General features: G+C 29.6%; 7 protein-coding genes across 13 annotated transcripts; 2 read left to right on the top strand and 5 right to left on the bottom strand.

The window, feature by feature from the left end:
- Window positions 1-10994: 10994 nt before the first annotated feature.
- On the bottom strand, window positions 10995-13239 carry JMT (jasmonic acid carboxyl methyltransferase). Its single transcript, XM_047304456.2, has 4 exons — window positions 13007-13239; window positions 12471-12875; window positions 11549-11821; window positions 10995-11449 (listed from the first exon to the last, which is right to left on the bottom strand). The coding sequence occupies exons 1-4, from the start codon at window positions 13103-13105 to the stop codon at window positions 11087-11089; spliced, it is 1140 nt and encodes a 379-aa protein (XP_047160412.1). The 5' UTR covers window positions 13106-13239; the 3' UTR covers window positions 10995-11086.
- Window positions 13240-18896: 5657 nt separating this feature from the next.
- LOC124830692 (inositol-pentakisphosphate 2-kinase-like) lies at window positions 18897-23360 on the top strand. 3 transcript variants are annotated; one of them, XM_088097927.1, is made up of 9 exons: window positions 18897-19093; window positions 19165-19266; window positions 19372-19587; window positions 20124-20271; window positions 20633-20673; window positions 20814-20924; window positions 21104-21700; window positions 22567-22701; window positions 23055-23360. In XM_088097927.1, the coding sequence occupies exons 2-9, from the start codon at window positions 19165-19167 to the stop codon at window positions 23094-23096; spliced, it is 1392 nt and encodes a 463-aa protein (XP_087954053.1). In that variant the 5' UTR covers window positions 18897-19093; the 3' UTR covers window positions 23097-23360. The 3 variants fall into 3 exon arrangements, with proteins under 3 accessions (XP_087954053.1, XP_087954054.1, XP_047160446.2); XM_047304490.2 differs by having other exon boundaries at window positions 18901-19093; window positions 22567-22713; XM_088097928.1 differs by lacking the exon at window positions 20814-20924 and having other exon boundaries at window positions 18898-19093; window positions 22567-22713.
- Window positions 23361-25928: 2568 nt separating this feature from the next.
- Window positions 25929-30671, bottom strand: LOC124830683 (phosphatidylinositol/phosphatidylcholine transfer protein SFH8-like). Its single transcript, XM_047304467.2, has 14 exons — window positions 30384-30671; window positions 29756-30059; window positions 29445-29544; window positions 29034-29300; window positions 28855-28932; window positions 28645-28746; window positions 28460-28509; window positions 28264-28363; window positions 28076-28171; window positions 27807-27923; window positions 27575-27710; window positions 26772-27169; window positions 26317-26391; window positions 25929-26228 (listed from the first exon to the last, which is right to left on the bottom strand). The coding sequence occupies exons 1-14, from the start codon at window positions 30415-30417 to the stop codon at window positions 26208-26210; spliced, it is 1878 nt and encodes a 625-aa protein (XP_047160423.1). The 5' UTR covers window positions 30418-30671; the 3' UTR covers window positions 25929-26207.
- Window positions 30672-32431: 1760 nt separating this feature from the next.
- On the bottom strand, window positions 32432-37628 carry BBD1 (bifunctional nuclease in basal defense response 1). Of its 2 annotated transcripts, none has more exons than XM_047304501.2 (11): window positions 37342-37628; window positions 36822-37127; window positions 36047-36217; window positions 35874-35923; window positions 35659-35715; window positions 35480-35545; window positions 35312-35386; window positions 33809-33927; window positions 33536-33627; window positions 32885-32939; window positions 32432-32777 (listed from the first exon to the last, which is right to left on the bottom strand). In XM_047304501.2, the coding sequence occupies exons 2-11, from the start codon at window positions 37102-37104 to the stop codon at window positions 32771-32773; spliced, it is 975 nt and encodes a 324-aa protein (XP_047160457.2). In that variant the 5' UTR covers window positions 37105-37127; window positions 37342-37628; the 3' UTR covers window positions 32432-32770. The 2 variants fall into 2 exon arrangements, with proteins under 2 accessions (XP_047160457.2, XP_087954052.1); XM_088097926.1 differs by having other exon boundaries at window positions 36822-37121.
- A 4760-nt stretch (window positions 37629-42388) lies between these two features.
- On the bottom strand, window positions 42389-44257 carry LOC124830612 (alcohol acyltransferase 9-like). The gene is made up of 2 exons (XM_047304389.2): window positions 43556-44257; window positions 42389-43419 (listed from the first exon to the last, which is right to left on the bottom strand). The coding sequence occupies exons 1-2, from the start codon at window positions 43976-43978 to the stop codon at window positions 42505-42507; spliced, it is 1338 nt and encodes a 445-aa protein (XP_047160345.1). The 5' UTR covers window positions 43979-44257; the 3' UTR covers window positions 42389-42504.
- Window positions 44258-48246: 3989 nt separating this feature from the next.
- On the top strand, window positions 48247-56324 carry LOC148204806 (putative alpha-amylase 2). Of its 4 annotated transcripts, none has more exons than XR_015781803.1 (11): window positions 48247-48316; window positions 50628-50703; window positions 51229-51283; window positions 52085-52117; window positions 52181-52237; window positions 52382-52419; window positions 52864-55412; window positions 55500-55535; window positions 55747-55842; window positions 55995-56071; window positions 56208-56324. XR_015781803.1 is itself a non-coding variant. In XM_088097916.1 (11 exons), the coding sequence occupies exons 7-11, from the start codon at window positions 55356-55358 to the stop codon at window positions 56217-56219; spliced, it is 336 nt and encodes a 111-aa protein (XP_087954042.1). In that variant the 5' UTR covers window positions 48247-48316; window positions 50628-50703; window positions 51229-51283; window positions 52088-52117; window positions 52181-52237; window positions 52382-52419; window positions 52864-55355; the 3' UTR covers window positions 56220-56324. The 4 variants fall into 4 exon arrangements, 2 of the variants coding, with proteins under 2 accessions (XP_087954042.1, XP_087954040.1); XR_015781802.1 differs by having other exon boundaries at window positions 55954-56071; XM_088097916.1 differs by having other exon boundaries at window positions 52088-52117; window positions 55937-56071.
- A 1838-nt stretch (window positions 56325-58162) lies between these two features.
- Window positions 58163-59063, bottom strand: LOC148204805 (glutathione S-transferase F11-like). Its single transcript, XM_088110109.1, has 3 exons — window positions 58941-59063; window positions 58805-58862; window positions 58163-58720 (listed from the first exon to the last, which is right to left on the bottom strand). The coding sequence occupies exons 1-3, from the start codon at window positions 59058-59060 to the stop codon at window positions 58278-58280; spliced, it is 621 nt and encodes a 206-aa protein (XP_087966235.1). The 5' UTR covers window positions 59061-59063; the 3' UTR covers window positions 58163-58277.
- Window positions 59064-71741: the final 12678 nt, after the last annotated feature.

The following is a 71741-nucleotide window of genomic DNA, read 5'->3' as shown; positions in this document are numbered from 1 at the left end:
ACTTAACGAAGTCTGCCACCATCAACGGTATGTATTCTTGAATAATTTTTTTATGATTTTATATTATTTCTTGATGTTTTATTTCACTAATCTATTTCACGTGATTTTTATAATTGATTTGCTTGTTTTTTATTTTAACCATTAATTTTACATGTTTATCAGGTGTTCGTGTTCGTGATCTTAGGAATAATGAGATGGATACTTGTATACAAAAGTGCAAATAGATATTACAATTTATAACAATAAATGATGAAAATATTATTATAGAAAATTAATATTTGATCAATAAAAAGTATTTGTCATTTTTTTTTCAATTGTTGTCAGGTCATTCATATATATATATATATATATATATATATATATATATATATATTTATATATATATATATATATATATATTTATATATATATATATATATATATATATATAACCAATTATTAAATATGATAACACTTTTGTATTTTATTAATCAATTATAAAATTATCTAATCAATTAAATCTGACCAAAAATATATATTATATGTTGTGAAATTTTTTAAAACCAATAATAAATTTAATTTATTGAATGAGGTAAATTAAAATTATTAAAACTTAAAAAATAGTAACCAATCAAATGTTACATCAAGGAGTTATGGTCATTATTCTTATTTCTTTCTCATTATCTTATAAGAAATGAAAAATCAAATATCATATATTGTTCATTAACTATTTTATCTTATTAATTATTCTCAATTGCTCATCCTTCTTGTTTCCATTTTCTATTTTAAAGAACATTGGAACTGTCCTGATTATAAGATTTGATACGTACTAAGTATATCATAATTTAAATTCAATTACTCTCCATCTTCCTTTTTATTCTTGTAACTCGTGTATTCATAAAACAATTAATATAATTAAATAAATTAAAACTTAAACATATATTAATTTTACACATTTTTTTAAATGAATTACATTCCTACAGCACCATCATTTCAATAATATTGATACTGAAAAAAAAAACATAATAGAACACAAACTATAAATTAAATTAAATTTGAAACTTTGATTCGTTATTAATCTTTATACAACATCAGTGTTAATTTATCATTTAATGTAAAAATAATGAATTAATGATAAAATGCAAAACATTGTTTTGTGAAAAGATGTTTTCAACAAATATTAAATTCTATATACGCAGTATTAGTTTGATTGATAAAAGAAAATTTACATGAATTTCATTATTTATACTATTGATACTTATGATTAATAAGGGGATTCACCTTGTTCACCTTATTTTTTTAAAAATTTATTAAAAGATTTTCTCTTCGGTATCTATGTATTTTTTAATTTTACTCTTTTATAACTATTTTTTCAAATTTAAATAAATTACTTATAATAAAATGCTACTTTTCAGTTTTACTTTTTTTGGTAATTATTTTTTTAATTCGAATAATTACTCATGATAAATAAATCATCTGCACAAGTTATCTATGATAAAATTATAAAAAATATTTTATAATTTAATAAAACTTTTACTAAAATAAAAAAAGTTGACACACATGTTTTCACTAGTTAGTATTAATAAAAATATGATATTAGTAATTTTTTATGATAATAAAATACAATATAATTGTCACTATAATTATAAGAATAAATATAATTTTTATTAATTTATTATAAACATGTATCAACGTTTTTAAATGGATAAAATAAAATATTATAAAATTGATAAACAAAATAAATGTGTTTTACACATATATAATATTAATATAGTTATCTAAACTAAAATAACTTACTAAAAAAATCACTAATACAATAAAAAATAAAACTATGCTATATAATTATCTCCTATCTAAGATACATCCACACTTATTTTTTATTTGTTCACACTAATGATATTATTATTGTAGTAAAAGAAAACAAACACCAAAAGAAAATAAGAGATATGATGTACAAAAATATTATAATGCAATTAAATCATATTAGATATAAGTTAAATACTTATGAAATACAATAACTTATATAAACACATATAAAGAGTTGACATTAGACTTAACTTATATAAACACATATATGCATTTGACACTGAATTTCACCGTAGGCATGTACTTGTAGTACCATTTATAATATGGAGAGTCATAAACAAAGGAGTTATCACTCTATTACATACAACGTTAGTATAATTCACGCTTAGGACAACAATAGTTCAGTGGCTAGAACCTCGTGTCATTCTCTCCCCCAACTCATTCCTCTTTGCATGAGTTTAATGGTTTGTAATATATCAATATACCTCCTTACTAAACCTCAATGTTAATGCAGACACAATTACATCACTACAAAGAATTTCTCCTTGAAATTCTCATAACATCATCACCACACATATCCGTAAAATATCATAACCTTAATAAATCATAATAATACTTATACACATACACAAAGTCCATTTTCAATTTATCTCAAACAATAAAGAAGAGAAACAGATCCAATGTCAAACTTTCTCATAGAAGGTGGCGTTCAACGTTATTTTTGTAACAAGTTGCGCTTAGTTGCACGGTCAAATCAATATTCCTTTCTTAGTACTTTGGTCAACAACAACTTTTATTGTTATGACAAATACCACTTAGTTCAATTAATCAAATCATAAATTCTCCAATCAACATAAAACTTACTAGGACAATTCAACATAACAAACATCCAACACAACCAAATTCACCCCATCAAACATCATCATACCACTCAATCATACAAAATAACGTTTCAAGATATCTATAACGGGTAAACAAATGCAATTAGCTTCTTTTATGTAAGAGACAAGTGAATTTGCTCTAAGGAATCCCAAAACCCTTCAAGCTTACAATATGTCCTGTTTACACATGCAAATAACACAAATATAATTAGGACACACTATTAAAACCACTTATTAGTAGGGGTTCATATAGATGACTAAAAAGACACATGCAAGAGAAAGAAGGCTCACACACAACAGATAAAAGAAAAAAAATCAAGAGAAAAGATGAAACTCAATTTATAAGAATGGAGAAATTGATCGTTCCAAATTAAAAAAACTCGTCGCAATGATCAATCTTATGGTCTCGATTTTTCAATCAGACGAGTATAACAAAATGAATATTAGATTGAAGTCAAAAAGTTTTAGAAAAGTAGTTTCTAAAAAGATAGCGTATTTTAAAATAATGAAACTCATTTATAAAAAGTATTTATATTAAAAACTTTTAATATTAAAATAATCGAATTTCACTATTTTTAAACTATTATCACTTCTAAAATGTCATTTTCTAGGTCTTTACATATTAATGTTCATCCTCAATTTAATTATATTGCATATAAGTTTACCCTAACAAAACTCTCTTGTAAACTTAAATGCTTATTCTTTTGTTTGTCATCCTTGTGCCCTACATCCAAACTTTAACATGTACATTATCTCACATTGAGCTTGCTCTTTTCATTAACAATCAAATTCTTTACTTTCTTGATGCTCGACTTATCTTTTACTTTGGTAGACTTCTTCGTAACCTTAACCGACTTCTTAATAATCATGATTGACTTCTTCTTAACCTTGATTATCTTCTTAGTAATCGGGTTTCTCTGCATCTTCATATTCATCCTTCCCTTTCATCGAGATCTTCTCCATGCCGATGATGAATATGTGGCTCGAAGTCCCAAATTTCAATCACGTGTTGCGTTCCTTTTTGTTTCTTCTAGTTGCTTCGTTGTCTCCTCTTCTTATGAATGACATCATTTTGTAAGTGACAAAACTCATCATACTTCTATATAGACTCGTAATTTAACGTCTTTAATCACTTAAAACAAACATGCAATTTTGACTTCATACTTTTCGCGTCTACGTGCTCGTTTGATTAACATATATACTTTTCAATTTATTATATTACATTTCTTTATCACTTATGCAAACATATATGTGATGCGATGTCTCTCTGCATTTTCTAAATAATTGTTTGTATTATAAATTAATAATATATATATATATATATATAAATTGATTAATTTAATATATAAGAAAAACTACAAATATAATAAAGAAAAAAAACAAATTTATACATAATAATTCAAAATAACAATTATTTTTAAAAAATAATTAACAATCATATTTTTTAAATAATCTGTTAATAATTATATTATAAAAGAATAAAATGAGAATAAAAAATATTTAAAAATAACGATTAATTTTAAGAAAACAATTAACAATTATAATTTTAATATAATCATTGAAGTGAAAACTCTAATATTATAAATTCATTAACTAAAAAAAAGTACTTATTAAAAGCACTTTATTAACGTATATACAAAAAGTATCATTGATTAGTTATCACTGTAAAACATATAATTTAGTTTATTAATATTTTTTTTGTTTTCCTTTATTAACATATATACTTATGTTTATTATATTATATTTATTATCACTAGCATAAACACAGACGTGACGTGTGTATCTAATTTTTTAAATATTTGTATTATATTATAAGTTAATAATATATGTAAATTTATTAAATTAATATATAAGATAAACTAAAAATATAATAAAGATAAAAAAAAATCTTGGACAATTTTATACAAAATAGTGGTCACTTCTAAAATATAAGTTAATGATTATATTTTTAAAATAATCAATTAATAATTATATTATAAAAAATAAAAATAATTCAAAATAATGACTATTTCATAAAAAAAAATTGAAATAGTTAAGAATAACTATATTAGAAAATATTTGAATCCGATCTGGTCTACCACGGGTTCAAATATTTTCTAGTCCTGTACATGAGTAAAATAGTTTTCTTTCATTTTAACATTATATTTCTTCCTCTTTTTCTTTCGTCGTTATGAGATACTACAAGTTGCAAAGATTGGTGGTGGTGGAAAGAATTATCAAGCAGTCTCCCTCTCGTGGTGTAATGTCGCTCTCGTGGTGCAGTACGTGGATGGTGCAGTGCGTGTCGTGCTTCCTCGTATTCGAATAAACCTTGAAATAAAACCCTATAATAAAAACCTTCAACGGATGTCAACATCCTTCAACGGATGTCAACATTCCGTTTAATCCGTTTTACCTTAAACGGATGTTAACATCTGTTGAAGATGTCACCTCCGTTTAAATGTTACGTTTTTTATTTTAGAGTTTGTTTTATTAGGGGACATTCGTTAAAAGATGTCATCTCTGTTTATGTATACTTCCTCACGCTGGTTGATGCTCTGGACGCTCCTCGATGTTCCTCCACACCACGGCGGCAATGAAAGCTTTCAAACCAAAAAAAACTGGGAAGAAAAGTGAATGGAAGTTCGGGAGGTGGGGAGGTGAAACGAAAATGGGGAAAGGGGAAGAGAGTTCCGTGGGTGGGTGCTGGGAAAGTAAAATTAGGGTTTCAAATTATTTAAAATAGGGCAAAAGTAAAAATCTTTTTAACTTAAGGATATAATTGTATTTAAAATAATGTGGGGAGATGGAGGAAGTATAGGGTGGTGGTGGAGGCAACAACACTCTTAAACGGGTTAGCTCACTAGCACACTTAATTACAAATTTTTATTTTTCCAATTAAAGAAAACAAAAATTTTCTAATTCAAATCTAAACAAAGGGGAATGATCTTAAACTATATTTGTAATCAATCAAACCTAAGATTTCATTCACATAAGAATATTACAAAATCTCCTCAACAAAACTTTTAATGATTTCATAACGATTCAAATTTGTTTCTATATAAAAATTGAGTTACTAAATATAGATTTATGGATTTTTCATGTTATCTAATTATTCCATACAAAAATAATTTCACGCGAGCATCCATTTCAATATTTGTAAAACAATTAACCTAACAAAAAATACTTATTAAAAGAATTAAGTGGGTTGGTGAGTCAACTCTGCTCACCACGAATTTAACCCGACTGAGCCGAATTCTTAGTAAGCTGGGTTTAAAATTAGCCCGTATTAAAATTTCAAATTTTTTTAAATCAAACATGATCCAAACTTGTGTTGAGCTAGATAAATTTACTATTTTGTTTATGAGAATATGATTTTCCTTTTAGAAAGTTTGTCATTATATTTTTTTTAGTATTTTCACAAAAATAAATTAAAAAGTATGGGAAAAAATGTAAAATAAAAACTTCACCGAAGAGATTAAATGTAAAGAATAAGTAATACTCACATCGTTCCATATATATATATATATATATATATATATATATATATATATATATATATATGTCTTACGACTCTTATTATCACTATTTTAAACTTTTGGCTCAGTGTGGTATGAAATGAATACACAAATCAAGACATTTGCCTAAATAATTCCATTTATATTCACTGATTAAACTATGAATAATGTTCAGTCACACTGATTTTTCAAATATAATAATGCCTAACTTTGAAACTTTTATTTTTTTTTGTCTGAAAAATTCAATCTTACAATAATGACTTTGCAGATTTAATTATGTTTTCTAATTTTAAAATTTATGACTCCATTCAAATCAATCTAAATATAAGTAGACAAATTCAATTGAAGATCAGAACCAAAACGATATAATACAATTTAAATTCATTAAAATTATTTAAATAAATTAAAATATAGCTTGCAATATAATTCATTTAACAAATATAAGATAAGTTAGAGAAATTGGTTAGTTCTTTGATACCATACCACCATGTTTTGGATTGGAGTGTGTTACCCAACCCACGTCACTGTGACGTCAAACAAATTTTTTAAATTTAATATTTATATTTATTTTAAAAGTCCCATATATTTTTTTTCTATTTAAATAAGTAATTTCTCTAAACTAATTCAAAGTATTAATCAAATTTAATTTTATTTTTTTTCAGAATTTTTTTATCTACTTATTTAAAATATCACTACATCAATTTTTCTTACAATTTTTACTTGTGTCATATATGTAATAATAGACACAAAATTATAAATAAAAAATAATATCAAAATATAAAAAATAATAATTGAAGAAAAATTAGAGAAATTATAAATTAAAAAGTGAACTATATCTTTAAATTAAAATATTTTCAAATAAACTACTTTAATATGTTACAGAACAATTTTATACTAAGTAGAATAATTTATAAGTTAATTAAAGAAACTAATAACCAACTTATCAGTCTTACTATACATTGTTTGTCATGATTTAATGATAAGAATATAATGTAAGGTATATGTCTTTGGACATAGTGTCTTGAGTGAATAATTTAGAAACAATTGAAAGGAAATTATTGAAGGTTGAAAAAAATAAGGAAAAGATGCATGAACTATGATTGGTGTGTCGGCAGCTGAAGTTTTGAATTATGAGTATTGAAAAGAAAATATTTATTTTGTATAATGTTTTGTTTTGTTTTTTTTATTAAAAGATGATAAACGATCGGTGGATTTTGAAATGTTAAAATATTTTGCATGAGTTTGTTGGAAATTAAAGTCTTAATGTAAGAAAAAGAAAATAATTAACATGATAAGTGATTTTTTAAGTAAAACTTAAACATTTTATCATCAAAATGTTAAATTTATAAATAGAAAATATTATTATTAAAGTTTCATTTATAAAGATTATTATTTCTTTAAAATATGTATTTTTTTTCTTTCTATGACTTCTTTGCAAGATTTGAAAGGTCTATTTATTTCTTTTGAAGATCGTATAAAAATTCATCATAGATCGTGTTGTATAATGGAACCATTATGTTTGATCATTTCATATTTTTATTCGAATAAGGTTATTTTTATTCATTTTCTTGAGTTAGTTTAAAAGTTTTGTATGTGGTTTAATAGTGTTCAAGGTGAATTTTTGCACGTTTAAGATTGTTAGGATGATGTTTAAATCGTTTATCAGAAATTTTTTATATACAAGTATTTCATTTTATGTGGGTGAAAACTTAGAACTTTGATAAAATCAAGAGGCTTAGTCCCACCTAAAGAAAACTAATATATTTTTCTAATAAATATTCTAAGTTAGATGATTTGATTGTAAGAATAATAATTTATTCAATAATTTAAGATAATTAGTATCATTTAATTTTACTAATCTTAATTTGAAAACGATTTTTGGACATTTGATCATACTATTATTAAATAAGGTAAATATTATTTCTTAAATAATATCACCTGCTTTATAAGATAAGATTAGTAGAAAGACAATATATAATCAACATCTTTATATGATATTACTGATAAAGAAATTTACTAAAATACATTCATTCACAATTTTATCAATTTTTTTCTTTTTTAATTACTTAATTAATGGTCTACTAGTAGAAACCATAGGCCAAAAATTCAATGCTTGAAGTAACGAGTCCAAGCAAATATAAAGTATCTGGCATGTGGGTTTGACGTACAATTGAAAACAACAACTCAAAAAGTTTAAGAACAAAAAGTATAGGAAATTGAAATTATATAGTTCGTACAAAGATATTTTTCATGGAAAGTATTAAAAATGTGTTTTAAACCAAAGTAATAGGAGAAAGTGTACGACTGAGAGATATGATGTGAAAAAAGAAATAAAGTTTTCGTAAGAATTTTTTTTTTCACTATTAACATCATTTTTCTTTTATATAAAAAGTAACATGTTTCACTTTAATTCTTTATACAAAAAATTCTATTTAAATTAAGAAATTACCTTAATATTTCAAATTATTCTATTTTAACCATGTTAAAGTATTGTTTTAGGATAAAAGGAAAGGGAAGTGATGTAGTTTTTGAAGCATAAAAGGACAATAACATATTTGATAGAACCAGACATGGACGAAAATGTTTGGAATGCCGACACACAACAGTTGGATCGAACAAACTTTATAATATCATCTTATAATAGTAATAGTGAACATAATAAATTAATAATGCTTTAATTGTGATATAGTAGTTTTCAATGATTCACCCAAAGAGACATATTTCAAATTATGTGGTTGTGAAAATGATAGTTATCAATTCATAAATTAATTATAATTTTATTTAATACTAACATATAGTGTTTTGAGTAATATAATATTAACATAAATATTCATTTATTAAATAAAAGTATATATTTTATTAATTTTTAATAAAAAATGATTTATTTTGTCTCGTTAAAGATAACTTAACTAAAGTTATTAGCTTCAACATTAAGCAAAATCTATTTATATAAAAAATTAAAAAATAACTTTGTATTTTATTACTAGTCTAAAATATTTAATTTCTCTATTCTATTTGATTAAGTGAATGAAAGTTTTTATTACAATATTGTGGGAAGGGATGTGAGAAGTGAGATTATATGTAATTATTATTATTATTATTATTATAAGTCAAATATATAATTTAATGTTTTATATTTTAATGCATTGAATATATATATATATATATATATATATATATATATATATATATATATTTAAACTATATATGTATATATTTCTAAATTATAATATCAAAGGAAATGATATTAAATGATACTAATCAACTTACATAGTGTTGATATCATGTTTTACTTTAAAAGATAGAATCAATGCATCCTTATAAAAACCTGTCATATATATATAAAGAAACTTTGGATTATATATTTAAGTTTTCTCTTCAAATTTAATTTAGTTCATCAATTTTAAAAATAAATAAATTTAGGTTTTTTAATCGAATTTTATAAAATTTATTTGATATTTCAATCAATAATATAATATAATTTAGTTGTTTATATTATTAGATATATTTTTGTTTTAAAATTAAATATTAAATAAATTTAACAAAATTTAATTAAAAAATTAAATTCACGTAAATCCTAAATTTAAGAAAGTAAATTAAATCAAAATTTGACGAAAAAAAAAGACATTTTACTTAATAAAAATATATTTACTTGTAATTTTTGTAAAGTTATATACATGTAATAGTGTCGGGAGCAAGTAGTTGTCTTGTCTCATGAGATTCAATAACCTCCACTACTTTTTGTTTAAATCTAAATTCTGATGAATAGTATTTTCCTGGAGGAAAAACTAATAATAAATAATACAGTAATGGATGAAAATATATAAACCCTACAAGCTTTCCAATCGATAAAACGTTGGCATGACATGGACACAAACATGACATGGACACAAACCACTATAAGATAACAAAACATTATAATTTCACATCTCTATCTTTTCTTCCAACCACTATAATTATAGAATTTATTATTTTGTTATATCATTTTATTTGTATTCATTATTATTACAATTATTATCTTAATATAATGTCTAGGTGTATGGTAAATGTACGTGAAAAAGAAAGATGATGTTAGAATACGTGTTTCTGCCATAAGGGCATGGAAAGGGTTATATTAAATTTTATATTTTAATTAATAAATGATAGGATAATTGCTTACATTTTTATAATATCTCTCACAAATTACACCACATTAGTAAATAAAAAAGTCTTTAGGGAAGTATTAACTTATTGTAATTTTCAAATTATATTTACAACCTACTTTTTCTTTTAAACCATAAACAATAATAAAATATTAAATTAAGTTAATTAATTAAAATGTAGAATAAATTACCCAAAATAAATAAATAAAATTGGCTGTAAGATAATATAGGATGAACTTAAAGTGATTGTAAACGAATCTAGAAAAATACAAGGCCATAAACCAGTCGTACAAGAGTGAAACATAAACATATTATTCAATATATTGTCTTCTTCTTGGTCGCGTCGTGTTTAATACATTTTTCTTCTCATTCATATGGGGTTCCAAAAGACTAGAATCTTTTCTTTCTCAATGTTTTTTTACACAGGCAATTTTTTTATATTTATTTGATGTTATTTTTTTTTAAATTTTTAATTTTTATAAAAATATAAATATTTATTTCAGTATTATTACTTTACCCTTATATATCAATTAAATATAACTGTGTCTAAATTATTCATCAAAAGTTGGCCGGATACCACAGTCTTTTGCGCATATATGGAATATTCTCGGTCAGATTTTGTAATAGATTCTAAATTTGATGTTTTAAAATATATTAATTTTTTAAAAAAATATACTAATAATACTCAAAAAAATTAATAAAAAATCTGGACTCGTTTTTTTTTTTATTGAAATGAGATCCACCACTTACAATATTTGATGTGTTCCAAGTTTGAACCTTGTTATAGCTTGACAAGGGAAACGACCAAATTGATGTACTTGGTGTCAGTGTTGGACAAATGTTCTTCCACATGTTTTCCAAACCTTCGAAAAAGCTCATCCATAATGTGAGGTCCGAAATGAGATTCCAACGTTGACTCAAGAACAGCCCTTAGGGTTCTTGAGACTCTTTCTCCTCTCGACAGTGATGGCCTACCCTTTGGATCACTCTGCAATTCCATTCCTCCATCCCACTCTATTTCATAAGCATCGTGCTCTTCCACCATGAATGACCCTTCCTTTTCAATCACCTTTTTCACTTCTTCCATGCATGGCGCGTAGTACGGGGCATCAAAAGAATCCACCTTTTCCTCTTCCAAGAGACCCTACACACCCCCACAACACTTTTCTCATATATATCACATTACAAAGAATATATATATATATATATATATATATATGAAAAGTTTTGGACTTTAGCATACCTGAGAAACCATGGTCATAAGGGACCGTGCTAAGAGTTCCCACTGATAGCAACTGTGGTCGGAAGTTGGGTCGATGGTTGTTCTGCCCATGAAAGACAAGACCATGCGTCCCCCGGTTACCATTTCATGCGAACGAGAAGCAATAAACGATGAAAAATCGTTCTGGAATTGTTGAGAATAAGCATCCAGCACGCACTGAGGACTGCTCTTTGATATGTACATCTTTCCCTTGTTCAATGCTCTTCCACTACCGTCTTCTAATCCACCAGGAACCTTGCACCCCAACAACAACAACAATAATCTGTCAAAACATGTCCTACTTTCTTCTTTTTATAATCACATCAAAAAGTTCTTCACTCTCATTGTTCATTAATTCTTCAGTATATGCCTCTTCACAATGTTCCGAAAACGTGGATATAATCAAAATTAAAACCCCATCTCTCTTTGTCCTTTGTTTTATCAGATAACTACTTTTACAACAGAGAAATTCGGTCTACACAATTTGAACAAAGACAACTGATATTCCTTTCAGATAACTTTTATGAACCAATCAATATATATATATATATATATAACAATTTTTAATTAATTAATATAGAAAAATATATTGTCTATTCTTAATTGAAAGTTATAAAAGTTAAACTGAAATGTCTTACTTAATAAAGGAATTTTAACACCGTGTGTCTATTCTTAATCGTTTCTTAAAAAACAAATTTTTTTCTTGAGGACAATGATGCTTTAGTTTAATATAACAGTCAAAACATAACCCAAATAGTTCAAGTGAAGTAGGTTTAATCAGTTAGTTGATTGATGCATCTGTGTTCTTTTCTCTGCTGTTTAATTAACTTCTGCTCTAATACTTAGTAATAATGTCTGGTGTGTGTATATATATAGATATATGTGTGTGTGTATATATATATACCTGAGAAAGCCAATGGAGGCTGGAAGAAGAGTGCACAAAGTGGAGGGACTTGGCAGGGAAAAGCCTTCCATAGAAGGTGCCAGGGACAGCTGAAACAAAACAGGATCCAAAGCGAGTTCCCTTTTCTTGCCTTTGTTTTCTGTAGAAAGATGGCAATGAGGCAAAGATGTTGTTGAAGTCATTGGCGAAGAGGTCGTTCAAATGCACCACCAACTCCGGCGGCGGCCGCTCCAACAGATGCGTGGTGGCGTAGACGCCATCCACGATCTCAGAAATCACCCTCAAGGCATTAGGGCCGGAGGAACAACCCATCTCGGCAATGCCCATCTTCTCAGGCCAACTCGTGCACAGAATTTGCACAATGGCTTTCTTTCTCCATGCCTCTGCACAAGAGATAATTGTGTTCTGCAAAGTAAAAAAAAAAAATATCATTTTTTCAGCACAACATCACTTGAGTTTAGTGGTTTCTTGCAAAAATTAAGGTACGATGTAAGAAGAATATAGGCTGAATGTTTCAGACAGAGAAGATAAGTAACCTGAACGGAAGAATTCATGGCATAGCTAGTTTCGCCTGCGCCTTTGTTCATGTGAAAGAGTTCCAAAGTTTCCATTTCTTTCCTTGTGGCTGTTTGCATGGTAACAGTGTTGAAGTTGAAGGAGTGACGAAAAGGGAAAAATGGTTCCTTGAATGAGGGAAAAGGAAGAGGTATGTGTATAAATAATAGAGGGTCATGGAAACTTGACCAAGAAAACAATGGCAACCACAGAAAGAGATACAGAGATGACGACAATTTCTGGTTATACCAGAATATATCACACTCCAAATATTATTTTTTCTACATCATTTTTTATTTTCTTATATTTCTTTCATATAAATCAATTTTAAACCATCCATTCAAATATTGTATTTATATCATACCTAACTCCTCTACACATCTGCTTAATATTAATATTTTGGTTGGCTTTTATGTCTCATGATAAAAATATGACAAAATTAAACATAGTATATTATATAAAAAAAACTAATAAATCTAATAGTTATATGTATCATATTATATAATTTTTTCTAATTAACTAATCTCTCGAAAGAAAAAAAACATCAATAATTGGTAGCTTTTACTCTTTTACTCTCTTTTTTCCTCTCTAATTTTTTTCTCTCGTTATATATACAATTTAATCATGAATTTCCTTCGATTCAAAGACTAATTATGCTTATAATTATCGTTCATTTTATAAAATTCGAATGACGTAATAAATGCTACATTTATATCCATCATTTTAAAAATAATATATTTAATATTTAATAAATGAAGGGTCCATTATAGAAAGTAGGCAGGTCCCCACCTTGACTATTGTTTCCCATGTTTACAACTATCCACATTCTAGTATTGATTATTGTCTTGTTGTACTGATGGGTATTTTTAATTTAATTTATATTTTGTATATTTTCAACACTTTCACAACTTTTTTCTTTTAAATTTTTCTTTTTTCTTTTTCATCACATTATACATGATTGTTTCATATGTTTTATTTATTTTAATTTTATTATATAGCCATCACGTAAATTTAACAATTCTACACTAAAAAACATTTTATTGTTTAATTTAAGTTTTATTGAATATTATTAGGAAAAATAACTTTTTACTTATATATTTTAGATAAAATAGTAACTTTCATTTTATTTAGATTTTATTAATTTTAGCAACTTACTATTATTACTGACTAGTTTTAAATTTTAAATTTAAAAATTAATTTACACAATAATTTATTAAAACTTTGATAAATGATGTTAAAAATTAATTTAAATTTTAATTCACAAATTAATTATAATTTTTTATTTATATAGAAACTATTTTTTATACTAATAATTTTTAGTTTATAAGATGATAATCAATGTAGAGATTAATTATATGTAAAGTTGATTATTATTTAATAAACATTTCGTAATTTTTATAATATTTATGGTTCACATTTACTAATTTTAATTAAGAATACGCATTCTGACATTTCAAACTTTATATTTTGTTTAAAATGTAAGAAAATTGATAATAATTAACTAAAAATTATCTTCTATTTAATTATATTTTCAATATAAAATTTAGTAATATCAAATATTTCTTCAAAACATTTTAAGATTTCTGGATTTAAGTTTCATAAAACATTCTAATTATATATATATATATATATATATATATATATATATGTATATGTATATATATATATATATATATATATATATATATATATAATTGTTTTTCATCCTTTCAAAATTTTTAACACATCAATATTAATATTAAAGTGTTTAATTATTATTTTTAATATAAAATAATCATATTGTCGATAAGAAATTCTTCTTTCATTTTATTTCATAAACTTGTTTTAATAATTTTGATTGCAAAAATAATTTTTATGTTGTAGCTATAAAAATAGAAATAATCGAAATAAAATAAATTAAATGATCAATTAAGTAAAATGTTTGTAATTTTTGTGTTATTGTCAAAAATTGATATAATTTGATAATTTATTCTTTTATTCTTCATTAATATATTTTTTGACAAAGTTTAAGACTAAACAATAATCTAATAAAAATTAACATCGCCGTAATTATCATCAGAATAATTTATCATAATCAATTCACAATTAAAAATCGGTTATAAAAAAACACATGATATATTTTCTATGTTCATAAAAATATTTGGTGGTCACGGCACCCGTCTCATTCTATCATGTGTGCCTACCTAAGTGTGAGAGTCTTGCTTTCCTGATTCTTTTATACGTATAATAGTTAATGTATAAATGATAATAATATTTTTTAATTTTAATATATTTTATATATTTGACATCTCATTTTATGTGTATTTTTTATACTTATTAAATATTTTTTATATTTTTTTTACTTTAGAAAAAAATACAAAAGTTTAAATTTTTTATAATTATTTTATATTTGTATTATGTATCAATAAATGTAAAAGTATATATCATCTCTAAATTTTAATATATAAGAGTGTAAAACAATTAAAATTTGAAGTGAGCGTATGTTTCACGCCTCAACATAGAAATAATAGAATTTAGAATTTGAAAATGTGAGGTTTTGACAATTAAGAACACAAAAAAGAAAAGGAAAACGTGAGATTTTGTGATGTAAACTGAAAAACGAGAAAGAACAAAAGTGCAACAGTGAGATTTCACACTAAAAAAGAGTGGTCATCCCCAAAAGACTATAAAAAGTTCACTCCATTCATTATTCTATGACTTAGGGTTTTTGGTACAAGTTCATGTTCATATTCATATTCATTATTTCTATGTTGCGTGTCATTCATGTTTATTCGACCATAATGACTTTCTATATATATATATATATATATATATATATATATATATATATATATATATATATGTCACTAATGAATTCCTTATTCTTCCAAATCTCTTCATCTATCTCATTTTTTTCATGTTATATGTATATAAACGATCTACACTTTAAAAGCATTAAAAACAAGTTTTTATATGTCATGATTATTTTTCTATATTAATCACGATATTATCTGTACTTATTATATTTTGTTGCAGAACACATTAAAATCGATTTTTCGTATTCATCTATAATTATATAATTATATATATGAAAATGTATCTATTCAATGTCTTCTTTTGTTTTTATAATTTTATCTTCTTAATTATTATTTTTAAATTTAAATAATAATTCATAATAAAAAAATCACCTTAATAGTAAAGGCTTAAAAAATAACATTTAAAAAGTGATAATGATTTAAAAAAATAGTAAAACTCAACTGTTTTAATATTAAAATATTTTAATATAAATAATTTTGTTATAATCGAGTTTTATATTTTTGTAACATACTATCTTTTTATAAACCATTTTTTATTTGATATTTTCTAAAGATTTTTCTTCTATGTCAGTTTGAAGATCAGAGATTACTAGTGTGATCCTTGAGGTGAACTTTTTACTTTCATTTTATTAGTTTCTCAAATAAAGTACGTAGGTGTTTTTGCTCATTTTTTTGGTTTGCGTTGTTTTTCTTTTGCATGTGAATTATCTAGGGTTTCATGTGACGTTTAAATCATCTTTAAGAGTTTAATCAAAGATCTTAATGGTGTGTCCTGATCTTGTTTTTATTCTTCCTAGGAGCATATAGAGTTTTATGTGCTTTTGGAGCTTTTTTATGTCTCTATAGTTGTTTGGTTATCTGTAAGGTAAAAAGCTAGATGCTTTAGTGCGCGTGAGTTGGATATTGTTGATTGAATTCAGTTTGTTGAATATGATTTGCTTTTGTGCTTAATTGTATGGTATGTTTGATTTCTTCAATTGAGTGTTGGTTGTGCTTGGACTATGGTGATTAAGAAAATTGAGGAATTGATCATTTGATTAAGTTGGTATTCCTTTTAACATTAAGCACTATTTTTGAACTAAGCACTGAGTCATGAATATCAATTTGATCATCTAAACAGGTCTCTGATTTTCCAAATCACATATTTGAAGTGAAAATTTTATGATATGGCATTGAGTGCTAGCTTGACATTTCTATTCTAGAAGCAATTTAGTTCCAGTTCCCTGAGCTCCACTTTTTCCGCTAAACGACCACTTTTGTGAATAGTTTGATGCTGAATGGTGGCAAGGTACTGTTGAACGCCACTTTCCACTACAACATTTTAGGTCCATTTTACTGAACGACAAAATGGTCTCGTTGAGTGAGTCATTTCATATTACATACTTTGGATTGATTTCTTTGATTATTTGGTATTGACCTTTATCAATCTTGATATTACTAATGAGTATAATGACTTTGTGAATATATATATATATATATATATATATATATATATATATATATATATATATATATATATATATATATATATATATATATATATATATATCCGCGACAATTTTTGATATGTTGATGGATGATTTGATTATTGAGAGAATTTCAAGGAAAAATTTTGTCTTGGTGATTGTTTAGTGTATGCTTTGATATATAGGAGTTTTGAAGTTGAGTATCTTGAAATTCTACCAATTACTCAATTCATATAGAGATGAATGAGGTGGAGGAGAGAATGATAGGAGGTATTTTTCTTATACTTTTGATTTAGGTCGGAAAAGATTAACCTCGTGAGTAATAGAGTAATAAACCCTATATTTAGGACTTTACGGGGTATAAATACTACTATGAATGCATATCTATATTTAATATGTATGTCAAAGCATGTACTCAGATAACCTTGTATTAATATTTTCATGGTTGTCGAATGTCATACATGTTGAATTAATATGATATATGTTTATATTGTTTTATGAAATTTCTTTTGAACACTGGCTTATCATACATTTTTTTGTTTTTTTTGTGTTGTTTCTCTTTTGTAATGATCATCTCATAGTATGAGCAGATGATGAAATAAGTGCGGTTATATCTTTGATGGAAGGAAAAAATTTTGAAACGTAAATATTTAATTTTATCTTAAATATTAAGTATAAGAACTCTTTAATTTTAAACAACTTCATTAGTTTAAGTTGTTTCTGTACATATTTTATATTTTATGTTATTATAGTTATTGCAGTAAATAACTATATAAATGTTTTGTGCATTTTATATTTATCCGTTACATACTATCATAATTTATAGTGTTTTATTCAGTGATTTTATATTATTAAATGAAATGTTATATTGGTAATTATATTTTTAAATTCAAATATTATTTATTATATAACAGTTATTTACTTTTTTTATCAACTATTTTTTTAAACTTAAATAATTACTTATAAAAAAACTATTTACATAATATTTTTTATAATATTTTTTATTTCAATAATCATAATTTATTTTGTCTATGTTATTTCAATTTTAGTATGGTGCCTGCTAAGTTCGAATTACATGAACCGTTTGATAAAAAAAGAATTAAATATCTTACCATCGAAGTGATATAAATTTGTAGAAACTCTGCCATTTTTCTATTTTTTTTATCTTATTTTTAACTATACATAAACTAACTTTGATATATAAAAAATATCATTTATAAATATTTACTCAATCCGATCAAAGGTAAATGTTTCTACATATTTTAATATGTTTTTCTGTTATTTTTCAGTAAAAATCTACTCTTGTTATAAAATTTTATTTTCATATATAATTTTATAACGTTACATTTAATATTTGATATATTTGCACGAAACATTTTTTTTTCTCAAAATTGGGTATTTAATACTAGTAATTGTACTGCCAAGATACATTTACGGTCTATATTAATAGCATTATGATTCTCCATAGTTTTCTCTTAAATATTATTAATTTTCTTAATGATTGAAAAAATTTAAGTTTTTTTTGAAAGATTAATGATATTGAGTAATATGGAATAATTTGTTTGTGAGCATTGACACGTAAAGCTCTCACGGAGAGACAGCATATGATTCTTTTCCAGAGTTGCTTATTATCATTCTCCTTCTTATTGTTTAGACCATAAACTAAGATAATATTAGCATTTGTTCTTTTCGAACAGAATCAAAGACAGCATAATTTAGCATCGTTTTCTGTCAAATTGGTTTTGTTCCTGTGGTTAGAACTTGGGAGTGGTGGCTGCATTCTATTTTTCTCCCTTTTGAAGAAAAGGTACTCTTTCTTCTTTGGATTGTGGTGTTAGTGTTTGATGAAATGCTTGACAAGATTTGCATGTGAAACAGATGCCACTAACTTTGAAAGGGGAGGATGCAGCTGATTGGGTTTACAGAGGAGAAGGAGCTGTTAATCTTGTGCTCGCTTACGCTGGATCCTCTCCTTCTTTTGTGTGTTCTTTATTTCTCTTTCTTTCTTTCTTATGCTTCTGGTAACTGAATTGTTTGAATTGATGAGTCCCAAAAAAAATTTAATTTGAATTTTTGTGTGTGTAGATTGGGAAAGTGATCCGCTTACGTAAGGCTCCGAAGAATGGATTGGAGTCAAATGGTGTGAGTGTGAGGAATAGCATAGCTTTGACTCCTCAAGAACGAATCCTCTGGAAAAATGTGGATCAACTTATTTCCTCTTCTGACAAGGAAATTGTTGGTCAACTATATGTGGAGCATGTCATGAAGCCCTTACTTGGTTCCAACTATGTTGATGCTGGGGTATGTATGTATGTATGTCAGCAAGTGACTGTTGCATTGTCTCTCTTTTAGACTTTTTGTCAGAAACCCCTAATTGAAAGTTGTTTTATTGACTGAAAGAGTGTTAATTTTTATCATCATGTGTTGGAGATCATTCCTTGACTATTAATTTGATCACATTAGTATTTGAAAGTGGGAGACAATTTTCACTTAATGAACTAGCTTTTGAGATAGGTCTAAATCCGAGCTGTAATTAGGAAAGTGTGAACCATTGTTCTAATTAAAACGACTAGAAAAGCTAATGATTATCACACATCATGGAAACAAATCAATTTTCATCATTATCATGTTTTCTAACCTAGGGTTTTAAATCAGGTACTGCCTGACGCACCATTTTAAGATAGTTATTGCTAGTCTCCATTCTGATCAATTTTGTTAGAGATGAAAATGGGTTGATTGATTTGATTTGATTTCTGGATGAAGTAGCTAAGATGTCGAGTGAGAAAGTTTTTGATTGTGTTTGTGATCCTTGACCTATTACTCTTTGGTATTGTTAGATGCACATCCTGGTGACCAGGGAATTCCTTGAGTTGGTTGAGAAGAATGTTACTGGTCAACGTCCTGTGTGGCGAGTTGATGCTGCGCGGGTTGATACACAGTGTGATTTTGGCCTTCTCATGTCCGATCATTCACTTTTTGCTCATGGTAATTATATGTGATCTTGCTTCTACCTGTTGACATTTTTCTCTTTTCCCTTTTAATTTAAATATCAAATATGTAGTAGCAATGTATCATACCTATCTTAGGTATTTTAAGAAAGTAGGTATCATACCTATCTGATATTTTAAGAAAGTAGACAATAAGCTTGACTTAATCTCACAAACCTTAAATCTAATTCAAAAGTTTGTAAGATAAAGTCTGCATCCACCTATATACTACAATTTGGTCATACCTCTAGTCAATTTGAGATTTCCAACATATATCATCAATTTCAAGTGTGAGAAGTCAGTACGTAAACTTCACAGATTTTTGAAAGCTTTGTATTAAGCTTCTTGTTTCATTTCAGGAAGTCCAAGACCTAGCCCCTGCATATCTGTTGAGATAAAGGTATAGTCTCCACATTTTTCTCTCCTTAAATAATACCTTAGCTTATATTGAATATCTTCATCTCACCTTCACCCCTTTCCTCGCAGTCTTTGTCTTTTGCTTGTTTGTAACAATAACTTGTATTTTATCTCAAAAAGTAGCCCAAATGTGGATTCCTTCCATTTTCAAGATTCATATCTGAAGGAAATGCTATCAAAAGGAGAATAACTCGATTTGAAATGCACCAAATACTGAAATTGCATCATGGAGAGGTACATCCCACATGATTTTACATTTCATTTATCCAGTGGCTACATGGTTCATACTTCTTGTTTTCATGAGTTCCTGGCTCAGCTTTTAGTTATGTGTCTTTTGATTGACGTTATGACTGCCAATCTCAATTATTTTTAGCATTAAATCTGAGCCATAAATTCTTTGAATATGTCTACAGATATCACGGCTAAGTGAGTACAATCCACTTGATATATTCTCTGGATCCAAGGAAAGAATTCAGAAAGCTATTAAAGGTCTCCTTATAACTCCTCAAAACAATTTCCGTGTATTTTTAAATGGCTCTCTCATACTTGGAGGTCTAGGGGGTGTTGCAAAAAATACAGATGAGTGTATTGCTAAAAAGTTTGAAGATGAGCTTAAGTCAGTCATTGAAGTTGGTGATGGTCTGTGCACAGAGAACTTACTTACTCTTGTTGCTGAGGCTTTGCAAAAGTCAGGAGTTCTTGATAAGCTCCTGGAGGTTCAGAAGCTTGATAGTATTGACATAGAAGGAGTCATCCATGCATATTATAACATTACTTCTGAACAGTGCATGGTGTGTAAGGAATTAAGTGAAGAACAGGCAAAAATGTATGCCTCTTTGCATTCAGCTTCATTTGATGAAAGCTTGAGAATAGTAAAGGACTACCTGATAGCAGCAACTGCAAAAGACTGCAGTTTGATGTTGTGTTTTAGACCGAGGAATGAGGAGGATTCTGGATTGGTGTACAATAATGTATACCTTGATTCAACTAAGCAGACCTTTGATTTTAAGGTAGGCAGAAATCTTTCATTGTTATTATTTGTTGGAATTTTGGGTGTATTGTGCTTGCATGAATCAGTTTGGTTCATTTTAAGATATTCATTTGATTTAAGGCCTTGCTTTGGAATGATGAGGCTTCTCAAAAGCTACTGGCTTGTAGGTGCTATGGACATATACTTCTAACTATCACTCAGAATTTTTTGGTGAAAATTGTAAAATTCACCTTGAACAATAATGGGCTTGGTGAATAGTATTGTGCAACTGCTCCAAGTATCTAAAGTTACTGAACAGATTTTGTAAAACTAAATGGAGTTTAAATTAGGAAAGGATGAGGTTAAAATTAGGAGAAGACAAAATGTATTTAGGTATTTAATACTCTTCCAGTCACAGCTGTTTTGGAGAGTATCTCCACCGTAATACTAATCCAAAACAAAACAGTGCCTCTTAAAAGAAACTGTCAAACAATTTTTATCAGACATAATTTTTATGATTTCCGTTTTAAAGAAGTTCTAATATATGAATAGGCATTGCCTATGGTTCCATTGGTAAAATGGATTTCAAATTTATAGAACCCTATCCCTTCTGTTTCCCTTTGGTTGTTTGAACCTTTGAATTTATTTTTTTTCCTTCATGATTTCTGGTTTATATTTATGTACTTGATTTGCATTAGTTGAGAAAGTAGCAGTTAATATCTTGTACTCATTGCACTTATTTTTTGTTAAAGAAAAAGTAATAGCAACATACAAAAGTTTTCATCATGAATATCATAATCTGAATGATATGGTTCTTAATTATGGTCTCCTTTATATAAAAATGAGCTTTAGCTGTAATTCTATACATGGAACATCTGAGTTCATTTGCAATTTGATCTATATTAGGTATATTTTATCGACCTTGATTTAAAGCGTTTGAGTAAAGTTAGAGACTACTATGAGTTAGATAAGAAGATAGTGAGCCGCTACAGACAAAATATCAAATTGGATCGTGGAAGAAATGAGGTGACAGGCTTGAAGGCATGTAATGGTGTAAGTTAATATTTAATAGGTTCGATGGTGTTCTTCTCTTACTTCCAAAAAATGCAGTAATACTATTCAAGGTGTAAGATACAACTCGTGTTTTGCTCCATTACTCTTCTCGTTTGCTGTACTGCACCACAACTTTCAATTTTCTGTAAATGTTGGGGCTGTCAGATTTCTCTGTTTATGAGTGTGTTTGTATTTTTATTTTTCTTCTAGTCCCTGTATTACGTTGCTTCCTGATAACCTTTTTGAAAGAACATATTTAGTGTTAGTGTTCTTCTCAATACTTTGGTTTTTGGAAGCTTATTTATTATCATGATAAATTCCCATTTTTATTTCCACTGCAGCCTCTGCCTGCTACAGGGATTGCTCTAGTGGAGCAGATGTAGCAGACCAAACAGCAGGAGTAACGGTTCTAAAAGGTCCCTTTCAAGAGAGAAACTAGGGTGTTTTGGAAAGATATTTCTGGGATTTTAATTTTCAAGACTGAATTCTACAGACAAAATAATAGTGATTTAGAAGATGATTGATAATTCCAATTCAGGAAACTTGAATTTGACTTTTGCTAGTGTTTAGTTGAATGTTTTCGTTTAAGATACTCATGACTTTTCACTATTATGAATTATCAATCTAGTCATTTTTATTATCTATAAGGTTGATTTGGTAGTAAATCTGGAACAAGAGAAACGACTTGAATCAGTTGAGATTTAATTAATCATATCAATGTCTATCTCACACACCACAATCAATTTCAAGAAACAAATATATATTTTCAATACTTTTTATATTTATTAATTACTTTAATAATTATTTTCATCAAAAGCTTTTAATTTGATAAATTCCATCTATTTTTGTAGAAGATAACCTAAAATAGATTTCACTTCAAATTTGGTTACAAGTTGTGTAGGAAATATTAATAATGGGAACTAGTAACATGTAAGTCTAACTTAGCTCAATTATTAATTAATTTTGAAGATAAGATTGAGAATAATGAATTAATTATGATCTTATTTAGTTCCTCAAACTTCATGGCCACAATTATATTATGGTTATGTTTGACAAGTCATATTAGTTAATTTCTAACTTATTCATACTAGATGCAAACGAGGAGAATAATATCATTCATACTAATTCTTGCGAGATAATTATTTTTATTTCTCAAATATTTTTATCTTATTCTTTTATTCACGCTTATGTTTATTTTTAAGTTTTCCCCACCACATTAAAGCTTGTTTAGCTTTATTTTAGACTTGAACACACAATAACTAGGAGCCAACAGAAAATCATTTTTATAAATTAAAATTAGTTTGTAAAACAAAGTTCTTTTTTTTCTTTCTTAAAAGTACTTATGGGGGAACTTGTAAATCATAAAGTATTTCAATCACTTCTTTCATCCAAATTCGAGTCCAGAATGGTTACCAACATACCCAGAATGCTAAAAGATGAAGGAAAAAAATTCACCCAATTCATACTGCAGACGACAAAGAAAAAGCTCTCTGTTTATACTATTTCTACATGATTATTTTTCTTCAAAAATTAGACAGAAAAACAGTGAATGAAACAAAATATGTTACAGAAGTTATAAAATGTTCCCTTTATCAGTAATTAATATAAATTTTGTAGTTAGATGAGGTAGATGATGCCATTGACAACCATATCACATCATTATATAAAACTTGGCATATTCTTATCTTAAAAAAAAGTCTTAGACTCTGGTTTGACATGATGTTGTGCATGTTGAATATAATCAGCAAGTAAAGAGGTTTTAGGTTCTATCTCCTCTTCATCTACATGTTTCTTAACTCTCTTGTAACTGTTAGAATTTATTATGAACATGCAATGATTGTGCTTCATTTGTCCTTCAATTTCCACGAGAGTCAAAAACACATGCTGTAAATTTACAGACAGGTGCCTTTTTGACTGCATTCAGTTCACTTGGGAGGGCATGATGGCTCAAGAGTTTGAGAGGCTTAAAGCAAACTTAAATATGAGACATCTTTTAAAGCTTTTCGGACATGCATGTCACTAGTTACCAACCACTGCCAGCACTGATAAAGTGACACTACATTTACTGTTCAACTAAACTTCTTGAGTAGAACATGGGGGAAAATGGTGCCATAAATTCATGAAAGCTTATTCAGGAATAATAAAGTTTGATTCTTGTTTATGTACCTGCTTGTTCTGGAATTGTGGCTGATTATAGACTCCACAACCATGTCTAAGGTTTATGTTTCATATCCGTACAAACTTCCACATGATAAAGTTATTTGTGTTATTCAATGTAACAAACAAATCTTAGGACCTATCACCTCGTAGAGTGCTACACTTAACACCGAAGGATGAAGTACTTTGAGCTGTTTTGTTTCACATTGGTGTAAGATTTATGTGCTTTTTGTAAGGGAAAGTATAATAACTTATCTCAAGTACTTGTGTGTTGCAGAAAACTGTGGTGTCAGTAGAACTTGGGTGTTCAAAGTGCAAAAGAAAGGTGATGAAGTTAATTGCAACGGTTGCAGGAATTAATTCCATTGTCCTAGACCCAGACAAAAACACAGTGACAGTAGTTGGTGAGGCTGATCCAATAAGGATAATAAAGAATTTTAGAAAGTTCAGAAAATCAGCAACAATTGTGAGTTTTGGCTCCTCAAAGGAAGAAGAGAAACAACATAAGAAGGATGTGAGGAAAGAAGAGAAGAAAAAGGAAGAGAAAAGGGATGTTATGTTACCTTGCTTGTTAGATCCAATTAAGATTTGTTAAACCTCATTGGCAGATTGTAAATTTCTTGAAGAACTGTTGAGACAAGGTTGCTTGGATATCTATATGTACTTGTCATTTCCTATATTGGTCTGAGTGTTTTCTACAGAATAATGAGAATGTAATTGGTGTAATTATTATCAATGAAATAATTCTTCATTTTCTTATATTATCATACCACTATCAAACCACTTTAGCATTGGAGCTGTTATATCAACTAAAGATTTAATTAAATTATACTATATAAGTGGATATAAACGTACAAGTACAAAATCTGCTTGTTCTTTCAATTAGTAAGAATGGAGCATTTTTCCCAAGAAAATTGAGATCAAAATACATGAACGAGATAATATTGCTGTAAAATTATGGAATTAAGTTTACTGTCTTCACTTCTTTGGTGCTATTTCAATTTTAACATGATATTTAAAGCATAGATAATATTATAAAAGAGTTCTACACTTAAAGGTGAATCAAACTTTATTTGTCATACACTTAGCTATAATTCAGCAGTCAAATTCATGTATTTTAAAATTGGGTGAGAGAAAAGTAGACGTGTAAGAAGAATTCCATCATATAAGAATTTTGTGATGAAAACAGACAACAAGCCATATCGAAGACAAAAGTACAGGTAAAATATACAGACAGGAAAAAAGTTATATATATATATATATATATATATATATATATATATATATATATATATCCGTCAATCTGCCAAACAGCTCCGTTCTGTACAGTTATCTCTTCACCAGCAAAACTTCTTTTTCTGTAACAAAAAGATTGGACTACATTTTTAAGAGTTCCGAATCAAGATAGTAACAATTACCATAAAAGATGCAAATTTGTTTACATACCGCGAATTTACTTCTTTCCTGACGATCTATATAGGCCAGAAGTTCTTCTTGTCTGATCAAAGCTTCGTATAAAGCCTGTTTAGGAAATATAATACATCAGATTTTATATTAAACAAATGAATAACAATGCCGTAAGTATTTAATCAACAGCACAGAAGCAGGTTTAAAGTTTGTTAACAAAGATCCTGATAATGAAAAATCTAAGCTAAGAGTCATGTATTGAATTGAAAATATGGTAGCAAGTCAAGTGCACTACCAAAAATTTCATGTCTTGGGATAATATATTAGCACCATCAAAAGAAAATAATGATATGCACAAGTTCACATTCACAATCAGAAAATTATACATGAGAAGGTAGTTGGTGGGCAGACCAATTCAATGGCAAATGATAGCCAAGCATGCAAATCTTTTTCTTAAAAATTGAGACTTGCAAAAAGAAAAGTAATTGTTTTACCTTCTTTGTAGCAATGAGTTCTGCTTCCAATGCATCCACACGATAAACAGCAGCATTCAGCAGCTCCTCTTTCTCATATGGCATCACATTTGGTTTTGACTGTAGCATGTCAACCTTCTCCTCGAGCTCACCAAGGCGTTTCAAAGCAGATGAGACAAGTTCTGTCTTTGTTAATCTAGGAACAGGTGATGGGGGGCGAGATTCTTCCTTGGCTATTGAGTCAATGGTCATGTTAGATGTATTTTTGGTAGAATCAAATTTAGTGTCCTTTATTCTCTTAGTCACATGAAATGCTAGTGAACGAGCAAGAGCAAAGATGCCAACAAAGAAGCCCACAATAACAATCCAGATATGTGCACACTTTCCACCAGATTTTCCAGTCCTCAGCAGGAAATTTTCTGCAACAAATACATTACAATTTCACTTCTCTAGGATGCCGATAACCTTAAAATCTGATACCTAGCAAAATTTGTTTAACTTATGTAAACGAAAATGTACTAATTTCTCACTTTTTTCACTATAAAGAAACAATTTCTTTCTTAGCCAAGTGCTGAATATTTTGCATCAATTTTCTAATGCACTGGATATACCCATCAATGAATGCAAATATATGGGAAAAAAAGTGTAAAGCACAATCTTGGAATATTTTAATTCTTTTATATCTTTTATATTGTTAAGCACAGCAATAAATATTTTGAATTTGCAAAGAATATGTTCCTGTTTCAAAAAAACGTGAGAAAGCCAGTTCAAATGAGAGCATATCAGAGTCAACAACTTCAGGGAATATGCATCAAGTCTCTAACCTGTTGAACTTTTCGAGTTTTGAGTTGTTACTTGTTTCTCCTTCCATCCGAGGTCAACGGCCTTGTCAACCATGGGAATAAACTCATCATACTCAGAGAAACCGCCAGAGAGATTAGCCTTACCAATCAGCCTTGCCTGGGCAAACATCAATGCAGTTGTATTTCAATTACTGCAACATTTTTCCATTTTTTTCTTTCTTTTTGCAACAATTTCAATTTCAGGATGACTTACTTCTTCATGAACAGGAGTTAATCTGGGGTTTGTATAATTTCCACTGGCTTTGGGAGAAGTGATATCTTCAACTTCAGATCCTGATTCTGCTGTTGATGTATCACTACTTCTAATTGGCTAACAAGATCCAAAACAAAGAGTTGATAAGAATCAAAAAACGTTCTCCCATTCATGAAGAATGGATGGCTGAGTAAAAATTCAAAGAAAGAGCTGATAAGAATTATAAAATCTGAAAGTTTTCATTCATGAAGTGTCTAAAATGGCTATACCATTGGAAATGCCTTGTCACATTCGATAATGGTGCCCTCATCGTTAGAAACCGTTACTATTTGCCTTGAACATTGCACTTCGCCACTGAGAACCATCTGCATGCACACAACTGTTCTACCTGAGTCACAGAAGCATAGTAAAATTTCGAGAAAAGCAGAGTCTAAATATTACATGATAGGCAGCAAACCTTTAAAATATTTGGATCCTGCCATGGACCCTTATCAGACCTCATACAACCACCTTGTTCTATACAAGTACAACTACCACCTAGAAATTCTGGCAGCTCACTGAAAAAAACACACAGATAGTCAGAATTTCCAAATAACTATATAAAAGTTGACTGATAAGTAGTACATCATTTACCAAAACCACTGATTAGTTACCTCGCGTCAATAATTTCAAGTAATTTGTTCTGGAACTTGTTTCCAAGAACCTAATGGAACATTGAAGTATCAGTTAAAACTGTACCAATAAGATTACCTCTGGTAACTGTAAAAGATGATTAGTCTTTGAAATCCTTTTGAAATCTAAAACAGAAAGAATAACAGGCCACATAATTAACACGTACATTTATCTTTGAAGTAGTTTTGGGATCAAGAAATGATTTCACTGTGTTCCAAAGCAGCTTAAAACCAGGACCAGCATTGATTATATACATTTGACATAATGTCTGCACAGAAACTTGTATGGTTAGAACAGAAGAGATAGCAGCATAAGTTCAGAAACCATCAAGAATTGAAAACCACCAAGAAAAATAGTTATCACTAAAGTTGCATACTTCGGGATAGTAATCACCATCAATTTTCTGCAGCCGCATGATGAGTTCCCGAGCAGATTTGGTTAGGTTTTTAAAACCCTGAAAGCATAAAGCAGCATAGTAACCCATATTAATTATCGACTACAATAAATTAAAATAGTAGAAGGAAACTTTGCAGACCATTTAGAGAGGCAACCTACCACACCATGAACGTCCAAAATGGTTGTACTTGAATCTATATGTCTCTTTGCAGCAATAGAGCATGCAGGAAACTTAACAGCAAACGTTTGCTCAAAACCCTGCACATGGTATCTCAAATACCTTTCTATGGTAGTCACTTGCATAAGCTTACAGGGATCAACTTTGCCTAACCTTTCAATATAAACAGGTCTTCCATCCTTATCCACCCCATGATAACCATGTGGATAGTACTGCAGGACTTCATTCAACTCACTGAATTCAAAATCCTAAAGATAAAGACAAGGTACCAGAAATATTTATAGCATTAACAATCTTCAGAAAACAAAAATGTAAAGTTGATCAAATCAAACATGATCAACCAAGATGAAAACCAAATAAGATAAATATATTTTTCAATTCAAATGACTCACCTCCATAATCGTATCAGTACCATACTCTTTCCTCCATTGGATCATGTTGGCCCACATGTGCTTTGCTTTCTCAATGTCAAATTTCCTTGCTTTCAAGAATCTGCAAATAAGTTATCTGTGTTAGAAGCCTGACATTATGAACGTGCAAGGATACCATTTTATGCAAACAACATATGCCATAATCAAAATGTTATGACCTTTTTGTGTAGTTTGAAATAATGAAGGCCATGATTAAAACCAATCTATTATAGATGAGTTGTAGTTACTGAAGACATGACAAATTAACAATATATATGATAAGGGACAGTAACCTTAGTAACATATGATAGTCATCATGTCTTGACGGCAACAAGCTTTCCGACATAAGTGCCTGTCGAAAAGCATCCACTGCCTGAAGTTCCTTAACATCTCGAACATCCTCAATGGAGACCGAATTGCTTCGGCTCGCGCTCTTCCTTCTGCTGCTCTTCTTCCTAAGAGAATGCCTGAACTTGCTTGAAGCATTGATTGCTTTCTTTTTCAAACTGCCAATCCTCGTTCGCCGATCATCCTCTGAATTCTCTAAATCCGATCTTCTCTCCCTCCTTTCATCATGACCAGAAAACCCCTCAAAGCCTATCAAGCAAAGTTTCACCACAATTAATTCCAATTATATTCCAAAAGCTCATAATTAGATCCAAACTCCCTTTAAATTCTTCATCAAAGCCAAATCCGAAGAGATCGATTATCAAACCACTACGTACTACTCAATTGTGAAATCTATGCATGCACTATTGGATTAGTACTGAATTAAATTCAGCTTAATTAAGCCATAATTGAAGTCGATTTAGTGAGGCAGATAAAAAAGAAAGAAACAAGATGATCGAATCCGTAAAGAAGTGATTTTTGCGTAGAATTGAGAAAATTGTGAAAAGAAAAAACGAAGATACTGGTACTCACAGGGACGTGCGAACCGATCAAGCGGCCCTGACATGTGAAGACTGTTAGATGAATACGAAAGATGTTCTGTGGTTGAAAGAAAACATGAAAATGAAGGCCCCAACAGATAAAACCAATTCAGTGGAACAGAAACCTAAGCCAGAACCGAAAACCGAAAAGATTACGATAATTATGATGTTTTATTGTATTGGACAGAAGTTCGTTTAAGATAGATAGAAGTTGTCGGCAAAGGAGAAAAAGAGAGAAATTGAAGAGAAGATGAAAATGGTTCACAAACTGTAAATCTAAAGTCAGAGAAGGTTGCTACCTTCTCAGCCAGCCAGACAGTCAAATTCATACAATTTTATTATTTAAATGTTTTTGCACTCAATCATTTCTCCATGAGACTCGTCACTTAAATAAATACTTATATTATACTTTAGGGCTTTAATGATAAATATAATTTGGTTTATCAAGATATTTTAGTGATAGGTAATTAATGTAAAAGAAATCACATAAATTACATTAATATTGGATGATACAAATATTGTTTGGCAGTGACATTTTTACATATGATACAAAGTAGCAAATTTAAGATGGGAGGTGACGTTTAAATGTAAGAAGTGTTCAGTTTTAGATCACTTCAAAGTAATGAGAGAGTTTAAATCTACAAGTTATTGACATAATCTTTTTCTTGTTTTACATGGTCAATTCTTTTAGGATTCGGATATCTCGTGATTCCAATAATAATATACTGAGGCCAACATTTTTCATCATACAACTCGTTTTTTTAATTTTGCATTAATAAATATAATTTTCTATTTTAATTTAGAAAAAAATGTTATATTTATACAATAGTGTGTATAACAAAATAAACAAATTTTGTCTTATATTTTACTTTTATTCAATTGTATTCTTATTTATCAAAAAGACTTAATGTGATAAAATTGACGTTAATGTTGTTTTGAAATATCACGTGTTAATATTTAGATTTTACGTGTGTCAAAATTAATATCTTTTACTTAAAAAGTTTCATTTATCAAAATCAAAGAATTCTTAAAAAAAACTCATTATAATTCGTAATAACTTAAATTTTAACATAAGAGTTTTTTTATAGAAAAAATAAAAATTAAAGTAAAAAGCAAATATAAAAACTAAAAATGAATAAAAAATGTAAATATACAAGTTAAATTACTACTTAACTTTTTTTATAAAATAAAAGTGTAATATTATTTGAAATTATGAAGACAGAAAGGAATCTCACATGATATGGCTTTTCATTTTGGGGTCCCACCATTGTTGCATTATTAGCCACCTTGCCTTGTTTTGAGGTCAGTCCACCATTATTGTTATCTCTAACTTGGCGGGAATTGGCCGTCGGTGCGGTGGTGGTTGGTTGCCTGGTGCTATGCTATCTATCTACGCCTTCCTCGTCAACTTTATTTTTTCCCCTTTTTATGGTTCACTAATTATTTTTATTTCATAACCTATGATTGTATGATTGAGATTGACTACCATTAAGTGTTTCTAATCATTTTTATATAATCCGTGTAATATGATTTGTCAATTGAATGGAAGTCCAGTCCAATTATTGTATTATAAGAAATTGTAATCATAACCTTATGTATTCACGCAATGATTCCTTTTTCGGTTTTTTCAAGTCCAAGTAAAGATAGAATTAATATAATTAATAAACATTTTCGTTTTACTAATCGTCGTGCAAGTTGTGATCATGGACTTTCCTTCAACCGTAAGGCACTTGGCTTGCTCTTTCTAGAAAGAAAAGAATCTTTCTAGAAAGAAAAGAACAATATATAATACTCTGTTTGTAATATATTGTAAAGTTGTCGAGAAATCGTCCATATATTACTAGAAAATTTTGTAATGAGACGATTTCCTTCTTTGGAACAATTAGCTGCGGTAAATATACCAAAAGTGTTTGTCCATAGTGATTGTTGTGCGTAATTCAGTTAACGAATCCAATTGAATAAGCACAGGATGGTCTAGAGTACAAATGCATCTAAAATTCTCTAGTAGCTAGTTTACTTACAAGTAAACTAAATGCACAATTAACTGGTAACTGAGTAATATATTTACACTAATTTATCTAACCATCCCAAATGTTTTAATAATACAGGGAAACACATCAATCAATCGCATACTGCATCCCATGGATAAAAAACCAAATTACATATTAAAATCTTTTGAGGATTGAAACAAGTCTGCGAAAAGCAGTGAAAAGTTGCACGTGATTGCTTTAACATTAATGTTTAGGAATATTTACAATTATTCACAGACAATGTAAGCATTTATAGACTGAAGAAGGGAGAGACATGACCGCAATCAGCTCAGCTGTACCAGAATCCCATCGCCATTCTAATATAAGATTGTATTTACAATTAAAGCATTCAGAACCTGCAACAAAATAAAAGTTGTCAACGTTCTGGAATGGGTTTAAACGACTTGGGCATAGAATTCTTTCACTGAACATTAACTTGTCATGTCATATAAGAGCTTCAAACCTGTTATTCGTGTTTTTTCCCGCCCTAAGTTGATTAAGTTTGTCCCTGAACACAGCTGGGGTTGCATAAAAAACATGAGATGTGTAAGTAACATCAGAGGCGTACAATTAATACTACAGTCAATAACAAATGTAATATTGATTCCGAAAACATATTAAGCTTCAAAAGTATATAAAGATACAGATAAAAATGAAACTTATAAATGCTCAGCAAAAGCATGCTCTGGTGATAATTTAAGCGGTTTCAACTATGCCAGTTATCCTACTTTTAATACCAAGGGCGTATGGCATACAAATTTATTTTGACTAAAACTGATGGATGATGCCAAATGCTTACAGACTACATATTGGTGATGAGAATAAAGAACTAGGAACCACTCGTGCAACTAATTAGAAAAAATCTTGATTTTAAGAACACTAACATGAGAGGATCCTCAATCAAGAGATAATTAACAAGCTTATGCCACTCCAGAAACTAAGGGCAAAAAATATCAAACCAATACCATTGACTACATGTTGGCTACCACTATCATCAATCACATACACCGTCCAAAGAACTATTGTCAAGCGTCATACATTAAAAAGATGTACCTCAAAATCATTAAAACAAAATAAATAGATTAAAGAAACAATAACAATAATTAATTATTACCAGCATCTTTATAGCGCTCTTCAACAACAGCTTTCAACATGTTGTGCAAAAGATTGAACTCGGTTGTCTCAACACAAGGTTGACCACTTGGCCTGCAATTAAATCCCCTTTTAGTGAGAAGATGTTTTATCACAATGGAAGAAGAACTAATGAAGATACTTATTCCAAGATATATATGTTTTAGGAATAAAAATTACAAAGAACAGAAACTACACAACAGCAGACAAGTTATATAGCCTTATAACAGTATTGTATATTTTCCACAAAACTTACCTGTCCATTTCAGTGAATAATCGGCCATCCATACCAGGAAGCTGTGTTGACAATTTGCCCGATTCAATTACTCTCATACCATCACTGTATGCCAGGTACTTGTTGACTTGTATTGGAACCTACAACAGATGTAAACTAGTGAGATCTAGATAATCCCTTGGGTTTGGCCTTCAATCAAAACAATCTAACAATGGTTCCAAGGATATGAAACTAGAACTTTGGAATTTGATAAAATAGTCTATAACAGGAACTGAGATTTAGGGGCAGTTATGGCAGTTGTTAACAGAGTAAAAGTAATTACATATTAAACAGGTATAATAATTGCCAGAAGCAATTATTTGTGTATAACTTATAACTCTAACAATATATATAAATACCCAGTCTTTGGTGTAACACTCTGTAGAACCTTTTTACCTTTATTTATTTCTAAATGTAGAAGCTCCCGATTAAAAATAAATAATTTTAATACACTTTAATTTTAAAATTTAACAAAAATAATAATAATTAGATGAAACTGCTGAGCGACTTATTAACGTAATAATTAGATGTGTTTAATATCTCTCATATCTTGTAAGCTCAGTCATCTTTTTTTATTTTATACATGTCATCTCTCTCTTTTCGCTCAAAGATCTTTCTCTTCTCATTAGTGCCTTTCTCTTATTTTCATTTGTTTCTCTAATAAATTTTCTTGGTTCAACAAAATTTAAAATTGCTCTAAACATTTTTTATTTGAAGGTATATCCAGAAGACTTAAGTTTTTCTTCCGACACCAGTTTTTATGAATTATATTTATAAGTAAATGGAAGAGGATAAATTGTAGAAGTTAGAACAAAGATTCTCCACAAAAGTAATAGACTAACCTACAATATTAGTAATTGTCCATGTTATTTGCTCTACTTTTTACTATTTGATTTTGTTACTGTAAATATTGTTTTCAAATTATTTTACTTATTCATTGGAGAGGTTTTTTTTCTGTATGTGATGCAAAATTTTAATGTAGATTCATAATTTTTCCACCACGTCTAGGTTAAAGAGACAAATAACATTGAATTGCTATAATATATAGCAAACTTAAGGCAATAGAAATGCAGACAAACAAGCAGACCAGTGTTTCTGCTAGTTATCATGTTAGCAGTTTAAGACATAAGTTAAGAGCAGTTACATAATAGAACACATGCATATTTGCATCCTAGTAGATTGGACAGAGAACTGTAGGAGTCTATGACTCTGGAGTAACAAGTTCGGCTGTATTTAATGTATTCTTTGATTTAACATTACTTTAGGAACTCAGTGAAAACAATACAACAGTGAATCCAAGGGTAAAAAACTGTCTCCAGTACTAACCTTTGTTATAATAAAAATGTCAGAAAAAAAAATCCTGCAACCACTCATTTTTTCCAAAATATCAGCAGGGGCCAAGAGGGGTGAACAACTACTAACCAAACCAATAAAATGCAATGTAATGCAGGGTGATTATTCAGACACTGAGTTTACGACTATTACCTTGCATCTTACTGCAATATTGATAGCGTCTGAAGGCCTTAGATCAAAGCTTACACATTCTGCAGCATTTCCAACCTAAACGAAATAAAATATAACTATCATATAACATTTGGAGCTTTTGTTCATTTTTTGAGTTGGGGGGAAGAGGAAAGAGTAAAAAGTAAATGCCTTTGTAAGATATAACTGGGCAAAGTATGCCTCATGAACTCTCCTGGTAACTCTGACAAGTTTAACCTGTAGAAGAAGGAAATGACACAAATTGATTCTTAATTTCATTGTGGAATCTAATGGAAAGAACACAATACAATCAGGTTCATGAGTAAGCATAATGATAAACAGAATCATACCTCATAACCCATCTTGTCAATCATCTCCTTTACTACTTGATATAAAGTAGGCCTAGCCTGATATAGCAGCTAGATAGTTAGTACCCATGGACCATATTAGATAATACAAAATCTCTTGGGTAAAGTATTTGATTAATTGCACATCTTTGGAAGAACAAAGAAAAGAAGAAGTATTCAGATGTGTGAGGGTCAGTCAACTGACTGTGATAACATACTATGGGAACATTGCGTATTGCTGCCATTAGCAAGACGCTGGGCATCTCCACTGCAAATAAAGAAATTTCAGAAACTTACGACAGTATGATACATGTAATTATAAAAATGAAATCCAAGAACTAATTTCCACAATAACAATAAGAAAAACTTATAGAGAATATGAAAGACATACAAACAATTATGGGGAGAAGTAGGCCTGTCCCATCTTCCATCTTCAGAACAATAGCAGGATGTGGTGCATAATCTGGAAGATGCCCTCCCTGAGGATTGTTATGGACGCATCTTAAGTGTCTACCGTCCCTCATTTTGATTATGAAACCATCTGATCCACTCTTCACCTCAACTAGTCAACAAAATCACAGAACAAGTGTATTTCATAAGAGCCAAATGGGGAGGAGACACTGTTTGCCAGAGTTTCTTGCACTAGCATTATAGACATTCAGTCGGCCAAACTCACCTTTCAGTTAAGGTATTATACTTCAATACTAGTATTATCCATCTAACCATGCTATTTAGAAACAATGCACTGCATTGATAATATCAGCTTATGGCAATATTGATATTGCCAATTTGAAACAAGTGAACAGACTAATTAATGTAATTTTTTTTGGCCTGAATAACATTTTAGTCCTTATAATATGAATTTTTTTCATTTTAGTCCTCTTATAAAAGTTCTTGGTTTAAGTCTCGCAATTTTTTTTTATTTCATTTTAGTTCATACCTATGTTGTTAAGTAATAATGTGATCAACACAAATTAGACAATCGGCCAAAACTTTAACCCGAACTAAAATGAAAATCATGTAATATAAAGATTGAAAGAAAAAAAAATGGTTTACAAGATCAAAACAGAAGATCAAACACAAAAAACGATGTATCATTAGGAATAAAAAAAAGTTATTTATTGCAATGTATTGATATAGATAGAAAATATCCTAGTCAAACATACCAGCTTCAATCACACTGGAGGTGACATAGTCTTCATCATTTTCATTGAAATTACCGGCAGCACTTCCGCTGTCATTCGAGGGTGAGTTAAAATTACAATGCACAGTCTTGCATTTTGCCGTGTTTATACGACAAGAAAGAAAACCAGGTTTAGCCTTAACGCCACTGAGACCCCAAAATTCACTTCTCATGCGTCTAACGTTCATTTTCACCCCTCCGATCATAGGCGCTACCTGTTTGGCACGGACAGAAGGGCACACAACTGGTCCTTGCACAGAATTCATTCTCCAAACCTATTGAACTGGTCCTACACACCAACGAATAAAACTACATGCGTTAATTATATTACAACAAGGTTATAACCGAATTATATTAATGTTAATACGATTCTAAATTAGGGAAATTAATTGCAATTACAAGACCTTAACCAGATAATTCTTCCACGATATTTTGTTCGAAACTTATCACGCGATTATTACAATTAGCAGTTAATTACGAAGAAAAAAAAAGTTAGTTCAGACCTGGAATAGAAGATATGCAGGTCTCTTAGGTCAATACTACACAACACAATCGCGATCGATCACCGCAACAAGTGTTGTTGGCGCCGGCGATTTTCTTCAATTCGACAGAAACAGAAACAATTGAAATAAATATAATTAAATTAAATTAATCATGGATCATAGTGGATAATATCGTAGTGAGGAGTTTACGAAAAAAAGGAAAAAACGGAATTGAAATACGAAATCGAGGTTTAGATAGATAAAGAGGAATGGAAGAAGGGAACGAAGAAGATAAGAGATTCTTTTTAGAAAAATGTGAAAGCAAAGAACTGAAAGTATATATATTGAGAGAGTGAAGGTCCAAATTACTCTTGTATCCTCTATTCGGTTATTCACTTTCTATTTTTTCTGCCGTAAAATACTCTCTAATGGAATTTTACAATGAAGAAAACACTAACCTCAGTGGATTAGAACGTTCTATTCATTAAATTATCCATCTCAGTAAATATAATTGTAAGGTAGAATATTAATTTCTGTGTGATAATTTGAATGAATATTTTTTTTAGAAAAAAAAATCATATAATTTATTTAATATTTCAACTCAAATTTATTTGAAAAAACAATCGATCGCACTCAAGGATTTGTTATAGATTAGCATTTTTTTAGCAACAGGATGTAGGATATATAATCATGTGATATGTAATTTAGATATTTTAATCGAGTTTTTTTTGTAAATGTTTTATTTAAAGTAAAATTTTGGTTATAAATTTTTATATCTATATATAAAAAAGGATTATTGATGTTAAGATGGTTTTATTAATTAAAGATTAGACTAATATATATATAGATAATTTTCAATTAATTATGAGAAAGAATTAGGTTTAAATTCATTTTCTTCTTAATAGTTGTCATAAATTTATTGACTTACATTTACATTTAAGGTTTAATTCCTATATATTTATTACCTCTTGGTTTTTATGATAATTCTCATCTTACAAATATGGTATAATGATAAATTAAGTTTAAAGTGACTTTTTGCTCTCAGTTTACATAATTATAAATATTCATTATTATGAAATAAATGAAAAAGTTACTGCTTCAAACAGAAAGGGCAATTACGGGTTTTTCTGTAGTAGACGGGAAAGTTTGAGTTTGGAGATACCACGTGTGCAAACATTTGTCGCATGATGTGGATAAGGTGTTATGATCAACATCCTTATCATGCCTATGAAAATATCTTATATTTTTTTTATTATCAAAAATTTATTTTCTTTTTATTTCAAAACAAATCTCTTATAATTTTGTTTCATGGTGGTCCATATATTAATATCAACTTTATCTGCATATACATGAAAGAAAGATATTATATAGTTCATCTAAATTTATTTTAAATTTTATATATCAGATAATTTTATGAAGTTTGAAAACATAAAAGTAAAGTTATATAAATTTCAAACGATTAATAAAGTAAAATTAAAAAAAAGTACATTATAAATTATCAAACAATTAGAGAAATTATTTTGTTCAATGGTTGTTTTCCATTATTAATATACATCATTATTCTCTCATTCAAGTGATTATCATAAAAGAAAATATGTAGATAAAAAAAACCTAAAAGAAGCAACCGGATAAATTAATATATAAAAAAGTTTTCATAAAACAAACATAAATATATTATCATTCATCAAAATAATCATACCACATTTGAATACTCACACTATACTCAATATTTGGATACATGATATTAAGTTAAACTAGTGGAGTCATGCACTTGCGATGATATATTGTATTAAGTTATTCTACCAAGTTGACACACACAAGATTAGTCTTTATCACAGTCATAAGAACCTTGTACTTCCAACCACTCTCACCACCTAATCATCCTCTTTTACATGAGTATGAATAATTGGTAGAATTCAAGATGGTTACACATAATGAAACTATCCTTACCTCAAGACACATCCTAGTGAAACACACATTCCACATGATTCCTCCCTAAAAATCAATGTTTCATCATCTCTTTCATACCATAACAAACTCATATTCACAACAATATCGCAATTCACTAAAACACCATAGTATTCATAAACGTACATAAAGTGCATTGTAAATTATATATCAAGCAACCAAGGAATAATAAAACCAAAACATGTACATTGGTGCTTAGAAATGACACCCAACATTTAGGTTTTTCGTAGGTAACGTTCAACGTGCCAAACCTTTCATAAAAGGTAACAATAGTCTTACCACTCAATGTCATTCTTCTCTCAAAAGTCGCGCTCAATGACACTTCCTGTTACTCAACATCTTGGAACCAAATGCTTCAAACTTACAGTGAAACATGGCACTCAACGGTGCCTCGCACCACTCAACGCAGAAGCATTCACACTTATGTACACTCAGCATTACAAGACTAATGCTTAGTGGCCTGGTGCTAAAATGCTCTCAGGCCTACACAACGAATTGGCGCTCAATGTTATCTTGTCACCGCTCAATGATATATCAAATATCAACATGTGTAAAAAATCAATGATTTGTGAAAATGAAACCTATTCAAATGATCAATGTGGCATTCGTTTCTCAATACTTGGTTAAAAAACATTTTTTAATGTCAAGCCACATACTAATTCACTCAATTGATCAACTTCTTATATTTCCAATTCAATTCAACTCAAACAAGAAATTCAATATACAACAATCAACATAACAAACTCAACAATTCAAGCTATATCATACCATTCAACAAGCATATACACATCTTAAATTATCAATAACTTCGAAATATTGCAATTAGCTTTCCTTACTTTGAGGATGACCAAACAACTTTAGAAATTCTACAATAGCTCCAAAAGCACAAGAAACTCAATATCCTTATACGAACAACAAAAATACCATCAAGACTACTAATAAATAGAAACTATTAAATATGACTCAAACATCACATGCAACCCTATATAGTTCACATACAAGGGAAAACAAAACAGAACAAAAGAAAGAATAGAAAATCAACTTACTCTATTTGAGAAACTGATCGAACAAAAGTTGCAAGCTTGACTCAAGGATCACCCTTGCGATCTCCGATCTTCAAACAAGCAGAGAAAGAAACCCCTAAAGAGAAGTTAGATAACTCTAAAATAGTGATTGATAGAGAAATAATTATTTTAAAATAATGAAACTCATTCATAACAAAATTATTTATACTAAATTATTTTAATATTAAAAAATCGAGTCTCACTGTTTTTAAATGCGATGTTATTCTTAAAATGTCATTTTTCATATTTTTACAAATAAAACACATTATCTACCTTGAAATATAAACATGGTTTGATTATGATTATTATTTTATAAAAACATATTTAGTTAAACAAATATCAAAAGTGAAAAAATAATAAAGTCCAATGAAGATTTTTCTTTCAGCACCCCTTTATTATAGTAACGGAACATATATATATATATATATATATATATATATATCAACCATTTGATAAGTTTTCACTTTTTTAAAACTTTTACCAATTTCAATTTGTTTGATTGGATTGAAACACCTCTAGTTTTACTCAAATAAGTTAACTCTTTATATAACCTTTTATAAACATAACAACTTAATAATAAATAAAATGATTATATATTTTGTATTTAATACTTTCTGATTTTTTATAAATACAGAATTAATATCCCCAAATTTAAATAATTAAAGACTGCATTAAAATTTAAAATAAAAATAGCTAAAACTTTAGTTATATTAGTTTGGGATTTGAGTCCATCGACTATTTGGAAAGATATTCAATAATGATATTAACATAATAATAAACAATTTTTCAATTTTTAAACTAGTTTCTAAATCACTTTATATAATTAATAGATTTTTGTGTGTTTCTAATGCAATTTGTATTTGATTTTTTTTTCTTTTAATGGATCCTAAGTTTTTAATTATTCCAAAATTGTTATAACTGATGAGTGAAACTTAAATTTATTTAAGCAAAGTGTCAGTGTTTTAGTTTTATGAATAGAAATTATATGATTATAAAGAAATATTATATTAAAGTTACTCTCTTATATTTTTTATAAATTAATAACTAACAAAGTTAGGTTGTTCAAACTTATTTTTTCTTCCATTTACGTGTTATATGTATAATTTTTTTTATATCATATTTATTAATAACAATTATATAGACCTTGAATAATATTATGAAATTTTTGGAAGAGATTTTCTATTTCATTTTCTTGATTAATATTTTTCAAATTGCACCATAATATTTCATAACGGTTAAATTTATGTAAATATTCAAACTATTAGTGTATAATATGACAAACGTGTATTTTTTTATTCCAAATCTATTGTACAAAACATCTCTTTTCCATCATAATCCCACAATATGTTATTGCTTTATAGCATGTTCTTTACAGGTTATATTAATTCAAATATGTCTTTGAATCACTCTACCGTATAAATTTTAAAGTTTTAAAAATAAAATTATATATTAAAGTTTGAAATAAAGATGAATTTTAATTTATGATAAAATTAGAAACTTAAAAAAATATTATTTAACTTTTTTTTAAGGGGAAGAATATATAGACTGAAGTTATAGTATTGAATAAAGATTTGTTATAGAAATATATGGTGAAATCAAATCAAAGAAATTTGAGTGAATGATTCGGATGCCTTGTGTTTGCTTGGTGTCGCCTTCATATGTATGCATATTTCTTCACTCTTAGTATGCCTTACAATTAACAACATTTCAACGTTATATTGTGCATATGTTTTTCACTCCACCACCATTCAACGTGATCAATTCATCACAACACCACCTATCTTTATTCTTTGTTTATTGAAACATCTTTTTCACGACAACCATATCACTCAAAATCACCTTCACACCACATGATCCTGCCCAAAATCTCACATTGTCTGGTACGAGGTACAGTTCTTTATATTTAAGAACATGATCTTGCTTTCAATGTTCTAGTCTATATGGATCGTTTCCTACTAATAAATATACATAGCATCAACTCATTGAAGCACAAAATTGGCAAGTGTATTTTATCATAATGCGTGAAAGAAAAAATGTTTGTTGAATTTTCAAACTATCATAGTGCACAATTTTCTATATATAAAATGTAGCATGCAATACATGATTGGAATTATTTGATGCACTCTAGTTTTGAATCTTTTGATTTTGGCCTCTAACCATCATTCTCTTGTTTTTTCCAACCGTCTTTCACGAGCATGTGGTAACGAAAACTTTCCACAACACTTTCAGGAACAGACACGAGCACTCTGACTGCATTAGAATCTCCAACCACCGGTAAAAACAAACAATGAACATAGCTTGATAAAGGACCCATAAACAAGGGTTTTCCTAATCCGAAATCCACGTCCTCCAACCCTAGCCTTGACCATTGCGATATAACCAAACTCGTCGAAAGATCAACACGCACCGTTTTGTCCTCCAACAAATCAACCATCGACCTTATATACCCTTTCTCCTCTAAAATAGCCTTAGCTTCTTGCAACGCTTTCAAACTGTGACTGATATCATCGCCATCATCATTTTCAACTGCTGTTAAACCTCTCACTGTGCTCTCTGCGCATGCCAGAACAAACCCGTTCCCATAATACCCTTCTGGGAGGTTAACCTTTTTCCTAACGTTAACGGTGAAAATGAGTTTAACTGTTATCGTGGGGGAGAGATTCATTGATTTAACCCACGCACGCCACGTGTGTGCCGCCACGCTTTCGAAGGTGGTGATGGGCTTCGGCCACGACAAACACTGTTTCTTCAACAGAAGAACCTCGGAGGTTCCGAATGTGAATGACGTGACGACCAGCGGCTGCGAGTGCACCATCCAATCGTGCAGGTCCACTTGATGAGACGCAGGGTTTGTTCTGGTGTATCCCGCGTGGGTGAAGTGCACCTGGGGAGGGTCTCGAGGATTCAACACGTGTCGCCCGTGGAAGGGTGTGACTGGTAATTCAGTGTTGGGATCTCTAGCGAGACGAGCCCAATCGTGTAGGAATTGGGACGCGCCGGTGCCGTCGCAAAGACAGTGGTTGATCGCCGTGCACAGTATCATCCCTCCGCATCGGAGACTTGTCACCTTAAAGTTTAATAGGTATCAATTAATTAAAAATATGTTAAAATATAAAATCATAAAAAATATTATTAGAAATAAGTTTAATAATAGGCTGTGATGGAATATCTCTTATGTGACGTAAAAATCAATATATTCAAACCTGGATTATAAGAGGAGGAAGATCTAAGAAACTTTGAGCTTCGACTCTGCAAAGGAGCTTCTTCCATGAAGTGTTTGGCAGGTTGCAAGGTTGAAGTAATTGTTGAGCAGTGGCATCCATGAAAGCCTCAGCAAACGCAACACCTTCTCCATTGCAATCCACCTCAAGCTTGTGATCATCCTCACAAATGCTGCTCCTCCTCAATCTCCCAGCTAAGGGGTAGTAATCCACCAAAACTCTTGACAGAGAAGACTTCAACACATCCACGCTCACACATTTCTCGAAGAGGTGCACATACTTAACGGAGAATCTGAAGAACTTTTGGCTGTCGAGATTGGATAGATGGAGAGAATGCTTTGGTGTTGGAGCACATGGGAATATGGTAACTGATGGCCTAGGATATACACAATCTGGAAGTTCCATAGATTTTGAAAATGTTTTTTCATGCAAATAATTTCCTGGGGTTTCAGTTCTTCACATGCAAGTATAGTTTGAAGGTAAAAGAAGATGAAACTCCATCTGCATGAAGATGTCAAACCTGATATTAGTAACTTCAGAGATTTCACCTTCTGCTAAGATCAGGACATACCCTGATTTTCTCAGAAAATGAATGGCAAATAAAAGAGAGAAATCAAGATTCGTGAAGGTTAGAAGAACACAGGGAAAAGCGAACTTTTACTTGTAAAGAAGAACAAAAGAAGAGATGGGTCATTCTGAAGTTAACCATTCCTTTTATAGCAACGAGAGGTTAATGTGAGGACAAGTTCAACATAAATTTATGTGTTTTTTTAAAAAAAACACTTTTAATCCGATTCCTATTCCTAATAGATACGTGATTATTGTTAGGGTTAATTATTGAAATTAAAAGTGTTGATGGTTTTAAAGTTGGGAGTTTCATTATAGTTTTATTTTAAAAAAGATCACTTTTTCAAATTATTTAAAAAATATATATTTAAATTATCTTAATCTCATTTTTTAAGTTGTTATGCTCCTATTATTAGGAATAAAAGAAGAATTCTCTTCTAGCCTAGGGTAGCCTTCCAAACTTTTGACTAAACAAGAATATATTCTAATTGGTTAAATTTGGTAAAAAAACGTAAAAGGCTAACTTTATTCTTCAAAAAGAGAATAAATGAGCGAGAAGTTAAAAGGTGGAAAATACTGGTATATTTCTCATATAAGCTTTATATGAATTAACAATTTGGAATTTTCTAACACATTAATTGCTTGACTTCTGATTTTTCATTCACACTATCCTATTCATTAATGTTTTGTACATATTATACTATTTAAAAAATCATAAAGTATACTATGTTAAAAATATACTAAATCTATCAAATTGTATTTAGTAGATAAATATAAGGATTCTCGCTAAAAGTGTGCAAGCCTTTAATATATATTTGAAATTTGATAGAAGTGCATTTGGTGAATACCGATTGAAATAATATAATCGATTGTTTGTTGGAAACTCATCGATTGAAATAATATAATTGACCGTGTGTTGAAAATTGATAGATCATGATTAGGATAAGCTAAATAATTAATTAGTCTACATAGGTTACTAATCAATTTTAAAGAAAATTGAGTTGTAATTAGATCTGATAGGTATTCTCTAAATTGGCTGGTAAAATTACTTTAACTCGGAGAAGATCACATTGGAGCACATTACAAGGAAATTGTTCTAAGTGGACATTCGACCTTAAATCCTAAACATTTTAATGTTCACCGTAGGATTGAGCGAAAACTTTTGAAACCTATATGGTAACCACCAAAAACATGGCAAGTAACGTTGTGTTAGAGGAAACTTTGGATGATCAGTTGGATTTGAGGGAAATGATGCAGAGGTATATGAAGGAAATGCAAAAGAAGTATATAAGGAAGAAATAAAGGCGTTGCGAGCTAAGAATGCAATCATACGTCAAAAAAAGGTTGGTAAATATCTCATGTGATCTAGTCCTACTCTTCAAGGACTAGTAAAGCAACACCGAGATGAATCATACTCAATCGTCCAAACAAACAATTTTAGAGTAAGTAAAGATCATAACTAATTTGCTGTGATAGTTGACATGAGTGATATGTTCTTGTTCATTACGAGGATCATGAAGACCCATTTTATTGACAATTAGACAATGTTTATGTTTAATAAGTATGATGAATCTATCAACTTAGACAAACACATTTGGATCTTCAAAGAAAATTCATATCTTCTTGGAACATATTGAAGATTCTAAAGATATATTTTTTGTTAAAATTTAAAATAAGTTTGTGGAGAACTTCATAAGAACAATGTAAGTTCAAATGGTATTTTGTAATGTTTGGAGTTTGAAAATATTATAAGATGTATTGTTATACTAGAATAATTGTTTTTAATATTAATGTTGGGAAATGGAAATCGAGATTCAAATTCTTAAGAGTTTCATTCTTTAATTTATTATTAGTTATTATTGATAAAAAAATTAAAATTAGATAAATCAGATAAAAGATAATTAAGTTCAATTTAGACAATTTTTCTTAACTTTAATTATGTGAGGTTTTCACCCATCGTATCAAATAATTTTAATCATATAAAAATTATTGTAAATATTTAGAAAATGAATTTTAGAAGTAATAATAGTTTAAAAATACTTATATTTGAGTATTTTAATATTAAAAGTTTTTAATATAAATATGTTTGTTATAAATAAGTTTCATTATTTTAAAACACAGAATCTATCTAGAAACTACTTTTTTCTAGACTTCTTTGACTTCTCTAAGAATATGTTTAAAATATATATTTAAATATGTTTAATTCAGACAATTATGTTCTTAACTCAATTTAATCAGTTTTGTGAGATTTTTAGGTTAACCATATGATCAAATTTTCGACTATTATATTTATATAAATCAATTATTTGTAAAGAAGTCACTCAACTAGTTGGTCATAATATTAAATGACTTATAATACTCCTTTTATTATTTAATACATATTTAATTTCGCATCTTATACATTTTTTAAGCTAATAATTATGTTTGATCCAAAGATATTTAAGTAAATAAAATTAAATGACATTGTATTTAACTTGGTAAATGTATAATATGTGAATTAGAAGCTCCACTAGTTCATGAACTTAGAACATCTGTTTCCAAATTGAAAACTCTTGCATAACACCATTGAAAAGAGATAAAAAGAATCACATTCATTGCTGTAATATTCGCCCGTTGAATTTTTCTAAAACAAGAAACACAGCATGAGACTTTATTGTAGATTATTTATTTTTTTCAAATTATAGAACATCTGAGCAAACTTTCTGTTAGATGTATAAAAGGTGAAGTTTTATGAAGAAAGACAGTAAATAAATCTGACTTTAATTATATAAGAAATCCAGGTCACTCTATTTAAAATTTTAATTTAAGATAATAAATTTATAGTGTTTTTATGTGATTTTTAGATTTATACTTGAATTTTCAATCTTTTTTCTTAAAAATTTAAAAATTATAAATAATTTTTTTAGTAGTAAATATTACTTTATGTAAATCAATTAAAAATAAAAGTTTAGAAAAACTATACAAAAATTGTGCAAAAGAATTTATATACAATGTTGTGTTAATTGGTTTGATTACAATAATGTGGGATATTTGTTTCCGTTTTACCCTTTTTGACTTGAAAGAAAAACAAGCGAACCCAATTATAGTCAAACTCTGCTTAAGTTGAATAGAATATGTTCTCAGTGGCTCTAACGTACTACTCAAAATTCCGTTCATTTTATTTTTCACTAAAGACAACTCTTTCAAAATCAGTAAAGTATTCATTCTATTTCCATCAAATACGGACCGTTTTATAATTTGAACAGAATAATTTCTTTTTATAGAAAATTTGACAAAAAAAATATTTTTAATTTTTCATAAGAATAATAAATTATTTAAAATTGTAAAATTTAAAATTTTCCCTAAAAAGTAAGAAGTTAAAAAATATATTTCTTTTATTTATATTCTTTTTCAACTCAATTTTAGTCTTGACGTTGACAATTTAACCAAGATTAAGACATTATTAGTTAAACATTTATTTCAGCATAATCTCATGTAAAAGTTATTTGTATTTATTTTTCAACTTATATTATTAAGGTTATTTTTTACTTTTAATATTAGACTAAAATTATTTTCTAACTGATACTAATAAGATTTTTTTTCTACATTTATTATATTTTTTTGACTGAAGCCAAACACATTCTTTTAAAATTCTTATTACTTGAGATTATATACGTTAGACGTTGGTTGTACTATTTTTTAGTAATTAAAATTATTTTTCACCAACGTAGATTGAAGCTATTTTTCAATTAATGTTGTTTGGAATTTTTTTAACCGACAGTTAGAATTCTTTATTAATATTAACAGAAATTATTATTTTCATTTTTAAAATAATTTTGGTGTTGTCATATAGTATTAATATTTATTGTTTGACATTAGTCATAATATTCTAGACTGGTACACTGTTATTTTATGAATGTAAATTAGTTTTTTTTTTCTTTTTTCAAATGATTTTTTAATTGATATCTACAGTAATTATTTTCTTATAAAAAAAATAATATTATTTTTTATTTTGTTTTAATATTAGTTAGAAAATTTTCAAAAGATCTGTCTTTTAACATAAAAAAGATAAAGAGAATAAAAGAACTATAAAAAGAAACCTACTAAACGGGAACATCTGTCTACAAAAAAGCTTAAAAAATTTCTAGCTCTCTTCTCCATGCTCATCGGCTCTCCAAAAGATCAACTAGGAACAAGGTAGCATCTCTTTATCCATGTCTTCTCTTCTTCTTTTTAGGGTTGCGTTTTGATTTTTGGGATACATAAGGTTACAGTGATCATTTTAGTGTCAAAGATGGTGTGGTGATAGGGGAGATAGGGACTAATGTTAACATGATAGTGGAGAGTTCTTTGTTCATTGAACAAGCGGCATTGTTGACATGGTGATCGTATGGGAAGTTTTCTGTCTCATTGAAACAATAATCATTAGGGTTTGCAAGGTTCCTGTTTTGTTTTGGGTTCGATAGAGGAGATTTATTAGGACTTGTTTTTTTTAGTGGATTTGATGAGGGAGTGGAATTGAGGGGATTTGAGAGGATTTAAAGATAATTTTTTTTTGTCTTTTTTTAGTGAATTTGGAGGTAAATGAGAGTAAATTTGAAAATAATTTTTTTTAATTTGTCACGTCAATATAATTCTATACTAATTCTCATCAATTTTATTTTCAAATTGATTATCATTTATCTTCAAATTCGCTAAAAAAAATAAAAAAAAATATATTTTCAAATCTTTTAGTCAGAAATTATTATGGACCCAGTTGGTATGGGTGAGAGAGAGTGGAAGGGACTTAGTAATCCAACGGCCACCTACCGAGGGTGAAAGAGGGGAGTGATGTGCCATTGGGTGTATGGGGAATCTCAGATCTGGATTTTTCTTGTCGTAGTTAAAGTAACTTTCTTCTTTCTGTATATACATTTTTGTTTTTATTATTATTTGCGTTCAATTAATTTTTTTTTATCTAAAACATTTTGTTATTATTTTTTTTCAATTATTAGCTGTACATTAGGCTCTGGTAACTTTATTTTTTGATGCCTAACTGTACATAAGGGTTCAAAATTAATTTTTTTAGATAAATAAAGTTATATCTCAAAACTATTAATTTTTTTAGATAAAGTCTTTAGACAACCTCTTTTTTAATTGGATAATCACATCTTCAAAAGATCAATCAAAATTTAAAATAATGACACTTTTTGCACTTAATAGATTAAGATAAGTATGTAATTGATTATTTCAGTAGTACAGAGAAAAATAATGTAGAATAAACACTCACATTTAATCAATAAATCCTAGTATCTAATATATTAGGTTGTGTTTTATGAAAATCATCGTATTTAATCGACTAAACCTAATATCTAATCCATTAGGTTATGTTTTATGAAAGTCATCATCTCACGTTTAATCAATTAAGCCTAATATCTAATTAATTGTGGTTGTGTTTTTGTGGAAACCATCTTCTCATACTCGATTTCTTTCTTCAAATTTATTTTATCTACACAAGTAGGAAAGTTTTCTCTCAAAACACGGAGATTCCTTTACCCAAGTATTAAATAAAGTTTTTCAGTATTAAATACTATATCTTTTACTATTCTTTTCTAAGATAATAAAGTATTTACAAATAAAGAAAAATATTATATCAAAATAACTATTAAAGAATAAATTTTAAATTAAAAAACAAATTAATTTAGTAACTAACATTAGTACAACATTATTTACGCTCATTTTTAAACATTAGAATGTTTTGTTGCTCTATATACCTATTAATTTGGTTAAGCCCATGACTTAGTCCTAACTATATGAGTTAAGATCAAAATGTTAACAAAACCCCACGAACCACCGTCAATCCAAGAATTAATTTTAAATATAGTAGAAAATTTATTTAAAAATAAAAAGAAAATGTTTAAAAATATATTGGTACAAACATTGACATAAAGTACATATTATTTTAAGAACTAAAATAAATACAAAAGAATAAAAATAAAAACAGTTGTATTCTATATTCACATCAAGTGTACTCAATAATAACTTAGAATTTTTGTTTTTTTTATCATGTTCTAAAATAAAAAAATTACTTTTTTAAAGAATTCATTGATTGATGGTGAAAACATCTTAATTTGATTCACGAGGGACAAATATCTGTATGTTCTGTCACATTTGCCTTTTGTTTTTCTTGACCTTATTTTTCTTGGCACTTTGTTCACAACTAGTAAATTAAACACAAACTTTTTCAATTTTGTTTTTCAGATTTCTGGATTTGGATTTGTATAGGTGTGCAGGTTTAATTATAGGTGCACAGGTCATTACGTTTTTTATGCAGATTCAACCTTTAACTTTTTATGCACTTTCTATAATTATTATTTTTTTTTTTATATTTTATGTATTCATTATACATGTATTGATATGTAGTGGTTACTGATTTGATGAATTGAATGTATAAAACACTTGTAATTTAGTTTACTTTTTATCTTATTTATGATAAATCATTCATTTATATATATATATATATAACTAGGAACGAGACCCACCAGACCTAAAAGAGAGACCCACCGAGACCTAGAAGAGAGAGACCCAGAAGAAGAAGATCAACGGTAACATTTCTTTTCTTTATCCATCTCTTTTTTTCTTCTTTGTTTTGATTTTTCCTCTTCTAGTCCACGGGGTGATGATAATCATCTGAGTGTAAAAAATGTAATCTTTAGCTATGGTTAACATGGTGGTGATAGAGAGATAGGGGAGGAGAGTTTCGGTTTCAGTAAACAATACAGAAAAGTATAGCTAACATGATAGTGGAAAGTTCCTTTCATTGAACAAGCGGCCATTGTTGAGATGGTGATGGTATGAGAAGTTTTCTGTTTCATTGATAAAAGATATTCATTTTAGAGAAATGGAAAAACAGTTAGTTAGTGTGGGTGTGAGAGAGTGGAAGGTTCATGAATTTGGGAGAGGAAGATGGTGCTGAATATGGAGGGACCCAACGGCCACCTGGTCAGGGTGAAAGAGGCGGATTCAAAGAGAAAAGAGTCATTAAGTATTAATTTTTATTTATTTTTTATTATCTCATTTCCTCACTCTAATTATATTTTAATTTAATTTTTTAATTATCACACTTGCAGGATATAATTTGAATCATGTTGTCCGTAGGCTACATTTCTTGTGTTCCACTTGGAAGTAAGTTTTTTTTTTTTTTTTTGTATATATATTTTTACTTTTATTATTATTATTCGTGTTTAATTAATTTTTTTTTATTTAAAATATTTGTTATTTTTCTTTTCATTATTAGCTGTACATTAGGTTCTGGGATCTTTGTTTTTTTATGCATAAATGTTTTTTCTTAAATATTTTTTATTATTTTCCATCCTGTCATCTATGTTTTTTTAAATCCTTGAATTCTACCTTGTGTATAAGAAGAAAGATAAAAATAATAACTGAAAATGACTACTCTAAATCTCCTCGAAATGTTTTTTTCTTTTTATAGAACTTACTATTATAATTAGTGAGGGTTTATGAAGAAAAAGGTTGTTGGGTATTTTAAAGAAAATATAAGATTGGTGGAGAGAAAAAGGATCTGGAAGTCCTTCAAGCATGTATAAATTGAAAATTTAATTGTATCTTGAATATTAAGACTAATAAGGAATCTTGTACGAAGACTTTGGTATATATTATAAATAAAATATGTGTTAATATTTATGAATAATGTTACATATTATCTACTCATTTGGATAGTTACATTTTTCTATGTTTCTATTATGGTTACTTAAATAAAAATGTATAACAAATCCCGAGGTTTATTGAAATAAACTTACGTTAAAGAGGTATCTTATTCAAAAGACTAAGTAAGGGTACTCAAAATGAGTAAAATAATTTATTCTTAGTTTTGTATTACTTTTGTTTTTTATTCTATTCTGTAGAAATAATATTTGTAAATTATTTTTCTTTAAAGATGTCTCTTTTTTGTTTTTTTACGCGCAGCAGCATTTTCATCCCGTCATCCTTCCTCCTCTGGTAAGTTTTTTATTATTGTTTTATTTAAATAAAAATATATAATAAATGATGAAATTTATGCAGAAAAAAATTGTTTGAAGCGATCTTCAATTCAAAAGACTAGAGCAGTTCAAGTTCGGAGTGAGTGAAATAATTTATATTTAATTTTGTTTTATTGTTGTTATCTTTTGATATTATGTAAAATTTCATAGACTAGTACAATCATTTTATCGTATTTGAGATTATTAATTTGTCAGTTAATCTTTATTGTGGATTTGTGATCAGGTAATCTTATAAGCGAGGGAAACGAATTAATTTTTCAGGTACACTTTAATCACCTTCATTTGTTTGGATACTTCCTATCATTTTTTCTCATACCAAAAGAAAAAATTATTGCTGCATAAGATTTTTTACCTTAAAAATTTATCCATACATTGGTCTTTGTCCATGTTCGATTGACTTTTTGTTATGTGAATTTTTTTTTTCTTTACCCACCCATGTGATCAAATCATGTAGACTGGTGTGATTATACAACTCACTGTGATTACTTACCATCATATCCTGTTCTAGGATTGTTGGTGTCTAAGATCACCTTCATATATCCTCTTTGTTATTTCTTATTTGGTGTTAGTATGATCCACCGTTGTTATATAATAGTAAAACTTCATGATCTTAGAAAACTAATACTCTCTACACAAAATAAAATATAGTGTTTATCACTAGAACTTGCACGGATTAGAATTAATATCTAACAATTTTTAATGCAGGGATTCAACTGGAAATCTCATGACCAACATTAGAAGTTGTGGAATTTCTTAGGAACTAAAATTCCCGAGATTGCTATATCAGGGTTTTCATCCGTGTGGTTGCCAGACTCATTTTCATCACCAGAAGGTTACGTACTTTAAAAGTTGATAGTGATGTTTTTATTGTTTTTTTCAAATATTTTGAAAGTTAATTTTCTTATAACTTTTTCTCTAAATCTTAGAAGATGACACTCACTTAGATATTTCTGAATATGTTTCTTGTGTATTTTCATATCACTCTGACCTTACACTAACATTAGATCTTTATCTACAACCCATAATACTTTCAATTATTACAAATAATTCATTATAATGATTATAAAACATAAAAAAAAGTAACTTCCTAACCCTTTCTTTCCTTTTGCAATAAACACTACCACTTTTAGTTAATAATTATTTGATAACTCATAATTTAAGTTTATTACTACAAACAGGTTACACCCCTCAAAACCTTTATTCTTTAAATACTAGATATGGTTCAGAGGATGAGTTAAGAACTTTGCTTCATAAGATGAAGCAATATGAAGTTAGATCAATGGCGGATATTGTTATTAATCATAGTTGTGATACGACAAAAGGACATGGAGGAATGTACAATAGATTCGATGACATCCCTTTAGCATGGGATGAACATGCTCTTACATCATCTTCGAGAGGATTGGTAAGATGAGTAACCTTTATTCTATAACATTCTTTTTTTTAGATCTTAATTTATACTTGGTTCGTATTATTATATTCTTGACTTGTTTATTTAAGGGAAATCCAAACACTGGCAACAAACTTTTTCCTGGATTTCCTAACATTGATCACACAAAAGAATTTGTAAGAAAGGACATACTTAACTGGCTTCGCTGGTTACGTCATGATGTTGGTTTTGAACATTTTCGATTTGATTTTGTGAGAGGGTAAGATATTATGTGACATTAATTAGTGTATTGCATTGTCTCTTTATTTTTTTCTTAATCATGTTATATACCTTTTGTTTGTACTGTTTATATAGGTTTTCAGCAAAATATGTGAAAGAATATATTGAGGGAGCAAACCCTTTGTTTTCTGTTTGAGAGTATTGGGATGAGTGTAACTATCAACATTCTTATTTGGATTATAATCAAGGTACTCCTGCTTAATTTTAAGTAAATAATTTTTAGTTAGTTTTGAATTTTCTAAACACTACTATCAATATTTGCAGACAGTCATAGACAAGATATAATTAATTGGATAGATGGCACGGGACAGCTTTCAACTGCCTTTGATTTTACTACCAAAGGAATTCTTTAGGTATATTATACTTAGTTGATACTGAAAAAGTTGATTTTTGCTTGCCAAATTGATCTTCTTGCAAAAATTAACTTATTCAGTACCAACTAAGTACAATATACCTGAAGAATTCCTTTGGTAGTAAAATCAAAGGCAATTGAAAGTTGTCCCGTGCCATCTATCCAATTAATTATATCTTGTCTATGACTGTTTGCAAATATTGATAGTAGTGTTTAGAAAATTCAAAACTAAATAAAAATTATTTACTTAAGATTAAGCAGGAGTACCTTGATTATAGTCCAAATAAGAAGGTTGATAGTTACCGTCATCGCAATACTCTCCAACAGAAAACAAAGGGTTTGCTCCCTCAATATATTCTTTCACATATTTTGCTGAAAACCTATATAAACAATACAGACCAAAGGTATATAACATGATTAAGAAAAAAATAAACAGACAATGCAATACACTAATTAATGTCACATAATATCTTACCCTCTCACAAAATCAAATCGAAAATATTCAAAACCAACATCATGACGTAACCAGCGAAGCCAGTTAAGTATGTCCTTTCTTACAAATTCTTTTGTGTGATCAATGTTAGGAAATCCAGGAAAAAGTTTGTTGCCAGTGTTTGGATTTCCCTGAAATAAACAAGTCAAGAATATAATAATACGAACCAAGTATGAATTAAGATCTAACAAAAAGAATGTTATAGAATAAAGGTTACTCATCTTACCAATCCTCCCGAAGATGATGTAACAGCATGTTCATCCCATGCTAAAGGGATGCCATCGAATCTATTGTACATTCCTCCATGTCCTTTTGTCGTATTACAACGATGATTAATAACAATATCCGCCATTGATCTAACTTCATATTGCTTCATCTTATGAAGCAAAGTTCTTAACTCATCCTCTGAACCATGTCTAGTATTTAAAGAATAAAGGTTTTGAGGGGTGTAACCTGTTTGTAGTAATAAACTTAAATAGCTTTCAACTGCCTTTGATTTTACTACCAAAGGAATTCTTCAGGTATATTGTACTTAGTTGAAATTCTTCATATATATTGTACTTAGTTGGTACTGAATAAGTTGATTTTTGCATGCCAATTGATCTTCTTGTTTTAATTTGTATGATGCGGTTAAATGAGAGTTTTGGCGGCTTCGTGATGCTCAAGGAAAGCCCCCAGGTGTGATGGGGTGGTGGGCATCAAGATCTGTTACGTTTCTTGATAACCATGACACAAGCCAGGTACAATTAATTGGCATTAAGCCATGTACTCTCACTACTTAATCATATTCTATTACTTTTGTAACTTGTGTTCTTCACTCTCTGCAGAATCATTGGCCATTCCCGAAAGACCATATTATGGAGGTATTTTATTTTTGGCATTAGTATCTTAGAAATATGGTCATTATGTTAAATAGTTTGACAATCTATTTCTATATTTGTTTTTTGTTTCTTACTACACCTTGACATTCCTAAAGTTATTTATCTGTATCTTCTGTCAAAAAGTAAAATTTAGTAAAATTTCAAGCATGTTCATCTTCATATTAAATAATATACTTTCTTTTGTTTTATGCAGGGATATGCATATATATTGACCCATCCAGGAATACCAACAGTATTTTTTGACCATTTGTATGGGGAGAACGCACATCTGCAATCAATCGTGAAATTGGTATATAAGATACGCTTTTCTTTCTCTTTTATTTTATAAACAACCTCTAACATTGAAACTGCATATTAACATTCGCAAACAATTTGGGATTAAGAGTACATTTGCTATCAGAATTATAAAGGTCAAACATGACCTCTATTCTGCCGTGATAGATGAAAAGCTCTCTATGAAGATTGGAGAGGGATGGACACTTTCAACACCAGGTCACAACTATACTGTGTGGCATAAGGTTTGTTTTTCATCCTCTAGAATTGTGTCTCAATCATGTGCATCTTTGCTTTTTATAATTTATGTTTAGTGATAACAGAAAACCTCAGTTTTCGTGTTTATTTTCAGTGATAGAAAATCTCTTTTTGTGACTGCAGGCTAATCATTGAGAGATCACATGATACATCCTCTGCCGTTTATAGAAAATCTAGGCAACTTATCTTTATATTTGTAAGACATTAATCAAATCAGGGTTTTCAATAGCCTTTCTTTTATTGTGATTTATATTTTGTACTTTTTTTTAAAATTTATTTCAAGGAGCTGCTCCTGTAGCTCAGGGACAGAAGAAATCTTAGATCCCAAGTTATCTTGTGATGCAGAGGAACCGAGACGAATGGCTTTGGAAATTGATTAGTTATAGTCTTGCATTGCTCTTTAGTTTTGATTTTTGAACTGAATCACTAAATTAAAATGTTATAAAGAAAAAATATTAAATATGCATATAGATCTTTTAATTGGCAAACACAATAAGTCTAATTGTCATAAATATACTGCTTGGACTTGCTGTCGAAAATTTTAAAAAGCATTTTGATGGTGAATAGTTGAAAAGTTTTTTCAGAGTGACAATGGTGGTGAATACCAAAGCTAAGATCTCAACAAGAGGTATTCGAAAGTACATAAATCTGAAATTTTAAAACAAAAGAAGCATAAAATCCTATTCTTTAATGTTCTGGACAGTTAACAATTGAAGCAAGATTTCATCCAATAAAAAATCAATGAAAAGAATTTGAGTAACACAAAAGTCTAAACTAAAACTATGCTAAACATTACTTCACATAACTCAAATAAATGGACTATGAATGAATAGTGAAAGAGAAATGCAATTTCAGAATTGAAAAACATGCAACAGGAATTAGAAGTTAAAGAAAAGAAGAATTACAAACTAAAATGAAGATCAATTTAACAAGAGATTAAAGTAAAAGGACAAATTAAATAAATATGGAAAGTCTTTTCTTCCAACTCAGGTATCATGCAAAATAATAATAATACATATATATATATTTATATAAAAATAAATAAATAAATTGGCGTCAAAGAATGGAATTAGTATAGTAAAACAGTTTTAGCTCAAAAATCCAATATCTACGTTCAATAATGTTGTTATTATTTCTAATAGCCTTTCTTTTATTGTGGATTTATATTGTGTATTTTTCTTTTTTAATTTATTTCAAGGAGCTGTTTCCGTTGCTCCCAAGTTAGTTCAAGGATATATATTAGATATATTATATTTTTTTAGGACAAGTAGAGATTTGGCATATAGATTTGATGAATTGAAGGTATAAAACACTTGTAATTTAATTTACCTTATTTTATATCATCATAATTACATGTTTTATCCACTTATAAAATTGATCAAAACTAATCGTTTTAATTTAAAAATTTAGGGTGAAGCTAACGTTATTTTGGTTCGTCAAACGGACTGGGTTACCTAGGTCAAGCTCTATTATTTGGTCAAATATCTAATTTAAACATATTAATAAATAAAAAAAATTAATAGATTAAAAAATCATAGTAAATATTATATAAAAAATGAAGTTTCTTTTTTCATTGCTGTCAATTTAATAGATTGAAAACCTAAGAATAGTGAGCATGCAGAAACAGTGAGCAAATGCATTCTCTCACGCTGTTGTTTATGTCATAAATAAACAATCTATTAAGAAGATTCTTTTTAAATACTTATATAATATATAAATATTTGTAGAATCAATTGTCCGAATAATTCAAATGAAATTATTTTTTAAGAGTACAATGATAAAAAAATCTGTAATAGATAAAAAAATCTGTAATAGATAAAAAAAATCTAATAGATTAAAAAATCGTAGTAAATATTATATAAAACGTTCGTATATCTTTTTTTTAAACCTTGTCATATATCTTCAAGGATGCATAAATTAGAAAAAAAATTATCCAAAGGCGTCATAAACGTTAAGCTTCTCCTTTAAGATTTGACCAATTTTTGTATGATTTTCAAAGTGTACATATAAAAAACCTTAGTAAGAAGCGCTAAAATAAAAACTTTAAATAAGATAATTTTAAAATTACTTTGCAATCATGAAACAAAATAATTATTATTTGAACACACAATCCTTCTTAATTATCTGAAATTAAAAATATATCTAAAAAATAGAAAATGTAACAAAACAAAAAACATTAGAAGATGAAACATTTTAATTCCTTTTTAAGTATTCTTGACGAATTTGAAGAAGCTTCTTCCAAGAATGACGAGAGGAGATATCGTTCCACCATCTGGAAAGGTTTGGAGAAGCAAATAGTGGAGCAGTGTGAGTGATATTGACCAAGTTATGAACACTGGGAAGATGGAAGAGATCTGCAAGTGTGAATTCATCCCCAGCTAGGTAACGACTCTTCCCGAGTGTATTCTCATATATCTCCATCATCTCACCCAACTTTTCTAAACTCATTTTTTTCATCAAAATATAATTTATTCCATTGTAAGACGTCACAATATTTGAAGGTGAATCAAATCTCTCCTCCTCCATCTTCATCCACTCCTCTATGCTCTTCTTTGCCAATGGATTCCTTCCGTACAGTTCTCGATTCCCTTTCTCACTAAACTTCTCACAAACGTACTTGCATATGTGTCTCGATTCTTATTGATTCATACATATACAAATATGTGTAAGTTCAAATAAACTCATTCATAATAAGGTTACGATGATTCAACTCAACTTACCGTAACAAGCATCGATTTTCCCGATCTCCTGAACTACTGCAAATTTTCGTCCTATTGACTGAAAAAAAAGGATGAAAAGTGAGATCATGAAATTTAAATCGAATCAAATCAAAGAGAAAATAGAGAGAAGTGAAACCCCAGGAATGTGACGGAATTCAACATCTTTCTCAAACAGGCATGTCATGACTCTGGCCACGTCGGTGTTCGTTGGTATCCCACTCACTTTAAGATTAAATGGCGATGGCGAGAGTGACATTGTGATTTCTATTTCTTTATGTTGCTATTTCCTCTGTGTTACTTTTATACCTAGTTCTTATTATTTTTATATTAACTATTTTCTTTTAGACATTTTAGTCTCACATTTAAATATTCTAAATTCTTCCTTCAATTTTTCCTAATAGGGCGGAGTCAAAACTATCCACCACATTGTTTTATTAATATTTTAAAATTATAATGACACATCTCATCACTTTATATGCTTAAAACATAGTTGTCTTAAAAATCAACAATTATTCTTCAACTGTACCTTTTCTCTTTTTTGTAATCTCACATCTCACACAGCAGCCGTAAAGTAGAAATAAATAATAAAATATAAATTTTTGAGACACATTTAAGAAATATTTAGACTTATGGGTTAGAATAAAAAGTTTATTTGAATTGCTTAAAGTGGTAAAATTGATGTAGTATTATAATCCAGTTTTTTTTAGATTGATGGTGGTTCGTGGAATTTTGTTAACATTTTGATCTTAACTCATATAGTTAGGACTAAGTCATGAGCTTAACCAAATTAATGGTGCAGTGCCTTATTTTGTTTGGTATTGTTGTACTGCCAATTTGGTAAACTGCAACCACTAATTCTTCTGATAAATTTATTTTATCTACACAAGTAGGAAATTTTTTTCTCTCAAAACAGGGAGATTCCCCTTACCACCACAAGAAGGAATTTCTTTCATTCAACATGCTCTTGGTCTTCCAAATACAAGGTCTTGCTAGAGGATAGTAAGTAATATGCATCATTTTGTTGCTTCCATTTTCTTAATCATTAATTAAGAACTAGGTTTAAAGTTGTACTGCTTTTCCACACCAAAAACGACAAATTTAGGGTTTTTGGGTTTCTTATTCTTACCCCTTATAATCATTCTCAAAAGTTATATCCTCTTTAGAGAAAAATTGGTTTTTACTCTTTGAATTTTTAATCCCATCTTTTAAAAAATATACTTTGCACTGTAAATATAATTAATCATCTTTCGATACTTTGCCAATTATAGAACTAACGAGTTATTGTTCTTTAGTAAGGGAGAACTAAAAGGATTTTTGAAACACAAAGTTCTTCTAAAAATGCTAATATCTCTAAGAATTAACTAAAATAAATTACAACACGCACGTGAGAATAGAACATAAAATGACTAGCTCAATAACCAAAAGCTCCTATCACCTGAGCTACACACCCCTTTTATAATATATACTCTCTCATATTAATAAACACTTAGTAGAACACATGATCCTTTTATACCATCAAAAAATTTTCCGAGTTTTTCAGTATTAAATACTATATCTTTTACTATTCTTCTCTAAGATAATAAATTATTTACAAATAAAGAAAAATATTGGATCACAATAACTATTAAAGAAGAAATATTAAATTAAAAAACAAATTAATTTAGTACGTAACATTAGTACAACATTATTTACGCTCATTTTTAAACATTAGAGTGTTTTGTTGCTCTATATACCTATTAATTTGGTTAAGCCCATGACTTAGTCCTAACTATATGAGTTAAGATCAAAATGTTAACAAAACCCCACGAACCACCGTCAATCCAAGAATTAATTTTAAATATAGTAGGAAAATTATTTAAAAATAAAAAGAAAATGCTTAAAAATATCTTGGTACAAACATTGAAATAAAGTCCATATTATTTTAAGAACTAAAATAAATACAAAAGAATAAAAATAAAAACAGTTGTATTCTATATTCACATCAAGTGTACTCAATAATAACTTAGAATTTTTGTTTTTTTATCATGTTCTAAAATAAAAAAATTACTTTTAAAGAATTCATTGATTGATGATGAAAACATCTTAATTTGATTGATGAGTGACAAATCTGTATCGTGTGATGATAAGTGTGAAAAAGAGTTGTTTTTATATTTATAAATGAGCTCAATCTTGTAATTATTCATGTTGTTCTTCATTGAAAAGTTGTAATAGGTAGTAGATTCTTATGTAAAATATTGTACAGAAAATGGTGTATTATTTAGACTCTGTCAGTCAATTTTCACAAAGCGAAAGCCAAAATTCGCACAGAAAAAGGAAATTCACATAGCGCACTAGTCCATGTGCACTTAGCGAAAAGTTAAGTGACTTTAAAAGACGTGACAGAAAGATAGAAACATTCTTCTGACAGAAGTTCCGGACAAAAGAAAGAAAAAACATCTCAGGAACTTTCGGAGACTACTTCAAGGCATCAAGACACCATTGTTGCAAGGGATTGCTTCAAATGTGTACGTTTTAGATGACTAGGAGTAGTTAAATTTCTCTTTCATTGGGATTGGATGTAATGAACTTACTGTGATTTAATTTTCCTGCTCAATATATATCGTTGTTCGTTCATATGCTCTTTCTTGAATTTATTATCATTGTATGAAAATATAATGTTATTTGAATGTCTTTGATTACTGGAAAATAACTTTGAACATGTAGATAAAACACTTAAGTGATTTGGGATCTAGGGATAGACTCAATAACTTGATCATTCTTAACATCAGACTTAATGCAAATTGTATATTAAATTGACTAAGGGATTATCATTTTAATATATTAATTTAGAACTAGTTGCCAAGGGATTAGGACTAGTATGTCTTGATGTGAATGTTTGAATGAAGTAATGAAATATTGAACAAAGTTTTATATTCATATGATTCATGAAACCCAATTTCAATGAAGTTTCTTTTAAATATAAATTCCTTGCACACCAACTGTTTGATAAAATACCAAAAATAGTTTCTTGTGTTGTTTTTTACATTTTGATGTCTAATTGAGTTATAAAAGGAAGAATTGTCATGTGTTGCACAAGTGCCTTGGGAGACGATACTTTTACTTATTCACTATATTACTTGGAACGATTTGGTATACTTGCCAAAAAGTTAACATGTGAGAAGGTCCTCTCCCTGTCACATTTGCCTTTTGTTTTTCTTGACCTTATTTTTCTTGGGACTTTGTTCAGAACTAGTAAATTAAACACAAACTTTTTCAATTTTGTTTTTCAGATTTCTGGATTTGGATTTGTATAGGTGTGCAGGTTTAATTATAGGTGCACAATTCATTACGTTTTTTATGCAGATTCAACGTTTAACTTTTTATGCACTTTCTATAATTATTACTTTTTTTGTATATTTTATGTATTCATCATATATGTATTGATATATGTAGTGGTTACTGATTTGATGAATTGAAGGTATATATTGTATCATAATTACATGCTTTCATCAGAGTTGAAATGTATTATATATTATTAAAAATGTTCAAAACTAATCGTTCCAATTTAAAAAATAGGATGGCAAAATCAGTATATTATATCTATTTATTTTAATTATTTGAATCTGATATGATAAGTCATTCTTTTTTATATATATCAACTAGGAATGAGACCCACATATACAAGATCTAGAAGAGAGACCCAGAAGAAGAAGATCAATGAACAGGTAACATTTCTTTATCTATCTCTTTTCTTCTTTTTGTGTTTTGATTTTTGGGATAGTAGCCATAGCCTGTAACGGATTCCTCTTCTAGTCCACGGGGTGAAGATAAACATGTGATCTTTAGCTATGGTTAACGTCGTGGTGATAGAGAGATACGGGAGGAGGGTTCCAGTTTAAGTGAACAACAATACAGAAAAGTATAGCTAACATGATAGTGGAAACAAGAATCATAAGGGTTACCAAGGTGATGGTATAACTAACATGATAGTGGAAACAAGAATCATAAGAATCATGATAGTTAAACAAGCGGCTATTGTTGAGATGGTGATGGTATGAGTAGTTTTCTGTTTCATTGAAACAAGAACCATAAGGGTTTGCAAGGGTTCCTGTAACATCGGTTTGGGTTTGATAAAAGAGATTCATTTTAGAGAAATGGAAAAACAGTCAGTTAGTGTGGGTGTGAGAGAGTAGAAAGGTCATGGTTCACCCATAATTTGGGAGAGGAAGACGGTGCTGAATATGGAGGGGGACCCAATGGCCACCTGGTCAGGGTGAAAGAGGTGGATTCAGGGTACCTAGTGGTGTTGACGTTGGTTTGGGAATCACAACAAACTTTCTTTTTTTTTTGTTAAAGAGAAATATTAATGTTTCTGTTATGTGATTAATACTCCTGAAAATATTATTGTGTCTTCTAGGGGTTTTAGATTACGATTTTTCTGTTTCAGTTAGAGACTATAACTGTTTTATATTTTGTTTGTACTTACCGGAACCCTATATAAACATGGTTCCAGTGTGTTGTTTCAGATGAGAAAGAATACTCAATAATACAATTTTTCATTCTACGAATAAAGAAATATTCAAGTTTTTTCTTACCTCTATTCTTCTCCACTATACTCTGTCCCGTTTCTGCTTCGTCATCGCTGCTACTACAAGCTTCGCCGGAGTGCTGACCAGAGTTCGCCCTCTTTCTTTTCTCTCTTCCGCGAGCCACACATACGAAGCAAGACCTCACCAACTTTCTGACTTGAGGAAGCTTCTAGCGAAGCTTTACTTTCTCACTTTTGGGCCTAAGCCAGTTGGGCCTATGTCCATTCAAGATTCGGGCTTTTATTTTAATATGGTACCAAAGCAGGTCTTATACCTGTTCTGCCCATGTTTCTGCTGCGCTTAAATCTTTCTTTCTCTTCTTGGTGCTAATCTTTAATCTTTTCTTGCTTTCTTGCTATTATGGAAAATGTGGATCAATCCAACAACTCTTCCAGCCCCTTTTATCTTCATCCAGGAGAGAATCAAGGCACCTCTCTGATTTCTCAGATTCTTAATGAATCCAACTACACTTCTTGGAACAGAAATATGAGAAGAGCACTCCTCTCCAAGAACAAGCTAAAATTCATAGATGGAGGGATCAAGAAACCCCAAAGAGATGATCCCCTTTTTGACTCATGGGAAAGAAGCAACATGATGGTGCTGTCTTGGATCATCAAGACTCTTTGTGCCCAAATAGCAGAAAGTGTTATATATGTTGAAGATGCCCAAGAACTCTGGGCAAAATTGAAAGAAAGGTTCTCCAAGGGAGATTACTTTAAGTTTTCAGCCTTGCTCCAAGAAATTCACTCTATTAAACAAGGAGAAAGGAGTGTAAGTCAGTATTTTAGTGACTTGAAAATCTTATGGGGAGAACTGGAGTTTCTTAGACCCATCCCAAGTTATAGATACAAGCTTCCCTACAGCTGTGAGTTGTCTAAGATTTCTCATAAATACAGAGAAATGGAACACGTGATATGCTTCTTAAAGGGCTTAAATGATGGTTACAATACTGTGAGGACACAAATATTGTTGATGGAGCCTCTACCCAGCATCAACCGTGTGTTTTTTTTCATTGTACACCAAGAAAGACAGCAAAAACATGACTCTCCTCACCAACCACAATGATATTAAGGTTCTTGCCAACACCACTGAAACAGTGTTCTCATTGCAACAAAATGAACCATACCGTAGATGAATGTTATTCTAAACATGGATACCCATCATGGTACAAGAAAAGTGACAATATTGTAATTTAGTTTACTTTTTCTTATTTCATCATAATTACATGCTTTCATGAGAGTTGAAATGTGTTATATATTATTTAAAATATTCAAAACTAATCGTTTCAATTTAAAAAATAGGATGGCAAGATCAGTATATTATATCTATTTATTTTAATTATTTGAATCTAACATGATAAGTCATTCATTTTTATATATATCAACTAACAACGAGACCCACAGATACGAGACCTTGAAGAGAGACCCAGAAGAAGAAGATCAACGAACAGGTAACATTTCTTTATCCATCTTTTTTTTTCTTCTTGTGTTTTGATTTTTGGGATAGTAGCCATTGCCTGTAACTGATTCCTCTTCTAGTCCGCAGGGTGATAATGATCATCTGAGTGTAAAAAATGTGATCTTTAGCTATGGTTAACGTGGTGGTGATAGAGAGATAGGGGAGGAGGGTTCCGATTTTAGTGAACAACAATACAAAAAAGTATAGCTAACATGATAGTGGAAACAAGAATCATAAGGGTTTGCAAGGTGATGATGATATAGCTAACATGATAGTGGAAACAAGAATCATAAGAATCATGAGAGTTGAACAAGCGGCCATTGTTGCGATGGTGATGGTATGAGTAGTTTTCTGTTTCATTGAAACAAGAACCATAAGGGTTTGCAAGGGTTCCTGTAACATCGATTTGGGTTTGATAAAAGAGATTCATTTTAGAGAAATGGAAAAACAGTCAGTTAGTGTGGGTGTGAGAGGGTGGAAGGTCATGGTTCACCCAGAATTTGGGAGAGGAAGACGGTGCTGAATATGGAGGGGACCCAACGACCACCTGGTTAGGGTGAAAGAGGCGAATTCAGGGTATGTAGTGGTGTTGACGTTGGTGAGATGTCAGTGACTTTAGATTATGTGTCATCCTTGCTACACCTCCCAGTTTTAGGTCAATTTTTTAATCTAAAGAAAGTAGACTTTGAAGAAAGTCGATGCACCATTGTCGAGCTTTTAGGCGTGAATGAAGGGAGAGTTTATGCTAAGTTACATGCAGCTCACGGTGCTAAAGTCAGACTGAGCTGACTTCGAGATATCTATGTTGAGCACTGTGAGGAGCAGTAGTGGGATGTCAACATTTGATTCATCTTGCATCGAATATTGACATTCGATGTTGTGATTTTCAGATTTCCACATCTAATTCATGTGTGCTCTATATCTGATGCACCCGAAACAAATTCTTTAAAAAAAACCTCTCAACCTCCCAACAGTAATCTCCCAACAACAATGCCAACCACCAATAGCACCACCAGTTACCTGGAAGCATGCCAAGCCTGTCGAAGCACCACCTCGAAGCTGCCTGGAACACCCTAAATTGCCTCAACAAACCCTCTCAAATCTCTCTCAACTCTAAAGACCACACTCAAAAGGAGAATAATTGAGATGGAGTTGAGAGGAAAACACTCAATGAAAATAAATGAAATGGAATGGAGAGAAACACTATTAACGAAAGAGAAGAGATTATCATATTCAAATGAGGTGCAATTCAAATGGGGTTTAATGGGATGTAGGGTTTCTTAATAGATGAGATATGGGGTGCATGTTTCATGATAGGGGAAATGGGGTGCATGTTTTGTGATAAGAAAAATGGAGTGTAGGGTTTCAATGCTTCATTCAATGCACAAAATTTCTCAATAAACATAAAATTAATGAATAACTACCTCATTAATTAGGGATATTTCGAAAAATTGGAGGTGCATGGTGAAACACCCAAAGTGGAGATGATAAGACAAACTAGACACTTCATCATCACCATGGGGGTACGTATTTAAATCCACGGAGTGCATAAAGAAATAGCCCCAGGCAGGCCCATGGAGTCGCCACGAGAAAAGAAAGAATACGGCTCTTCATCAAGGCCCAAATTCACTTCTCTCAAACAGCGTAGATATATAATAATTGAGAGTTACTCTCTCCACCACCACACACTTCTCCTTGCACCTTCCCATTCCTCTTTTGTCCTTCAGTAACATTTAAACGGATGTGAATATGCGTTGGATTCTTAAACGGATGTTAACATCCATGGACGAATATCGATATCCATTGAAGGACAAACAGATGTCGATATCCGTCCACGGATGTTGATATCCGTTTAAAAATTGAGGGTCCACAGATGTTGACATCCGTCCAGAAATTCCCAAGAAGAAATATCCATCATGGCTCATGGTTCTCGGTGCCGGCACCCTTCCATTCGATACCTTGTTCATCGAGCTCTTCTTCATCATGTCCAGTATTTGGATGGGTCATGTTTACTATGTGTTTGGATTTCTCTTAATTGTTTTGATTCTTCTTGTGGTGGTGAGTGCCGAGGTATCTCTATTTCTAACCTACATGCACCTGTGTGTGGAGGATTGGAGATGGTGGTGGAAATCATTCTTTGCCTCTGGTTCTGTTGCCATATACATCTTTTTGTACTCCATAAACTACCTTGTATTTGACCTCAAGAATCTCAATGGGCCTGTTTCTGCAACTCTTTACTTGGGATATTCCTTATTCATGGTTCTTGCAATCATGTTGGCTACAGGCAGAGTTGGATTCCTTTCCACGTTCTGGTTCGTCTATTACTTGTTCTCTTCAGTCAAATTGGATCGAAGACTCTTCACAGTAAAAAAATGAGCTCTACCAAACAACAGTTTTAAACAGGATGGACCTTCTCAAATGTTCAATTTTATGTTACTTTATTTCTGTTTGTTTTACTAGGGAACATAGCAAATTTCATAACAATAATTTTATCCAGTTTTGCTTTATTCGTTGTTAGATATATATCATTGTATGATGAATTGGAATTCTGAAGTTTATACACTGTACTTGGCATTGCAGTTGAGGAATGTAACTCTGATAATCGGATCATCCTGACCATCATGCAAAAATTATATTTTCATTCATTCATTCGATTACTTTTCATTTTATTGATCTTTTGTACTAGTCTGCATTTAATCAAGTACACGTTAATTAATTTTCTTTTTTTGATACTCTTGAGAAGTGTTTTATGCGTTCCTCATAATCCCATGTTTGTTTTCCCACCGCAATTTCCCTTTTCTGCACTAAGGGTTATTGCACAACCTCTACTGGAAACTTATTAGAGACAAAGCATGGTTAAATTCAAATTTTAAAATCATATTCAGGCAAAAGTCCCATAACTCTGCACGTAAATGAGAATTATACTTCTGAAAAGGACCTTGATCCTGTTATTTTACAGCACAGACAAACATAATAATAATGATGTCGAATGGATGAAAGAGGCAAAATAAACTAACTTCTAATCCGTTCTTAGAGGAGACTTATTTAACTTAACCTTCTTATTCTTTTTGTGAAGATTATTTCCGAATTTGAACTTGTGTGATCAATGTATAATCAATTGGTGACTGTTGAAATTTTGATGCCTGCATAGCTTAAAGTGAAGCATCTAATTGGAGATAGCATAATCTTGCCAGCAGAGGAGCATGACTATGCAGCGTCTGCGGTGGTGGACGTTTATGTGGCCGTCGAGAGTTTGGACGGAGTGGAACTCCCTTCTGCAATATCTGCATGTGTAGGAGCAAGGAGGTGCAGGGATGCAGGGATATTTAAGATTTTAAAAAAGGTAAATAAAGTTAAATTAAGTAGGATATTTTTGAAATAAAAAAATAGTAGGGAGGTATAGAAGCACCTGGTGAGGTAACAAGTAATAATTTTACAAATTTTCCACTATGTATTAAAAAAAAGGATCTCTACCACTATGTAATTTAAACATTTAAATTCCTCACGTGTGCATTTATTTCTATCTCTTAAAAAATAATATCATATTTTTTAATGCCCATGAAAAAATTATTCTTCACACGAGTAAAATACTTTTAATTTTTTATTTCACTTCCTATTAAGTTTCCAAGGACAGAATTTTAAAGTTGGGAATTAAGAAACATTGGGTGAAAAAACCCACTTTTAAGGATACAACTTCAATTACGTTATACTCGAGATTATTCACTCTTTTAAATTATAGATTAAAACATTTGATTTGTAGTTATGGAGTACTTAATAATCTATTTCTCTATGAACAACGAAATCAACTTTTGAAAGTTGAATATTGATGATATATATATGACAACATACATGTTAATTAAGTGGCATCATTAAGAAGGTTGAAGAGGTGGTGGTTGAAGAAGTGGGGTCACATTAATGTGTATAATGTTCATCGTATTCTGTCTCTTTTCAAACACTGCTCCTGTGCTTGGCTTTTTCCACATTTTCTCGAACCATGTCGGCTTCGATCACAATCAGATTCTTACGTATGCTTGTTATATATGCATGATTGGATTCTCATTGTGTTGTTATACTGAATATCTCAACCCATATATGCATACATATATGTACATGTGTATGTATATTTTCACCCATGCATGACGAAAGTTCTTGTTGTGTGCTCCTAAACCTAGATATGGATCATAGCATAGAGGGAGAGTGACGAATCAGATATTTTGATGATGATGAACATTATGGGAGGCATATGAAAAGCAACATTAGTCAACAAAAGTGGAAAGTTTAGCTGACTGGTTGTGTTTCTTTTGTCAGTTTCTTCGACATGTTCTTTCTTCATAGTATTATATTTCTGACTTTTTCTTTGTATCTTCTTCACCTTCCCTTCTACTAACATAAAAATCCAAATATGCCATTCAGCATTCAGCAGCCAGCTATATTTAGCCTACCTTTAACCTTTGTTTCATTTAGCTTTTTCCAAGCTTCTCATTCTTTGTACCAGGGAATGCGTGCATATGCATCTTTGTATATATTCTTCTGTCACGTTTCTTTATTCGTGATCTACAGTTTCAATACACAGTTCCTGTTTGATTTCTGTATTCTAATGGAACTTTTTAAATATACTATACGTATATACAAAGTTAAAGACAACTTACGATACTCAAACCTAAGGGCACGTATAAACTTTCACATATTGGAGTAACACAACATTAACACATAGGATGTCTGAAACCAAATAAACTGTTTGATGATGGAGCTAAGAGCTCAAAAGAAGAAAGAAATATAGTTTGTGATTACCCAGTGGATGAAGGAATTACATGACATGAAGCGCGTATTCTGCATTTCATTTCTCTGCACTATGACGAGGATGAGACATTATTAAACCCCACAAAGATACATATCTTTACTAAAAAAATATCACATGGGCTAATAAATGCCTTAGTCATTAAGGAAACAAAAGAAACACCGAAACTCAAATGTTCTTCACTACCAAGTACAGTCCTCTAAGGTTTTCTGAGAACATTCTAGACACTGATAAGCCCTAGCAATGATTTTTACACTTGAAATTTTCTGTTTTTTTTTGGTTTTGAACCGATGTGCTAAAACACCTATATACTGTTATTCAGTTGAAGCTGCCCTTCAAAGATGGAAAAAGGAAACATGAATGCAATATGTTGCGTTGCTTTTGCAATGGTATAGTAGGAATAATGATTATGAAAGGCATACATAGACGTTGTACGAAGCCTTATTAAAGATGATAAAGTAGAAGCATTTCAGTGACACTTTCGCTATGTACACCACAGCAGCACATGGATGCATGTTGTACAAACTGAATTTTGGTCGTTACTTACATCAACTACTTATCTGTAAAAGCAAGTGCATTTCATAACAACCAATCTAACTATATTATATCTCTAGATTATATTGAATTAAGGTTCAGACAGAAACATAATCCTAAGGGTCAAGCAACTTCTTCAATTCTCCACAATTTCTTTCCAAGCCGTGCGAATAACAATATTTTCGTCCAATCGTCTTCGTCCTGACTCCAACCGTCCGAGATACCTGTCAAAGACATTCCGATACTTAAGTCAGTAAACAGTCCGTATAAAAGTTAGAGCAATAATCTTAAATACACAGTAATTGCAATCATATGTCCCTTACCTTTTCGATAAGAGCTTGAGATTATAGTATATAATCCTTACGTCTATAGCATCATTAATGAGATTTGATTCTAATCATATAAGAATTTGAGATTACTTTTATTCAAAATCTTAAATAATAGATTAATGGATCTTTAAACTCTTTTGTTTCTATTTTACCCTCTCGTTTCTATGTAACGTCAGATTTGGAATTCTAACATGTATTATTATCATTCAACACAATACATGTTGCATGTAGTTACTCTTGTCAGTTTATTAGTTGATGTTAAAAAGATGAATGCAAACACGAGTGTTCCTGTTGATGGATGATGTAGCACGAATAAGATTAGATTTGGGACCCTCTGTGGAAAGTGGAAAAACACTTCGTGGCCCAACAAACCGACCACCAACGCCTTTTCCACAACGTGTCACTTTTTTTCTCTTAAATCCAAGAGCTCGTAGGTTTAGAAAGAAACATAAAGAGATAGTTGCAATTATTGCACTTGGAGGGAATTATTTTCACATTGAAACGACTGGAAAATAAAGTCATTTATATGTCACAAATTTTTTATCTAATCATAAAATATTTGACTAGAAAAATATTCAGTTACAATTTTTGTAATACAAACAATTTTTTATATATTAGACATATATGTTGAATGTCATAATATTTGATATTATGTTGAATTTTATAATATTTGATGTAAATTTTAAAATTTATATTACACTACGTTTTAATTTACCGTAAATTTTTTATTTTAAATTTTGGTTTGAACCAGAATCATATGTTTTTTTTTAAAAATGTCTAAAATAAATGTCAGGATTAAAGTTCAAGTAAATTTTATGTCGAAATGTTAGCTGACAAAGTGGAAAATATCTAACCTAAATATCACTCTCTTAACCTCTTATTCATACGTCATTAAAGTTGTTTAGTTATATATATATATATATATATATATATATATATATATATTTGACGTAATATTTTAATATAGCAGAGGAAAATGATGAGTTACTTTAATAAAGAAAGGTGAAAGATTTGGCCAATGAAAGTAAAAAATGAAGAATTTGATGGGGTGATGAGAAGTTCCTAATGTAGTGAATTGTTTAAGTTCATGGGGAATTTAAATGAGAATCCCTTGGGTATATTCTTTTGGCACCACAATATGTTCTTTATTATAATAATTAGGATACATAGGGTAGAGTTCCATTGACAAATAAAAACCCTAATAATTGTTAAAGGAAGAAAAAAGCAAGAGCTCATTATTTATAATAATT

This window comes from Vigna umbellata, chromosome 1 (genome assembly GCF_029865625.1).
Source record: "Vigna umbellata cultivar VRB3 chromosome 1, Vumbellata_1.0, whole genome shotgun sequence".
NCBI classification, from domain to species: domain Eukaryota; kingdom Viridiplantae; phylum Streptophyta; class Magnoliopsida; order Fabales; family Fabaceae; genus Vigna; species Vigna umbellata.
Note: the sequence above shows the minus strand (reverse complement) of the source record. Positions and strands in the feature narration are given on the sequence as shown.

Excerpts from the sequence above, each read along its gene's own strand:
- JMT (XM_047304456.2), bottom strand. The coding sequence starts at position 13,105 with ATGCAAACAGCCACAAGGAAAGAAATGGAAACTTTGGAACTCTTTCAC. Across the intron at positions 11,822-12,470 it reads GCCTCCATTGGCTTTCTCAG|GTTCCTGGTGGATTAGAAGA; the intron begins GTATATATATAT and ends TTGGGGTGCAAG. Across the intron at positions 11,450-11,548 it reads TTATGACCATGGTTTCTCAG|GGTCTCTTGGAAGAGGAAAA; the intron begins GTATGCTAAAGT and ends GGGGGTGTGTAG.
- LOC124830692 (XM_047304490.2), top strand. The coding sequence starts at position 19,165 with ATGCCACTAACTTTGAAAGGGGAGGATGCAGCTGATTGGGTTTACAGA. Across the intron at positions 20,925-21,103 it reads TGAAATTGCATCATGGAGAG|ATATCACGGCTAAGTGAGTA; the intron begins GTACATCCCACA and ends ATATGTCTACAG. Across the intron at positions 21,701-22,566 it reads AGCAGACCTTTGATTTTAAG|GTATATTTTATCGACCTTGA; the intron begins GTAGGCAGAAAT and ends GATCTATATTAG.
- LOC124830683 (XM_047304467.2), bottom strand. The coding sequence starts at position 30,417 with ATGTCAGGGCCGCTTGATCGGTTCGCACGTCCCT. Across the intron at positions 27,711-27,806 it reads TAACTCCTGTTCATGAAGAA|GCAAGGCTGATTGGTAAGGC; the intron begins GTAAGTCATCCT and ends ATGTTTGCCCAG. Across the intron at positions 27,170-27,574 it reads AAACTCGAAAAGTTCAACAG|AAAATTTCCTGCTGAGGACT; the intron begins GTTAGAGACTTG and ends TATTTGTTGCAG.
- BBD1 (XM_047304501.2), bottom strand. The coding sequence starts at position 37,104 with ATGAATTCTGTGCAAGGACCAGTTGTGTGCCCTTCTGTCCGTGCCAAA. Across the intron at positions 35,924-36,046 it reads ACTTCTCCCCATAATTGTTT|TGGAGATGCCCAGCGTCTTG; the intron begins GTATGTCTTTCA and ends CTTTATTTGCAG. Across the intron at positions 33,628-33,808 it reads TTATTCACTGAAATGGACAG|GCCAAGTGGTCAACCTTGTG; the intron begins GTAAGTTTTGTG and ends ATTTAATTGCAG.
- LOC124830612 (XM_047304389.2), bottom strand. The coding sequence starts at position 43,978 with ATGGAACTTCCAGATTGTGTATATCCTAGGCCATCAGTTACCATATTC. Across the intron at positions 43,420-43,555 it reads TTCCTCCTCTTATAATCCAG|GTGACAAGTCTCCGATGCGG; the intron begins GTTTGAATATAT and ends TTAAACTTTAAG.
- LOC148204806 (XM_088097916.1), top strand. The coding sequence starts at position 55,356 with ATGGGGTGGTGGGCATCAAGATCTGTTACGTTTCTTGATAACCATGAC. Across the intron at positions 55,413-55,499 it reads ATAACCATGACACAAGCCAG|AATCATTGGCCATTCCCGAA; the intron begins GTACAATTAATT and ends CACTCTCTGCAG. Across the intron at positions 55,843-55,936 it reads TGCAATCAATCGTGAAATTG|AGTACATTTGCTATCAGAAT; the intron begins GTATATAAGATA and ends TTTGGGATTAAG.
- LOC148204805 (XM_088110109.1), bottom strand. The coding sequence starts at position 59,060 with ATGTCACTCTCGCCATCGCCATTTAATCTTAAAGTGAGTGGGATACCA. Across the intron at positions 58,863-58,940 it reads AATTCCGTCACATTCCTGGG|TCAATAGGACGAAAATTTGC; the intron begins GTTTCACTTCTC and ends CTTTTTTTTCAG. Across the intron at positions 58,721-58,804 it reads GAAAATCGATGCTTGTTACG|AATCGAGACACATATGCAAG; the intron begins GTAAGTTGAGTT and ends TGAATCAATAAG.